Genomic DNA, 72,089 nt, shown 5'->3' with positions numbered 1-72,089 from the left:
ATACTGACTGACTGACAGACTGACTGGATACTGACTGACTGACTGACTGATGGATACTGACTGACTGACTGACTGACTGGATACTGACTGACTGATGGATACTGACTGGACTGACTGATGGATACTGACTGACTGACTGAAGGATACTGACTGACTGACTGACATATACTGACTGACTGACTGACTGACTGATACTGACTGATGGTTACTGACTGACTGACTGATGGACTACTGACTGACTGACTGACTGACTGACTGACTGATGGTTACTGACTGACTGATGGATACTGACTGACTGACTGAAGGATACTGAATGACTGACTGACTGATGGATACTGACTGACTGACTGATGGATACTGACTGACTGACTGACTGATGGATACTGACTGACTGACTGATGGATACTGACTGACTGACTTACTGAATGATGGATACTGACTGACTGACTGATGGATACTGACTGACGGATGGATACTGACTGACTGACTGATGGATACTGACTGACTGACTGATGGATACTGACTGACTGACTGACTGAATGATGGATACTGACTGACTGACTGACGACTGATACTGACTGACTGACTGACTGATGGATACTGACTGACTGACTGACTGACTGACGGATACTGACTGACTGACTGACTGACTGATGGATACTGACTGACGGATGGATTCTGACTGACTGACTGATGGATACTGACTGACTGACTGATGCTTACTGGCTGATGGATACTGACTGACTGATGGATACTGACTGACTGACTGACTGACTGATGGATACTGACTGACTGACTGATGGATACTGACTGACTGACTTGAATGATGAATGATGGATACTGACTGACTGACTGATGGATACTGACTGACGGATGGATACTGACTGACTGACTGATGGATACTGACTGACTGACTGATGGATACTGACTGACTGACTGACTGACTGAATGATGGATACTGACTGACTGACTGACTGGATACTGACTGACTGACTGACTGACTGATGGATACTGACTGACTGACTGACTGACTGACTGACGGATACTGACTGACTGACTGACTGACTGATGGATACTGACTGACGGATGGATTCTGACTGACTGACTGATGGATACTGACTGACTGACTGACTGATGGATATTGACTTACTGATGGTTATTGACTGACTGACTGATGGTTATTGACTGACTGACTGACTGATGGTCACTGACTGACTGACTGATGGTTACTTGCTGACTGACTGATGGTTACTGACTGACTGACTGATGGTTATTGACTGACTGTCTGATGGTTACTGACTGACTGACTGATGGTTACTGTCGTATGATTACTGACTGACTGACTGATGGTTACGGTCTTATGATTACTGACTGACTGATGGTTACTGACTGACTGACTGATGGTTACTGTCTTATGATTACTGACTGACTGACTGATGGTTACTGACTGACTGATGGTTACGGTCTTATGCTTACTGACTGACTGACTGATGGTTACTGTCTTATGATTACTGACTGACTGACTGATGGTTACTGTCTTATGATTACTGACTGACTGACTGATGGTTACTGACTGATGGTTACTGTCTCATGGTTACTGACTGACTGACTGATGGTTACTGTCTTATGATTACTGACTGACTGACTGACTGATGGTTACGGTCTTATGATTACTGACTGACTGACTGATGGTTACTTTCTTATGATTACTGACTGACTGACTGATGGTTACTCTCTTATGATTACTGACTGACTGACAGATGGTTACTGTCTTATGATTACTGACTGACTGACTGATGGTTACTGTCTCATGGTTACTGACTGACTGATGGTTACTGTCTTATCATTACTGACTGATGGTTACGGTCTTATGATCACTGACTGACTGATGGTTACTGTCTTATGATTACTGACTGACTGACTCATGGTTACTGACTGATGGTTACTGACTGATGGTTACTGTCTCATGGTTACTGACTGACTGACTGATGGTTACTGTCTTATGGTTACTGTCTCATGGTTACTGACTGACTGATGGTTACTGTCTTATCATTACTGACTGATGGTTACGGTCTTATGATCACTGACTGACTGATGGTTACTGTCTTATGATTACTGACTGACTGACTGATGGTTACTGTCTCATGGTTACTGACTGACTGATGGTTACTGTCTTATCATTACTGACTGATGGTTACGGTCTTATGATCACTGACTGACTGATGGTTACTGTCTTATGATTACTGACTGACTGACTCATGGTTACTGACTGATGGTTACTGACTGATGGTTACTGTCTCATGGTTACTGACTGACTGACTGATGGTTACTGTCTTATGGTTACTGTCTCATGGTTACTGACTGACTGATGGTTACTGTCTTATGATCACTGACTGACTGACAGATGGTTACTGTCTTTTGATTACTGACTGACTGACTGATGGTTACTGACTGACTGATGGTTACTGTCTTATGATCACTGACTGACTGACAGATGGTTACTGTCTTATGATTACTGACTGACTGACTGATGGTTACTGACTGACTGATGGTTACTGTCTCATGGTTACTGACTGACTGACTGATGGTTACTGTCTCATGGTTACTGACTGACTGACTGTGTGAGCTCAGTATGTATCAGGAAGTAGTCTATTCCTGTGTCTGGCTTTCTCAGTGTCAGAGGATCCTATTAGAGGGTCAGTTCTTAGGGCCAGGGGAGGGTCTGGATAGGTAGAGGAATGCTCTAGCCAGGGTCACAGTGTAACGACACCATCTCAGTGGATAGACATGCTGGGGGCCTGAGAGCGAGGGTCAAGAGGTGAGGGGGGCTGGCAGAGACAGTTTGTACACAACCAGTCTAGTTACATCTCCACAGTCTTTCCTGTCAACGGCACTTTTCAATGAGACGTGTGTGTGTTTGTGTGTGTCAGTCTGTGAAGTGTGTGTAAGCATGTGTCTGTGTGTGTGTATTACTAAGAGGGTATTTTGTGTGTACAGTATGAATGTGTGTATATTACAAGTGTATTCTGTGTGTACAGTATAAGTGTGTCCAGCAGCAGCAGCAGTTGTCCTCTGGGGCAGCTACAGGAAGTGGGTGTGTTCTAGGCCCACCTGCTCTGTCAGTCACAGGGAGTCAGCAGCTGCTGCAGTGGCTGAGTGGCTGGCGTCAGGGTGCTACGGCAACAGACAGACGGACATCCATCACCAGTGATAGCAGCCCAGCAAATCCTGCTGCCCTCAGCTGTGGCCTGGATTCCTGCTGCGACCCCCCCTCCACAACACCCCTATAGAAGCTTCTGACCCCTGCATGCCTACAGGTACCTCAGCCAGCCTGACCCCACCCCGTTGGGCTTGCTCTCTGTTGGCTGTCTGCTCTCTATCTACAATACACAGTGTGAGCGATTTAAACATAATTGAGATTCTAGAGTCACAGGATGTGTACACCTGTTAGTAATTTACATGACACATACTTTATAGTACGTGAGTCATTCTGATTGTGTCTGATGGTTTCTATTATGTTATGTGATGGTCAGATTGAAATGGCTGCTCATTCATCGAGTGATGAGTCACTGTTCAGAAAGTGGGATGGCCCTCCATCATACTTGCTGGTGAATTGAGGCCTAACCAATCAGATGACTGGTGGCTGAGTGCTCCAGTCCAGGTTGAGCAGGGGTGGGCTCCCAGGTCTCGGTAGCAATGGTGTTTATCTGCCCCTGTAGACAGAGGTGATTTATGGAGAGGTGAGGGGTGACGATCCTGCAGTGTGCACTTATGAACAGGGAGAGTGTGAGCTGCTACTCTGAAACCAGAGATTTAGGGCATAATTATTCTCACACCTCAACCCCCCTCTCTCACTAACTCCCCTCTCTCACTCTCCCCCCTCTCCTCCTCTCATTCACCCTGAGGACTCTGTCAGTCGACCAGGGACCATGAAAAAACATGAATTAAGACTTCCTACCCCACCTGTGTGTGGGCTGGCCTGCAAGGACAGAGAGAGCTGGAGAGAGGATGGATGGAGTTGGGTTAAAGGAATAGTTCACCCAAATTACAATATTTTATATTGGTTTCCTTAGCCTGTAAGCAGTCTATGGACAAGGTTTGACAGCTTTGGGATAGTTTGGTTTACTTTCGCTTGCACTGTTTCCAAATTATGTTTTAGCTTTTGTGGCACAAATCTTATGCAAGTAGCGATACCTATATTAGCATGTTTGTGGGGTCTGCCTGTCTCCTTACATAACTCCAGCTCCTCAGCCAGGCAGGCAGACAGGGCACCAGATCAGTACTAAGGTCTGTCTCTTGTGTGTCTGTGTGTTGTTGGTTTTTAGCTGATGCACCAGTCTGTCCCCAGTGCTGTGCCTGACTCCCCTGTCTCTCGTCCCCATTTTCTTGTCCCTGGTAGGGGGTAGTGTGGACCAGATGGGCCGGTCAGAGCTCAGACAGTGTGGGGAAGCAAGTGTGAAACATCAATGTTTGGAGGCCCTGGCTGAAGGACCACACCTTTATTGGCATGGTAAACATATTTTAACATTGCGAAAGCAAGTGAAATGAATAAACAAAAGTGAATTAAACAATAATAATTTGGATGTCAAATGTTATGTTCCTTTTGATGGCATAGAATGCCCTTCTTGCCTTGTCTCTCAGATCGTTCACAGCTATGTGGAAGTTACCTGTGGCGCTGATGTTTAGGCCGAGGAACATATCTTTTTTGTGTGTGCTCTATATGGAATTTGTATTTGTGGTCCTGCAGCTGGACCTTTTTTGGGACACCATTATTTTTAGTCTTACTGAGATTTGCTGTCAGGGACCAGGTCTGAGAGAATCTGTGCAGAAGATCTAGGTGCTGCTGTAGGCCCTCCTTGGTTGCACCAGATAATCAGTAAACAGTAGACATTTGACTTCAGATTCTAGTAGGGTGAGGCTGGGTGCTGCAGACTGTTCTAGTGCTCTCGCCAATCCGTTGATATACACAGTGGGGAGAAGAAGTATTTGATACACTGCCGATTTTGCAGGTTTTCCTACTTACAAAGCATGTAGAGGTCTGTAATTTTTTTAGTTGGAATCTAAAACAAAAATCCAGAAAATCACATTGTATGATTTTTAAGTAATTCATTTGCATTGAAGTGTACCTATGATAACAATTACAGACCTGCTTTGTAAGTATGAAAACCTGCAAAATTGGCAGTGTATCAAATACTTCTTCTCCCCACTGTATGTTGAAGAGGGATGGGCTTAAGTTGCATTCCTGTCTCACCACACGGCTCCGTGGAAAGAAATGTGTGTCTTTTTGCAAATTTTAACCACACACTTGTTGTTTGTGTACATAGATTTTATAATGTCGAATGTTTTTCCTCCAAAACCACTTTCCATCAATTTGTATAGGAGACCCTCATGCCAAATTGAGTCCAACGCTTTTTTGAAGTCAACAAAGCATGAGAAGACTTTGCCTTCATTTTGGTTTGTTTGTTTGTCAATTTTAATGTGTGCAGGGGTGAATATGTGGTCTGTCATTCGGTAATTTGGTAAAAAGCCAATTTGACATTTGCTCAGTATATTATTTTCACTGAGGAAATGTAAAATTCTGCTGTTAATGATAATGCAGTGGATTTTCCCAAGGGTGCTGTTGAAGCATTTCCCATGGTAGTTATTGGGGTCAAATTTGGGGTTGGGGTTATTAGTCCTTGGTTTCAAATATTGTGGAAGATGCCAGAGCTGAGGCTGTTAGAGTCTATGGATTCTTCATTACATTGAGCTGATTTCTGACGTGTTGTTCCTTCTGTTTCTGTAGTGTTCTAGTGTTTCTCCATAGTGAAGGCATAGACTCAGGTTTTCTGGGTCTCTATGTTTTTGGTTGGATAGTTTTCTCAATGTATTTCTTAGGTTTTTGCATTCTTCATCAAACCATTTGTCATTGTTGTTCATTGTCTTTGGTTTTCTGTTTGACGTTTTTAGATTTGATTGTGAAGCTGAGAAGTCAAATATACTGTGTAGGTTTTCAAATGCAAAGTTTACACCTTCACTATTACAGTAGTGTAATAAGGTAATTGAGGAAATATATAATTGTAGGTGGAGTTATTAACGTGACTTATGCATAGATAATAGCATAGAGTAGGAGCAGCTTAAAAGAGGGGGGAGGGCAATGCAAATAGTCTGGGTAGACATGTGATTAGATGTTCAGTAGTCTTATGGCTTGGGGGTAGAAGCTGTTTAGAAGCCACTTGGACCTCCCCTTCTAGGATGCAGAAATTGTCATCTTTAAAGTATGGGGATTCTATTGGGAGATATACGTAGCACACATAAGAACATTTCCTTATAAATTTCTAACCAGATGTAAAATGTTCCTGTTTTGACTAATTTAATAGAGTGGGTTAGGTCTGCTCTATTCAAAATTAGCATACCCCCTGAGTCTCTTCCCCGTTTCACACATCATAGTTTGGTGGATGGGACTACAAGCTCTGCGTAACTTAGATGACGACCAGTGGGTCTGTCTCCTCTATACCATGTTTCTTGTAGGATGACAATGTCTGTATTTCCAATTTCTTTGATGAAGTCCAGGTTCCTGCTCTTTAGGCCAAAGGCAGATGACCTCAGACCTTGTATATTCCAGGATGAGATTGTAAAAGCTTTGAGTTCCATAGTGTCTAGTATTGTTTTCGTGTTGTTTAGTCCTGGACCATTACAGTAGGTGTGAGCAGAGCATGTTGAGCATCTGATACGTCTTAGGTCAAAGGATGGGGCTTGGACTGGTATATTAGTGGGGGTTGGGCCTGTCTGCCTGCCTACCTGCCTGCCTGCCGATGATGATGATGATAAGAGCAGTGGATAATGGCAGGGGACATCAAAGTCTTGAGCACCACTTGGCTAGGCCCCTTTACACACACACACACACAGACACACACACACACACACACACAGTAAGGCTGGGCATTTGGGGAACTGGGGAGGGGGTTGGATCTACATTAAAATATATATATATATATATATATATATATATATATATATATATATATATATATATATATATATATATAATATATATATATATATATATATATATATATATATATATATTTCACCTTTATTTAACCAGGTAACTAGTTGAGAACAAGTTCTCATTTACAACTGCGACCTGGCCAAGATAAAGCAAAGCAGTGCAACACAAACCTCAACACAGAGTTACACATGGAATAAACAAGGGTACAGTCAATAACACAATGGAAAAAAAGAAAGTATATATACAGTGTGTGTAAATGATGTGTGGAGGTAAGGTAATAAATAGTCCATAGTAGCGAAGTAATTACAGTTTAGCAAATTAACACTGGAGTGATAGATGAGCAGATGATGATGTGCAAGTAGAAATACTGGTGTCCAAAAGAGCAGAAAAGTAAATAAAACATTATGGGGATGAGGTAGGTAGATTGGGTGGGCAATTACAGATGGGCTATATTCAGCTGCAGTGATCGGTTAGCTGCTCAGATAACTGATGTTTAAAGTTAGTGAGGGAAATATAAGTCTCCAGCAATTTTGGTAATTCGTTCCAGTCATTGGCAGCAGAGAACTGGAAGGAAAGGCGGCTAAAGTATGTGTTGGCTTTGGGGATGACCAGTGAGATATACCTGCTGGAGCACGTGCTACGGGTGGGTGTTGTTATCGTGACCAGTGAGCTGAGATAAGGTGCAGCTTTACCTAGCATAGACTTATAGATGACCTGGAGCCTGGCAACGAATATGTAGCGAGGGCCAGCCGACTAGAGCATACAGGTCGCAGTGGTGGGTGGTATATGGGGCTTTGGTGACAAAACAGATGGCGCTGTGAAATACTGCATCCAGGTTGCTGAGTAGAATATTGGAAGCTATTTTGTAAATGACATCGCCGAAGTCGAGGATGGGTAGGATAGTCAGCTTTACGAGGGTATGTTTCGAAATAGGAAGCTGATTCTAGATTTCATTTTTGATTGGAGATGTTTAATATGAGTCAAGAAGGAGAGTTTACAGTCTAGCCAGACACATAGGTATTTGTAGTTGTCCAAGTCAGAACAGTCCAGAGTAGTGATGCTAGTCGGGCGGGCAGGTGCGGGCAGCGAACGGTTGAAAAGCATGCATTTGGTTTTACTAGCATTTAAGAGCAGTTGGAGTTCACGGAAGGAGCGACATCGCTGATATATACAGAGAAAAGAGTCGGCCCGAGAATTGAACCCTGTGACACCCCCATAGAGACTGCCAGAGGTCCGGACAACAGGCCCTCAGATTTGACACACTGAACTCGGTCTGAGAAGTAGTTGGTGAAACAGGTGAGGCATTAATTTGAGAAACCAAGGCTGTTGAGTCTGCCAATAGGAATATGGTGATTGACAGAGTCAAAAGCCTTAGCCAGGTCAATGAAGACGGCTGCACAGTCCTGTCTTTTATCGATGGCGGTTATGATATCGTTTAGTACCATGAGCGTGGCTGAGGTGCACCCGTGACCAGCTCGGGAACCGGATTGCACAGCAGAGAAGGTACGGTGGGATTCGAAATGGTCAGTGATCTGTTTATTAACTTGGCTTTCGAAGACTTTAGAAAGGCAGGGCAGGATGGATATAGGTCTATAACAGTGTGGGTCTGGAGTGTCACCCCTTTGAAGAGAGGGATGACAGCGGCAGCTTTACAATCTTCAGGGATCTCGGGCGATACGAAAGAGATGTTGAACAAACTGGTAATACGGGTTGCAACAATGGTGGCGGATAATTTTAGAAAGAAAGTGTCCCGTTTGTCTAGCCCAGCTGATTTGTACGGGTCCAGGTTTTGCAGCTGTTTCAGAACATCTGCTATCTGGATTTGGGTAAAGGAGAAGCTGGGGAGGCTTAGGCAAGTAGCTGCGCGGGGTGCAGAGCTGTTTTCCGGCGTTGGGGTAGCCAGGAGGAAAGCATGGCCAGCCGTAGAGAAATGGTTATTCAAATTTTAGATTATCGTGGATTTATCGGTGGTGACAGTATTACCTAGCCTCAGTGCAGTGGGTAGCTGGGAGGAGGTGCTTTTATTCTCCATGGAATTTACGGTGTCCCAAACATTTTTGGAGTTAGAGCTACAGGATGAAAATGTATGTTTGAAAAAGCTATCCTTTGCTTTCCTGATTGACTCCGTGCATTGGTTCCTGACTTACCTGAAAAGTTGCATATCGCAGAGACAATTCGATGCTAGTGCAGTCCGCCACAGGATGTTTTTGTGCTGTTCGAGGGCAGTCAGGTCTGGAATGAACCAAGGGCTATATCTGTTTTATGTTCTACATTTTTTGAAAGGGGCATGCTTTTTTAAGATTGTGAGAAAATGTATTTTAAAGAACGACCAGGCATCTTTAACTGATGGGATGAGGTCAATATCCTTCCAGGACACCCGGGCCAGGTTGATTAGAAAGGCCTGCTCGCAGAAGTGTTTTAGGGAGCGTTTGACAGTGATGAGAGGTGGTCGTTTGACCACGGACCCATAGCAGATGCAGGCAATGAGGCACTGATCGCTGAGATCCTGATTGAAAACAGCGGAGGTGTATTTGGAGGGCAAGTTGGTCAGGATAATATCTATGAGGGTGCCCATGTTTACGGATTTAGGGTTGTACCTGGTGGGATCCTTGATAAATTGTGTGAGATTGAGGGCATCTAGCTTAGATTGAAGGACTGCCGGGGTGTTAAGCATATCCCAATTTAGGTCACCTAACAGAACAAACTCTGAAGATAGATGGGGGGCAATTCATTCACACATTGTGTCCAGGGCACAGCTAGGAGCTGAGCGGGGTCTATAACAGGCGACAACAGTGAGAGACTTTTTTCTGGAGAGATTAATTTTTTAAATTAGAAGCTCGAACTGTTTGGGCCTGGAAAGTATGACAGAACTCTGCAGGCTATCTCTGCAGTAGATTATACAGTATAGATGGGAGGGAGACAAAAGAGAGCGAGAATGGGATTTGAGGGGAGAGATGCCAGAATCCCACCCCAGGCCACTGGCACCCTGTCTGTCTGTCCTAAGTGTATCAGTTAGACTCAATTCATAGAGCTTGTACACTGGCTGGTCAGTGCTGACAAGTCTGAAGTAGAGTAGTTGTCACCAACCTTTTCTAAGTCAACATTATCATGTGAGCCTATGCAACATTAACCTATTAAAAACACTTCTGTAGCAATGATTTCGCTATAGGCTCATACATCATAACTGCATATTGGCTATGCTTGAAATTCCCTGACCATTTAATTATATTTCAACATGTTAGTTATATGATCACACTGGTAATAGATCATTTGTTGTATTACTTGTGATGCACAGCTGAGTGAGCAGTATGATTTCTGTTTTTTTACTGGACTGATGGCCTGTACCTGATGGTCAGTCTGAGGGGATGGAGGGAGCAGTGGTGAGGCTGCCTCTCACCCTCCTCACCGTCCCTCCTCTCTCCCTCCTCACCGTCCCTCCTCTCTCCCTCCTCACCGTCCCTCCTCCCTCCCTCCTCACCGTCCCTCCTCTCTCCCTCCTCACTGTCCCTCCTCTCTCCCTCCTCACCGTCCCTCCTCTCTGTCCCTCCTCTCTCCCTCCTCACCGTCCCTCCTCTCTCCCTCCTCACCGTCCCTCCTCTCTCCCTCCTCACCGTCCCTCCTCTCACCCGACTCACCGTATCTCCTCTCACCCGACTCACCGTCCCTCCTCTCACCCTCCTCACCGTCCCCCTCTCACCCGACTCACCGTCCCTCCTCTCACCCGACTCACCGTCCCTCCTCTCTCCCGACTCACCATCCCTCCTCTCACCCGACTCACCATCCCTCCTCTCACCCGACTCACCTTCTCTCCTCTCACCCGACTCACCGTCCCTCCTCTCACCCTCCTCACCGCCCCCTCTCACCCGACTCACCGTCCCTCCTCTCTCCCTCCTCACCATCCCTCCTCTCACCCGACTCACCAACCCTCCTCTCACCCGACTCACCGTCCCTCCTCTCTCCCGACTCACCATCCCTCCTCTCTCCCGACTCACCATCCCTCCTCTCACCCGACTCACCTTCTCTCCTCTCACCCGACTCACCGTCCCTCCTCTCACCCTCCTCACCATCCCCCCTCTCACCCGACTCACCGTCCCTCCTCTCACCCGACTCACCATCCCTCCTCTCTCCCTCCTCACCATCCCTCCTCTCTCACCCGACTCACCAACCCTCCTCTCACCCGACTCACCGTCCCTCCTCTCTCCCTCCTCACCATCCCTCCTCTCACCCGACTCACCAACCCTCCTCTCACCCGACTCACCGTCCCTCCTCTCTCCCTCCTCACCAACCCTCCTCTCTCCCGACTCACCGTCGCTCCTCTCTCCCGACTCACCATCCCTCCTCTCTCCCTCCCTCTGCTGAGAAAAGGGGACACAGTCTTCCAGATGATGGCAAAACACACTGCATTATTTCTGCCTCATGCACCAATTCATGTTGTTACTCCTGCGACCAGAGAAAGTGAAATAATCCTTGATATAGAAAAATGACACAAGCCGCTAATAAAAACAGCGCAAGCTTATCAAAACACTTTTCTATACTCATTCATTGCAGCTGCAGTGCTGCTTGTCACATGAGGAGAGGAAGAACATGCTTTTTATTATAAAAAAGTGTTGAACAAGAATAACAACTTAAACATGAGCTTACTCATAAAAACAGCAGCCCTTTGCTGTATTCATTGAGTCTCTCTCTAGGCTGATTTAAAAAGTTTTGAAATCTTACATTGTCAACTTTCTTGTGTGTTCAAGGCTTATTTTTACAGTCTATGAAGCAAGGAAACTGTGCAGACACAGTGATTTCAGCTACAGTATCTGATTGGCCAGTGGTAGGCCTATAAGTGCTCTTGATTTGCTCTCTGGGTCTGCCAGGTAGGCAGAGTTCTACCTTCAGATGCATGACATGGTTCAAGATGGGAACACTTTGCCTTCCCAGTGGCGCTAGGGCTGCTGAATCAAGTGCACCTACCGCCAACGGAATTTTTTTTTGAACGAATAGTTTTATCATAGTTTTTAGTTTTACAGAAATGTTTGGTGATCGACTAGGAATACCAGTTGGTGACCAACTGGAGTGATCTGAGGCCTCAAGTGTTGACTTAAATCCTGAACAGATCTTCCAATGTCTTGTTCTGGATCTAAAGAGTCAAGTAGTTCTGGACCTAAAGAGGTCGTGTTCTTGATCTAATGGGTCATGCTCTGGATCTAAAGAGGTTGTGTTCTTGATCTAATGGGTCATGCTCTGGATCTAAAGAGGTTGTGTCCTGGACCTAAAGAGGTCATGTTCTGGATCTAAAGGGTTGTGTTCTGGATCTAAAGGCTCATGTTCTGGATCTAAAGAGGTCGTGTTCTGGATGTAAAGGGTTGTATTCTGGATCTAAAGAGGTTGTGTTCTGGATCGAAAGAGGTCGTGTTCTGGATCTAAAGAGGTCGTGTTCTGGATCTAAAGAGGTCGTGTTCTGGATCTAAAGAGGTCGTGTTCTGGATCTAAAGAGGTCGTGTTCTGGATCTAAAGAGGTCGTGTTCTGGATCTAAAGAGGTTGTGTTCTGGATCTAAAGAGGTTGTGTTCTGGATCTAAAGAGGTTGTGTTCTGGATCTAAAGAGGTTGTGTTCTGGATCTAAAGAGGTTGTGTTCTGGATCTCAAGAGGTTGTGTTCTGGATCTCAAGAGATTGTGTTCTGGATCTAAAGAAGCAGTGTTCTGGATCTATAAGGTAGTGTTCTGGATCTAAAGAGGTTGTGTTCTGGATCTAAAGAGGTCGGGTTCTGGATCTAAAGGGTCGTGCTCTGGATCTAGAGGTTGTGTTCTGGATCTAAAGGGCATGCTGATAGTGGCACTGGTGCAGTGAGTTCAGATCCGAGTCATGGGTAGTGAGTAGGGAGCTTGGAGTCAGCGCCTGGAGGTCATAGGTACAGCAGCAGGTTGAGGTGCTCAGGTTGTGCTGTGATGTGTCTTGGTGAATACTCAGCTGTTTCTACAGATAGCATGTGTTTTGGGTATTAGAGGAGCATTATTGTCGATGAGTGTTTCCTGAACTGTGAGCCTGTGTTTATGTTAATTCTCCAGAAAAAGAGAGAAATCTCCCTAAAAAATGTTTATACAAGTAAAGACTTCAAGTAATGTGAAGTATATATAATAAAATATTTGTTATCCTGCTTAGGGATATGATATCTGGTCTTCATGTGAGCTCTCACATTTTTCAACGTTTTTTACAGAATGATAGATTTTGTAGTTAGTTAAGCTTGGATTTTCGGCAGGGACATATACAGGATGCTACCCTCCGCAGCAAAACCTTCACTCCAGATCAAAACTCCAAACCTACAACCTAATTATAGACAAAATTACCTGGGAGGATTACCACTACCAAGGATTCCTTTTTCCAAGCTATACAGAGGGTGCTCTGGTAAACAAACAGCAGAGACCTGAGGACACCATCCAACCTGGAACTGAAACAGACCAGATTCAACTTCAATTATCACAGTGTGAAGTGAGAAACCACTTCAGGATTCCTATTTGACTCAGCCATGCCTCCTTGCCTGTCCAACACTTCCTCTTCTCCCACCCCTTCTAATACGACTAGCCTCGATTCTCCTCCCTCTTTTCCCCTGTCCCACTCCAAAGTTTCTCTCTACAGGCAGTCACTGAGTCCAAGGTGCTAAAGGAGCTCCTTAAACTTGACCCCAAAAAAACATCTGAGTCAGATGGTTTAGACCCTTCTTTAATGTTGCCGCCCCTGTCTCTGACCTTTTTAACCTGTCTCTCCTCTCTATGGAGGTTCCCATTGTTTGGAAGGCAGCTACAGTTCATCCTTTATTTAAAGGGGGAGATCAAGCTGATCCTTATCGGCCTATTTCTATTTTGCCATGTTTATCAAAAGTGTTAGAAAAACTTCAGTGATCAACTGACTGGTTCTTGATGCATATATTATTTTCTCTGATATGCAATCTGGTTTCCGCTCAGGTTATGGATGTGTCACTGCAACCTTAAGGTCCTCTGATGTCACCATTGCCCTTCATTCTAAGCAATATTGTGCTGCTATTTTTATTGACTTGGCCAAAGCTTTTAATACAGTAGACCATTCTATTCTTGTGGGCTGGCTAAGTGCTAGTGGTGTCTCTGAGTGCTCTTTGGCCTAGTTTCCTAGCTACCTCTCTCAAAGAGTGCAGTGTATAAAGTCAGAACATCTGTTGTCTCAGCCACTGCCTGTCAACAAGGGAGTACCCCAAGGCTCAATCCTAGGCCCCACGCTCTTCTCAATTTACATCAACAACATAGTTCAGACAGTAGGAAGCTCTCTCATCCATTTATATACAGATGGTACAGTCTTATACTCAGCTGACCGCTCCCAGGATTTTGTTTTAAACGCTCTACAACAAAGCTTTCTTAGTGTTCAACAAGCTTTCTCTGCCTGAACCTTGTTCTGAACACTTCCAAAACAAAGGTCATGTGGTTTGGTAAGAAGAATGCCCCTCTGAGAGTTTACAACTTGAGGTAGTCACCTCATACAAGTACTTGGGAGAATTGCTAGACAGTACACTGTCCTTCTCTCAGCACATATCAATGCTGCAGACTTGGTTTCCTCTATCCTCATTGCTCCTCTTTCATCCCAGCTGCCAAACTAACCCTGATTCAATTGACCATCCTACCCATGCAAGATTATGGAGATGTATTTATAGATCGGCTGGTAAGGGTGCTCTTGAGCGGCTAGATGTACTTTACCATTCGGCCATCAGATTTGCCACCAATGCTCCTTATAGGACACATCACTGTACATCGCAAGACCCACTGGTTGATGCTTATTTATAAAACTATATTTATAAAACTCCCCCCATCTGAAATATCTACTGCAGCCCTCATCCTCCACATACAACACCCGTTCTGCAAGTCACATTCTGTTAAATGTCCCCAAAGCACACACATCCCTGGGTCGCTCGTCTTTTCATTTCACTGCAGCTAATGACTTGAACGAGCTGCAACAAACACTCAAATTGGACAGTTTTATCTCAATCTCTTCATACAAAGAATCAATCATGGAAATACTGACTGACAGTTGTGGCTGCTTTGCGTGTTGTATTGTTGTCTCTACCTTCTTGCCCTTTGTGCTGTTGTCTGTGCCCAATAATGTTTCTACCCTGTTTTGTGCTGCTACCATGTTGTGGTGCTGCCATGTGTTGCTAACGTGTTGTCATGTTGTGTTGCTACCATGCGGTGTTGTCATGTGTTGCTGCCATGATATATTGCTACCTTAGGTCTCTATTTATGTAGTGTTGTCTCTCTGGTCGTGATGTGTGTTTTGCGGTGTATTTTTATTTCATTTATTTACATGTTTGATCCCCGTTTCCGCAGGAGGCCTTTTGCCTTTTGGTAGGTCGTCGTTGTAAATGAGAATTTGTTCTTAACTGACTTGCCTAGTTAAATAAATGTTTAATAAAATAATACAATTAATTTAATTGTTTACCCTCCCTCCTTCCCTCCTTCCACTCCTTCTCTCTACCTCCACCTCCCTTCTCCCCAGACTTTGAGCAACAATTTAATTTGGCTTGACTTTGATCACTTTGGCTGATCGATTTCATGTAATAATACATCAAAACATTTTTTTGAAGTGTTAATGTGTTTTTAATTCAAACTGAGTCACACAAAGAAATGGTCCAACATAGTGAAGAGTAAATAAAGATAACCTGAGAAATAACTGAATACTGTATAATGAATACTACACACTTCAATTGTGAAATTGTGTCTACCTGAGAGAGGGGGTGGTTCTGACTGTCTGAGTGGAAAATGGCACTCGGTCTCAACCTTTAAGTCTTTACTGAAGACTCATCTCTTCAGTTGGTCATATGATTGAGTGTAGTCTGGCCCAGGAGTGGGAAGGTGAACGGAAAGGCTCTGGAGCAACGAACCGCCCTTGCTGTCTCTGCCTGGCCGGTTCCACTCTTTCCACTGGGATTCTCTGCCTCTAACCCTATTACAGGGGCTGAGTCACTGGCTTACTGTGGCTCTCTCATGCCGTCCCTGGAAGGGGTGCATCACCTGAGTGGGTTGATTCACTGATGTGGTCATCCTGTCTGGGTTGGCGCCCCCCCCCTGGGTTGTGCCATGGCGGAGATCTTTGTGGGCTATACTCAGCCTTGTCTCAGGATGGTAAGTTGGTGGTTGAAGATATCCCTCTAGTGGTGTGGGGGCTGTGCTTTGGCAAAGTGGGTGGGGTTATATCCTTCCTGTTTGGCCCTGTCCGGGGGTGTCCTCGGATGGGGCCACAGTGTCTCCTGACCCCTCCTGTCTCAGCCTCCAGTATTTATGCTGCAGTAGTTTATGTGTCGGGGGGCTAGGGTCAGTTTGTTATATCTGGAGTTCTCCTTCTCCTGTCCTACTTCTCCTGTCCTATTCGGTGTCCTGTGTGAATCTAAGTGTGCGTTCTCTAATTCTCTCCTTCTCTCTTTCTTTCTCTTTCTCGGAGGACCTGAGCCCTAGGACCATGCCCCAGGACTACCTGACATGATGACTCCTTGCTCTCCCCAGTCCACCTGGCCGTGCTGCTGCTCCAGTTTCAACTGTTCTGCCTTATTATTATTCGACCATGCTGGTCATTTATGAACATTTGAACATCTTGGCCATGTTCTGTTATAATCTCCACCCGGCACAGCCAGAAGAGGACTGGCCACCCCACATAGCCTGGTTCCTCTCTAGGTTTCTTCCTAGGTTTTGGCCTTTCTAGGGAGTTTTTCCTAGCCACCGTGTTTCTACACCAGCAGTGCTTGCTGTTTGGGGTTTTAGGCTGGGTTTCTGTACAGCACTTTGAGATATCAGCTGATGTACGAAGGGCTATATAAATAAATTTGATTTGATTTGATTCAATCCTTTCTGCGTACTCCTGTGACCTAAGAGACTGACTATTGACCCTTCTGTGTAGCCATTCCTGGAGCATCTCTATGACAGAAGCCTGACTGTTGACCATGTAGTATTCAACATACAGTATTCAGTTATTTCTCAGTTTATCTTTATTTACTCTTCACTATGTTGGACCATTTCGTTGTGTGACTCAGTTTGAATTAAAAACACATTAAAAAAATTTTTTAAATGTATTATTACATGAAAACAATCAGCCAAAATGATCAAAGTCAAGCCAAAGTAAATTGTTGTTCAAACCCACTATTGTGACAAATTGAAGTCATTCGCACTTGCTGGATGCCATTATTGTGTCATGTTACCCAGACGGTCCTGCCAGTGAGTTGATTGACAGTCTCTTAGGGCAGGGGCGGGGGTAGATGGAGGGTCTCTGCCAGACTGCAATAAGCCAGAGGGCCACAGAGAGATGAGCCCAGACACAATTACCCCAGGACAGAGCCACTGTGCCACACTAATCAGACACTTCAAAATTAATCCCATAGTCCCCTCTGCATTATCCAATCTGTTTGTGTTTATGTGGCACACATAGAGAAATACTGTAAATAAAGCCTGAGGTCTCCTGAGAAAACCTTGGAGAATACCAGATTACTGTTCCTCCCCCTGCACATTTACATAGTGCATCTAACACTGGCGTTCTGTTATGGAGATGCTTCATCAAGACTAACCGACAGTGGCAGTGCTTTCTGGTGATCAAAGACCATACATGCAGATCGGCTACATTACCTTGTCTCTTTAGCTTCTACTTCAGTGTTATTGTTTAGCCCGTTAGTGGCTTTGTCATTTTTCATGTTGTCTCCCAATCAGGGTTATATATCGTTTAACTTTTGAGTGGTGTTTTTCATGTTCTCCCTCTGTGTGTGTGTGTGTGTGTGTTTGCCTGGTTGATTTGTGGCATGTGTGTGAGAGGAATAGGATCTGATAGTGTGTTAAATCCCTTTCCCTCTCACAAGGGTTCCTAGGCACACATGGTCTCCATGTTCTCTCCCCACAGAGTCCTGTCCAACTGGCCAGAGAGAGCCACGTCATTACAACCCTCACTTCAGGACTACAGCTCCCTCTCCCCTCCGAACGTGACCATGCAGATACAAGTGGTTAGTGTTACTATAGAAGCCAGGCTGCAGCCAGCCTCAACCATGGAGGATTCAAATGACTAACAGTGAGGAGGGGAGGGATCCTGTCTCCTCTCTGTCTCTTTGCTGTGTTTCTGACTGAGTTCTATGACCATTCATCCATCTCTCCCGTCTCTGTCCCATAGAGGTCGGCTCACTGCCACTGTGCTCTCTGTATCTTCATGACACTTGTGTGATTGAAGAGGTAGATGAGCTCTGAGAAGCCTGCAGTGGCCAATGGAAAGATCATCCATGGTGTGCCGAAGAAAAAGGGTTCTCCAAGTTGGCCATGAATTTGTTCATCATGTTGTGTCCTTGTGTGAGAGAGCGTGTGTGAGTGAGTGGCCATGTTCTGGTTTGATGTCACTTTATGATGTGATGACATACGATGATACCCTGCACCTCCTTCCATCACTGTTGGACTCCAGTCATCTCCCCAATCTCTCCCTGTGATGACGTAGTGCTTCATTAGCTAAATTCTGAAGTTAATTAGACAACATTAACATTAAACAAATCAGCCAGCTGTGTTAAGACTTGGGCGGTTACTCATTGGATGTATGGACTTAGTGCCATGGAACATGTCTCCACAATAAGTTATTTTCACAGAGTTTAGAGAATTTTGTTGTTGCCTTTTGGTAATAATGTGGGGAAGGCAATCATAGACTGGTGAAGCACAGCATTGTTCGTCTGCTCCAAATCTGGTGTCCCTATTTCATTCCTTAGTGCATATCCTAGTTTATTCTAATTCATTCCCTAGTTCATACCCGTAGTTCATACAGCTAAACCCCTGTATACTTACTGCTAACCCCCTGTATACTTACTGCTAACCCCCTGTATACCTACCACCTGTATACATACAGCTAACCCCTTGCATACCTACCACCTGTATACATACAGCTAACCCCCTGCATACCTACCACCTGTATACATACAACTAACCCCTGCATACCTACCACCTGTATACATACAACTAACCCCCTGCATACCTACCACCTGTATACATACAGCTAACCCCCTGCATACCTACCACATGTATACATACAGCTAACCCCCTGCATACCTACCACCTGTATACATACAGCTAACCCCCTGCATACCTACCACCTGTATACATACAGCTAACCCCCTGTATACCTACCACCTGAATACCTACTGCTAACCCCTGTATACCTACCACCTGTATACATACAGCTAACCCCTGTATACCTACCACCTGTATACATACATCTAACCCCCTGTATACCTACCACCTGAATACCTACTGCTAACCCCTGTATACCTACCACCTGTATACATACAGCTAACCCCTGTATACCTACCACCTGTATACATACAGCTAACCCCCTGTATACCTACCACCTGTATACATACATCTAACCCCCTGTATACCTACCACCTGAATACCTACTGCTAACCCCTGTATACCTACCACCTGTATACATACAGCTAACCCCTGTATACCTACCACCTGAATACCTACAGCTAACCCCCTGTATACCTACCACCTGAATACCTACTGCTAACCCCTGTATACCTACCACCTGTATACATACAGCTAACCCCCTGTATACCTACCACCTGAATATCTACTGCTAACCCCTGTATACCTACCACCTGTATACCTACTGCTAACCCCCTGTAAACCTACCACCTGTATACATAGCAGCTAACCCCCTGTATACTTACCACCTGTATACGTACAGCTAACCCTCTGTATACATACAGCTAACCCCCTGTATACCTACCACCTGTATACCTACTGCTAACCCCCTGTATACCTACCACCTGTATACATACAGCTGACCCCCTGTATTCCTATCAACTGTATACCTACTGCTAACCCCCTGTATACCTACCACCTGTATACATGCAGCTAACCCCCTGTATACCTACATCTAACCCCCTGTTTACCAACAGCTAACCCCCTTCATACCTACATCTAACCCCTGTGTACCAACAGCTAACCCCTGTATACCTACATCTAACCCCTGCATACCTACATCTAACCCCCTGTATACCTACATCTAACCACCTGTATACCTACATCTAACCACCTGTTTACCAACCACTAGCCCCCTGTATACCTACATCTAACCCCCTGTATACCTACAGCTAACCCACTGTACACATAATGCTAACCCCATATACCAACAGCTATACCTACATCTAACCCCATGTATACCTACCACCTGAATACCTACTGCTAACCCCCTGTATACATACCACCTGAATACATACAGCTAACCCCCTGTATAACTACCACCTGTATACATACAGCTAACCCCCTGTATACCTACCACCTGAATACCTACTGCTAACCCCCTGTATACCTACCACCTGTATACATAGCAGCTAATCCCCTGTATACCTACTGCTAACCCCCTGTACACCTACCACCTGTATACATACCAGCTAACCCCCTGTATACTTACTACCTGTATACATACAGCTAACCCCCTGTATACCTACGACCTGTATACATACAGCTAACCCTGTGTATACCTACCACCTGTATACATATAGCTAACCCCCTGTATACCTACCACCTGTATACCTACTACGAACCCCCTGTAAACCTACCACCTGTATACATACAGCTAACCCCCTGTATACCTACTGCTAACCCCATGAATTCCTATCACCTGTGTACCTACAGCTAACCCCCTGTATACCTACTGCTAACCCCCTGTATACCTATCACCTGTATACCTACAGCTAACCACCTGTACACCGAATGCTAACCCACATGTACATACAGCTTCTTCATATCTGCTAACCCCATATATATCTACATCTAACCCACTGTATACCTACATCTAACCCCCTGTATACCTACATCTAACCCCTCTATACCTACATCTAACCCCCTGTTTACCACATCTAAACCCCTGTATACCTACATCCAACCCCATGCATACCTACATCTAACCCCTGTTTACCAACAGCTAACCCCTTCATACCTACATCTAACCCCTGTGTACCAACAGCTAACCCCCTGTGTACCTCCATCTAACCCACTCTATACCTACATCTAACCCCCTGTATACCTACATCTAACCCAATGGACACATAATGCTAACCCCATATACCAACAGCTATACCTACATCTAACCCCCTGTATACTGACAGCTAACCCCCTGTATACCTACATCTAACCCCTGTTTACCAACATCTAACCCCTGTATACCTACATCTAACCCACTGTTTACCAACAGCTAACCCCTGCATACCTACATCTAACCCCTGTATACCAACATCTAACCCCCACATACCTACATCTAACCCCCTGTATACCAACAGCTAACCCCCTGTGTACCAACAGCTAACCCCTGTGTACCAACAGCCCCCTGTGTAACCCCTGTATACCTACATCTAACCCCCTGTATACCTACATCTAACCCCTGTATACCTACATCTAACCCCTGTATACCTACATCTAACCCCCTTCATACCTACATCTAACCCAATGGACACATAATGCTAACCCCATATACCAACAGCTATACCTACATCTAACCCCTGTATACCTACATCTAACCCCCTGTTTACCAACATCTAACCCCCTGTTTACCAACATCTAACCCCTGTTTACCTACATCTAACCCCTGATTACCAACATCTAACCCCCTCTATACCAACATCTAACACCCTGTATACCTAGATCTAACCCCCTGTATACCTACTGCAAACCCCCTGTATAGCAACAGCAGATAGTGTTCAGATACTGTTCACATAAATGGCTTCCTAGGGAGTTTTTCTTAGCCACTGTGCTTATACATCTGCATTGCTTGATGTTTGGGGTTTTAGGCTGAGTTTCTGTATAGCACTTTGTGACATCAGCTGACGTAAAAAGGGCTTCATAAATACATTTGATTGAGATACTGTTCTCTCTAATACACTCAATGGCGATGCCTGGAGACAGGTGACAGGCTGGCTGTTTGCATTTAGTCTGCACCTCATCAGCAGAGCTTATAAAAGCCTGCATCCCCAAACAAGGGGAATATTAACTTCTTATGGCTGGGGGCAGTATTGAGTAGCTTGGATGAATAAGGTGCTCAGAGTAAACTGCCTGCTACTCAGGCCCAGTTGCTAATAGATGCATAGGAAACACTGACATTTCTAAAACTGTTTGAATGATGTCTGTGAGTATAACAGAACTCATAGGGCAGGCAAAAACCTGAGAAAAAATCCAACCAGGAAGTGGGAAATCTGAGGTGTGTAGTTTTTCAAGTCGTTGCCTATCGAATATATGTCATATTGCACTTCCTAAGGCTTCCACTAGATGTCAACAGTCTTTAGAACCTTGTTTCAGGCTTCTACTGTGAATGGGGAGAGAATAAGAGCTGTTTGACTGAGAGGTCTGGCAGAATGCCATGAGTTAAGTCATGCGCGTGGCCGTGAGAGTTAGCTGCATTCCATTGCATTTCTACAGACAAAGGAATTCTCTGGTTGAAACATTATTGAAGATTTCTGATTAAAAAAACATCCTAAAGATTGATTCTATACTTTGTTTGATGTTTTTTCTATAATATGACTTTTCGTCTGAACTTTCGCCTGGACTTGCCCGCGCCTCGTGAGTTTGGATTGTGTACTAAACGCGCAAACAAAAAGGAGGTATTTGGACATAAATTAGGGACTTTATCGAACAAATCAAACATTTGTTGTGGAACTGGGATTCCTGGGAGTGCATTCTGATGAAGATCATCAAAGGTATGTGAATATTTATAATGCTATTTCTGACTTCTGTTGACTCCACAACATGGCGGATATCTGTATGGCTTGTTTTTGTGTCTGAGCGCCGTACTCAGATTTTTGCATGGTGTGCTTTTTCGGTAAAGCTTTTTTTAAATCTCACACAGCGGTTGCATTAAGGAGAAGTTTATCTAAAGTTCCATGCATAACACTTGTATTTTCATCAACATGTGTCTTTCTGTGACTAGATGCAGACCTAACATAATCGTTTGGTGTGCGTTAGTCGTAAAGCCTTTTTGAAATTGGACACTGTGGTGGGATTAACAAGTTTATCTTTAAAATGGTGTAAAAAAGATGTATGTTTGAGGAATTTCAAACATGAGATTTCTGTTGTTTTGAATTTTGCGCCCTACACTTTCACTGGCTGTTGTCATATTGATCCCGTTAGCGGGATCTAAGCCATAAGACACACAAGTGTCTGATTAGCGACTCTTCCTTTGGGCAGTCATTCCTCCTCTCCGGGTGTCTGATTAGCGACTCTTCCTTTGGGCAGTCATTCCTCCTCTCCAGGTGTCTGATTAGCGACTCTTCCTTTGGGCAGTCATTCCTCCTCTCCGGGTGTCTGATTAGCAACTCTTCCTTTGGGCAGTCATTCCTCCTCTCCAGGTGTCTGATTAGCGACTCTTCCTTTGGGCAGTCATTCCTCCTCTCCGGGTGTCTGATTAGCAACTCATTCCTTTGGGCAGTTCCTTTGGGCAGTCATTCCTCCTCTCCAGGTGTCTGATTAGCAACTCTTCCTTTGGGCAGTCATTCCTCCTCTCCGGTGTCTGATTAGTGACTCTTCCTTTGGGCAGTCATTCCTCCTCTCCGGGTGTCTGATTAGCGGCCCTTCCTTTGGGCAGTCATTCCTCCTCTCCGGGTGTCTGATTAGCGACTCTTCCTTTGGGCAGTCATTCCTCCTCTCCGGGTGTCTGATTAGCGGCCCTTCCTTTGGGCAGTCATTCCTCCTCTCCGGGTGTCTGATTAGCGACTCTTCCTTTGGGCAGTCATTCCTCCTCTCCGGGCGCTCAGAGCAGAAATTCATTACCCTGTCATACTGGCGGCCATAACCGTAGCTATGTTACGCAGACCGCACATCCCCTCCAGCATCGCTGCTCATCTCCAATAAGTGGATAATGCATTTAGACTGATTATGTGGGGTGGTGGGAGGGGAGCAGCCCCTCCAGCAGTGAACCCTCACTGGGTAAATATTTTCACAGCAGCCCAGGCCCCACAAAGACAGAAGGGAATGGGGGGGATAGAGACAGAAGGAAGGGAGAAGGGGAACATTGTTGCCTTTAATTAAGGTGTACGGCTCTTAGAATGCTTTGTGTACATGGGTTTAATTGTGTTTTAGAATTGCAGATTTCCAACTTGCATTCCCCTACCACCCACACAATACACACACACACACACACAACTAGTATTGCATAGCAAGATCCGTTTTGGGACATGCCAGGCCCCTTCCTGTCCCCCCAAGTTGTGGCAGCCGTTGGTGGCTGACGGTGATTGACAGCTGAGACAAAAGAACAGTGTTTGGTTAGGATGGGCCCGCAAGGGCCTCAGTATCCAAGAGCCCCTCACAAGAGGCCAGCCAGCTGTCACACACTTATTCATATTCATATCTCCTGTTCATCCCACAGGGATCACAGTTAGAGCTGGGACCAACGCTGGCTAGGAGAAGGAAGGGGTTTAGGGGTAAATCAGCCTAATACAATGTGAAACATTCCTCTGAGGCGCGGTATGGCTAGCCGGTGTTGCAGGATCCCAGAACCCAGGTCACTGTTTGATGTTGAAGTACACCCATAGCAGAGGTTCCTCCTTTAACAGTTGTCATACTGCGGCACACCCTCCGTGCTGCTGCAGCATTCTGTGGCACGTCATTTCATTCTCTGCCATTTCTTCTGTTACTGCAAGTTATTGCTAGTTTGACCACCAAAGAGCATCTTTGAGAAAAATTATCAGTTTGTAAATTCAGACCGTTTCGCTCTCAGAGCGCACACTGGACGTTTGGGCCAAGTATTAGGTTTGATTTTAGCGTTCTGGCCTTGCAACGGCAGTCAAGCTTGCTGTCGTTTTGAGTTAATCGCGAAGAAACAGCCCTTATTTTAGTGCATTTTTCACCCTGCCAGCTCCTATTAGTTCTATTGAGCACCGTGGCACCAACTCGCCTTCCGAACGTTCTATTCCCAGCTTATTGTTCAATGCCACAATATAGGCAAGTCTGTCTATTTCGCAAAATATCTTACAATGTGTATATTTTGGAGGGGATGGATGTGATGATGATGGAGGTGATGGTGGAGGTGATGGTTGTGGAGGTGGGGATGGTGTTGTTGGAGGTGGGGATGGTGTTGTTGGAGGAGGAGATGGTGGCAGAGGTGATGGTGGTGATAATTGAGGCAGTGGAGGAGGTGGAGGTGATGGTGGTGGAGGCAGAGCTGGTGGTGGAGATGGAGGAGGTGGAGGTGATGGAGGCTATGGAGGCGGTGGAGGAGGTGGTGGGGGAGGTGATTGTGGTGGAGGTGTTGGTGGCGGTGGCAGCGGTGGTGGAGGTATTGGTGATGGTGTCGGCAGCAGTGGTGGTGGATGTGTTGGTGATGGTGGCAGTGGATGTGTTGGTGATGGTGGCGGTTGATGTGTTGGTGATGGTGGCGGCGGCAGCAGCAGCGGTGGTGGTCACTACCCGTGTGGTTGTACTCTGTGGGAGGGAAGAGGGCAGTCTGTTAAGCTGGAGTTCCCCTGGGCCCCATGCCTCCCAGACAGGTAATGATAATCTATTTTTCCTGATGTCCAAACTGTTGAGGAACAGGAACAGCTTTGCCTGTCATCACTTCCCCACAATCACTGGCCCGATTAGCCTAGCCCTCTATTAGGCCTGACACCAGCACAACTATTAGCACAGCTGCTAACACCTTCACAGACCTCCAGGCACAGTCAGCCAGAGCAACTGTTTGTTTAGACACAATTCTAGCTAGACCTTAATGCTGTGGCTAATGTAACAATGCTATTAGCCCAGCTAGGCTTTAGCCACAGCAGCCAGATTGACCATTAGTGGTTAGACTTAACACAGATGCTATCTGGCCCAGCCATAGATACATCATTGTGCACAGCTGGGATCGTTTCAGGACTGGAGGTTGCTCCAGAAATAGAGAGCATCAATGAAAGCCATGGTCACTGATTCAGTAGCCTGCTCATTCATGTACTCTAGCAATCCTCCAGCCGTTCACCATTGCCTTAGTTTTTTCTGTTGTCATCAGGAGTGGAGGCACTGTTACCAATGACTTGGCTTAGAGGGCAGGGCCAGAGGGACACTACTGACTGGATATACAGTAACTTATTATCTGAAAAATGTTATTGGAGGGAATACTCAGGGAAGGGACCATGTTATTTATAACTGTTTGTCTTGTTTTGGCACAGAGACCGTATCATAATGGAGTCGTACATGGTTTTGTGAGGACATTGACTTTAAGCAACCTTGTAGAGTTGATTCATTCTGATTACTCTCACTTCATAATGTAGCTACTATTAATTTGGACACATGTTCAAAGCCAACACCACATCACCTCTGATCACTATAACATTCTTACTCTCTGCCCCCTGGACATGAGAACTGTAAACGTGTATTTCACTGAGCTTCAAAGTCAGAGAGCAAACACAAGACTTATGTTTCATACCTTAAAGCCCGTGACGGGTTCAAATGACCACAGAGCACCAGTATGACTCAGTGGAGCTCTTTCCAGTGACGACGAGGCCTGTTTTAAGAGCTGGCTGCGGCAGGCTCCAGACTACATTAACAATGGCAGGGAAGCCCTCTCCTGAGGGCCGACTGGGACCTGTGTGTCACGGTCGTCCTCTTCATCTGAAGAGGAGAGGCGAGATGGATCGGAGGACCAAAATGCAGAGTGATATGTGTTCATCATTAATTTTAATAAAGAAAACACTGAACACTGAAACCCTATACAAAAACAATAAATGAAAGAACAACCGCAAAGCTAATGCAAAATGCACTGAAACAAGCAATCAACATAGACAATCACCCACAAACAAACAGTGCAACCCAGGCTACCTAAGTATGATTCTCAATCAGAGACAACTAATGACACCTGCCTCTGATTGAGAACCATACTAGGCCGAAACATAGAAATCCCAAATCATAGAAAATCAAACATAGACTGCCCACCCAACTCACGCCCTGACCATACTAAATAAATACAAAACAAAGGAAATAAAGGTCAGAACGTGACACTGTGTTCTGGTGTTCTACTAACATTGGCATGCTGGGTCTTCCATTGGAGCAGGAAGGGAAAGAGACAAGGAGCGCTTCATGTTCAGTGTGATTTTAGCCATGTGTGTCGTGTGTCATAATAGGTGATATTGTAGCACATGGGCTCTGCTCACTGATAAAAATACATACTATGATTCTGACAGCTACTACTGCTCCAGCGTTAGTGCCAAATTTCATAAGTGAGTGTTGGTAAGATGTACTGGTTATTCTCAAAATAACTCATAGGACTTGCTCTAGAACCTATAGTGTGCTACCAATTACAAGTATTTTTTTTTGTTATAAGCCAACTGTGAAAATAGCAATTGTACTCATGAGGAAGTAGTTGATTTTTATTTGAGATGTCTAATGCCCTGTGGATTCCTTCAGCATGCACTGGTTTAGCTGCTTGCCAATGGGTTATTTCCAGTTGTTTTTTTGTGTGTGCTTTTGATTCCTGTAAAATTGTAGAGAAATATTGCACTATTGCACTATTTAATGAATTGTTCAGCAACCAAAAGTAGAAACTCGACAGGCTATGTTCAAACAATTTGTGAAATGTATACTAAACAGTCCCTGGACAAAAAAAATAAATGACGATTTCAATACGTTTCTGTAAAACTTATGTCTGTTTCTGTAAACCATATATAAACAAATATATGGGCTACCAAATCAGAGAAAGGATCCCTTCATAGAATGAACATAAATAAATGTACACTAGGGGACACTAAGGGGCTAGACTAGTGAAAATGTATAATAGAGATTACTTCACCTGTTGATGGGCCAAGTACTGTAGAGAGATGTACAGACATGTAGAGTAGAGAGATGTACAGACATGTAGAGAGATGTACAGACATGTAGAGTAGAGAGATGTACAGACATGTAGAGAGATGTACAGACATGTAGAGAGATGTACAGACATGTAGAGTAGAGAGATGTACAGACATGTAGAGTAGAGAGATGTACAGACATGTAGAGAGATGTACAGACATGTAGAGTAGAGAGATGTACAGACATGTAGAGAGATGTACAGACATGTAGAGAGATGTACAGACATGTAGAGAGATGTACAGACATGTAGAGTAGAGAGATGTACAGACATGTAGAGAGATGTACAGACATGTAGAGTAGAGAGATGTACAGACATGTAGAGAGATGTACAGACATGTAGAGTAGAGAGATGTACAGACATGTAGAGAGATGTACAGACATGTAGAGTAGAGAGATGTACAGACATGTAGAGTAGAGAGATGTACAGACATGTAGAGAGATGTACAGACATGTAGAGTAGAGAGATGTACAGACATGTAGAGAGATGTACAGACATGTAGAGAGATGTACAGACATGTAGAGAGATGTACAGACATGTAGAGAGATGTACAGACATGTAGAGTAGAGAGATGTACAGACATGTAGAGTAGAGAGATGTACAGACATGTAGAGAGATGTACAGACATGTAGAGTAGAGAGATGTACAGACATGTAGAGTAGAGAGATGTACAGACATGTAGAGAGATGTACAGACATGTAGAGTAGAGAGATGTACAGACATGTAGAGAGATGTACAGACATGTAGAGTAGAGAGATGTACAGACATGTAGAGTAGAGAGATGTACAGACATGTAGAGAGATGTACAGACATGTAGAGAGATGTACAGACATGTAGAGTAGAGAGATGTACAGACATGTAGAGAGATGTACAGACATGTAGAGTAGAGAGATGTACATACATGTAGAGTAGAGAGATGTACAGACATGTAGAGAGATGTACAGACATGTAGAGTAGAGAGATGTACAGACATGTAGAGTAGAGAGATGTACAGACATGTAGAGTAGAGAGATGTACAGACATGTAGAGTAGAGATGTACAGACATGTAGAGTAGAGAGATGTACAGACATGTAGAGTAGAGAGATGTACAGACATGTAGAGTAGAGAGATGTACAGACATGTAGAGTAGAGAGATGTACAGACATGTAGAGTAGAGAGATGTACAGACATGTAGAGTAGAGAGATGTACAGACATGTAGAGTAGAGAGATGTACAGACATGTAGAGTAGAGAGATGTACAGACATGTAGAGTAGAGAGATGTACAGACATGTAGAGTAGAGAGATGTACAGACATGTAGAGAGATGTACAGACATGTAGAGTAGAGAGATGTACAGACATGTAGAGAGATGTACAGACATGTAGAGTAGAGATATGTACAGACATGTAGAGTAGAGATAGGTACAGACATGTAGAGAGATGTACAGACATGTAGAGTAGAGATAGGTACAGACATGTAGAGTAGAGATGTACAGACATGTAGAGTAGAGAGATGTACAGACATGTAGAGTAGAGAGATGTACAGACATGTAGAGTAGAGATATGTACAGACATGTAGAGAGATGTACAGACATGTAGAGTAGAGATATGTACAGACATGTAGAGATGTACAGACATGTAGAGTAGAGAGGTGTACAGACATGTAGAGAGATGTACAGACATGTAGAGTAGAGATGTCAGATATGTTGAGTAGAGATATGTAAAGACATGTAGAGAGATGTAGAGTAGAGATATGTACAGACATGTAGAGAGATGTACAGACATTTAGAGAGATGTACAGACATGTAGAGTAGAGATAGGTACAGACATGTAGAGAGATGTAGATTAGAGATATCTACAGACATGTAGAGTAGAGATAGGTACAGACATGTAGAGAGATGTAGAGTAGAGATATCTACAGACATGTAGAGTAGAGATATGTACAGACATGTAGAGAGATGTAGAGAAGAGATATGTACAGACATGTAGAGAGATGTACAGACATGTAGAGTAGAGAGATGTACAGACATGTAGAGTAGAGAGATGTACAGACATGTAGAGAGATGTACAGACATGTAGAGTAGAGAGATGTACAGACATGTAGAGAGATGTACAGACATGTAGAGTAGAGAGATGTACAGACATGTAGAGTAGAGAGATGTACAGACATGTAGAGTAGAGAGATGTACAGACATGTAGAGAGATGTACAGACATGTAGAGTAGAGAGATGTACAGACATGTAGAGTAGAGAGATGTACAGACATGTAGAGTAGAGAGATGTACAGACATGTAGAGAGATGTACAGACATGTAGAGTAGAGAGATGTACAGACATGTAGAGTAGAGAGATGTACAGACATGTAGAGTAGAGAGATGTACAGACATGTAGAGAGATGTACAGACATGTAGAGTAGAGAGATGTCGAGATATGTTGAGTAGAGATATGTAAAGACATGTAGAGAGATGTAGAGTAGAGATATGTACAGACATGTAGAGAGATGTACAGACATTTAGAGAGATGTACAGACATGTAGAGTAGAGAGATGTACAGACATGTAGAGAGATGTACAGACATGTAGAGAGATGTAGATTAGAGATATCTACAGACATGTAGAGTAGAGATATCTACAGACATGTAGAGTAGAGATATGTACAGACATGTAGAGAGATTTAGAGAAGAGAGATGTACAGACATGTAGAGTAGAGATATGTAAAGACATGTAGAGAGATTTAGAGAAGAGATATGTAGAGATGTAGAGAGATGTAGAGAAGAGATGTACATACATGTAGAGTAGAGATAGGTACAGACATGTAGAGAGATGTAGATTAGAGATATCTACAGACATGTAGAGTAGAGATATCTACAGACATGTAGAGTAGAGATATGTACAGACATGTAGAGAGTAGAGAAGAGATATGTACAGACATGTAGAGATGTAGAGAAGAGATATGTACAGACATGTAGAGAAGAGATATGTACAGACATGTAGAGAGATGTAGAGAAGAGATATGTACAGACATGTAGAGATATGTACAGACATGTAGAGAGATGTAGAGAAGAGATATGTACAGACATGTAGAGAGATGTAGAGAAGAGATATGTACAGACATGTAGAGAGATGTAGAGAAGAGATATGTACAGACATGTAGAGAGATGTAGAGAAGAGATATGTACAGACATGTAGAGGTATGTACAGACATGTAGAGATGTAGAGAAGAGATATGTACAGACATGTAGAGAAGAGATATGTACAGACATGTAGAGAGATGTACAGACATGTAGAGAGATGTACAGACATGTAGAGTAGAGAGATGTACAGACATGTAGAGTAGAAAGATGTACAGACATGTAGAGTAGAGAGATGTACAGACATGTAGAGAGATGTACAGACATGTAGAGTAGAGAGATGTCGAGATATTTTGAGTAGAGATATGTAAAGACATGTAGAGAGATGTAGAGTAGAGATATGTACAGACATGTAGAGAGATGTACAGACATTTAGAGAGATGTACAGACATGTAGAGTAGAGATAGGTACAGACATGTAGAGAGATGTAGATTAGAGATATCTACAGACATGTAGAGTAGAGATAGGTACAGACATGTAGAGAGATGTAGAGTAGAGATATCTACAGACATGTAGAGAGATGTAGAGAAGAGATATGTACAGACATGTAGAGTAGAGATATGTAAAGACATGTAGAGATTTAGAGAAGAGATATGTAGAGAGATGTAGAGAGATGTAGAGAAGAGATATGTACATACATGTAGAGTAGAGATAGGTACAGACATGTAGAGAGATGTAGATTAGAGATATCTACAGACATGTAGAGTAGAGATATCTACAGACATGTAGAGAGAGATATGTACAGACATGTAGAGAGATGTAGAGAAGAGATATGTACAGACATGTAGAGATGTAGAGAAGAGATATGTACAGACATGTAGAGAAGAGATATGTACAGACATGTAGAGATGTAGAGAAGAGATATGTACAGACATGTAGAGATATGTACAGACATGTAGAGAGATGTAGAGAAGAGATATGTACAGACATGTAGAGAAGAGATATGTACAGACATGTAGAGAGATGTAGAGAAGAGATATGTACAGACATGTAGAGAGATGTAGAGAAGAGATATGTACAGACATGTAGAGGTATGTACAGACATGTAGAGATGTAGAGAAGAGATATGTACAGACATGTAGAGATGTAGAGAAGAGATATGTACAGACATGTAGAGAGATGTAGAGAAGAGATATGTACAGACATGTAGAGGTATGTACAGACATGTAGAGATGTAGAGAAGAGATATGTACAGACATGTAGAGAAGAGATATGTACAGACATGTAGAGATATGTACAGACATGTAGAGAGATGTACAGACATGTAGAGAAGAGATATGTACAGACATGTAGAGATATGTACAGACATGTAGAGATATGTACAGACATGTAGAGAGATGTAGAGAAGAGATATGTACAGACATGTAGAGAGATGTAGAGAAGAGATATGTACAGACATGTAGAGAGATGTAGAGAAGAGATATGTACAGACATGTAGAGGTATGTACAGACATGTAGAGATATGTACAGACATGTAGAGAGATGTATGTACAGACATGTACAGACATGAGAGATGTAGAGAAGAGATATGTACAGACATGTAGAGGATATGTACAGACATGTAGAGATGTAGAGAAGAGATATGTACAGACATGTAGAGATATGTACAGACATGTAGAGATGTAGAGAAGAGATATGTACAGACATGTAGAGAGATGTAGAGAAGAGATATGTACAGACATGTAGAGGTATGTACAGACATGTAGAGATGTAGAGAAGAGATATGTACAGACATGTAGAGAAGAGATATGTACAGACATGTAGAGAGATGTAGAGAAGAGATATGTACAGACATGTAGAGATATATGTACAGACATGTAGAGAGATGTAGAGAAGAGATATGTACAGACATGTAGAGGTATGTACAGACATGTAGAGATGTAGAGAAGAGATATGTACAGACATGTAGAGAAGAGATATGTACAGACATGTAGAGAGATGTACAGACATGTAGAGAGATGTACAGACATGTAGAGAAGAGATATGTAGTAAAGAGATGTGTAGAGTGGACAGATGTGGAGGAGAGTTTTAGAAAGATGTAGAATTGAGAGAGCTGTAGAGTGCCTTGCAAAAGTATTCACCCCCCTTGGCTTTTTTTCTGATTGCATTACAACCTGTAATTTAAACAGATTGTTATTTGGATTTCATGTAATGGACATACACAAAATTGTCAAAATTGGTGAAGTGAAATGAAAAAAATTATTGTGTTTTAAAAAAAACACAAAAAAACAAGGGAAAAGTGGTGTCTGCATATGTATTCACCCCCTTTGCTATGAAGCCCCTAAATAAGATCTGGGGCAACCAATTAACTTCAGAGTCACATAATCAGGGAAATAGTTGTGGAGAAGTACAGATCAGGGTTGGGTTATAAAGAAATATCCGAAACGTTGAACACTCCACAGAGCACTTTTAAATCCATTATTAAAACATGGAAAGAATATGGCACCACAACAAACCTGCCAAGAGAGGGCTGTCCACCAAAACTCAATCCAATTGAGAATCTGTGGTATGACACCAGCGGAACCCATCCAACTTGAAGGAGCTGGAGCAGTTTCGACTTGAAGAATGGGCTAAAATCCCAGTGGCTACGTGTGCCAAACGTATAGAGACATACTCCAAGAGACTTGCAGCTGTAAATTCTGCAAAAGGTGGCTCTACAAAGTATTGATTTGAGGGGTGAACTGTTATGCACGGTCAAGTTTTCTGTTTTTTGAATCATATTTCTTGTTTTTTTCACAATAAAAAATATTTTGCATCTTTAAAGTGGTAGGCATGTTGTGTAAATCAAATGATACAAACCCTACAAAATCCATTTTAATTCCAGGTTGTAAGGCAACAAAATATGAAAAAATGCCAAGGGGGTGAATACTTTTGTAAGCCACTGTATGGTAGAGAGATGTAGAGAAGAGAGGGATGTAGTATAGAGAGATGGATAGATGTGGAGAGATGTAGAGCGGAGTGAGATGTAGAGAGAGATGTAGAGTAGAGATATGTGGAGTGGAGAGATATAGATTGGGAAAATGTAGTTGAGAGATGTAGTGGAGAGATGTAGAGTAGAAATAGGCAGTAGAGAGATGTGTAGAGATGTAGAAATATATAGTGGAAAGAGATGTAGAGTATAGAGACGTAGAGAGGTAGTGTACAGATGTAGAGAGATGTAGAGTGAAGAGATGTATTGGAGCTATGTAGAGAGGTAGTAGAGAGATTTAGGGTAGGGAGATGTAAAGTGGAGAGTGATGTAGAGTAGATAGATAGAAAGGTGTAGAATAGAGATATTTAGAGTTATGTAGAGTAGAGAGATGGAGAGATACAGTATGTAGAGTACAGAAGGATGTGGAGATATCTAGAAAGATGTATTGGGAGATGGAGAAGAACAGAGAGATATAGTAGAGTATGATATTTGTTTTATTTAACCTTTATTTAACCAGGTAAGCTAGTTGAGAACATGTTCTCATTTACAACTGCGACCTGGCCAAGATAAAGCAAAGCAGTGCGACACAAGCAACAACACAGAGTTACACATGGAAAAAACAAACAGTCAATAACACAATAGAAAAAAAAGAGCGTCTATATACAGTGTGTGCAAATGCCGTGAGGGGGTAAGGCAATAAATTGGCCATAGGTGCGAAGTAATTACAATTCAGCAAACTAACACTGGAGTGATACATGAGCAGATGGTGATGTGCAAGTTGAAAATCTGGTGTGCAAAAGAGCAGAAAAGTAAATAAAAACAGGGGGATGAGGTAGTTGGGTGGGCTATTTACAGATGGGCTATGTACAGCTGCAGCGATCGGTTAGCTGCTCAGATAGCTGATGTTTAAAGTAAGTGAGGGAAATATAAGTCTCCAGCTTCAGCGATTTTTGCAATTCGTTCCAGTCATTGGCAGCAGAGAACAGGAAGGAAAGGCGGCCAAAGGAGGTGTTGGCTTTGGGGATGACCAGTGAGATATACCTGCTGGAGCACGTGCTATGGATGGGTGTTGTTATCCCAGTGAGCTGAGATAAGGTGGAGCTTTACCTAGCAGAGACTTATAGATAACCTGGAGCCAGTGTGTCTGGCGACGAATATGTAGTGGGGGCCAGCCGACTAGAGCATACAGGTCGCAGTGGTGAGTGGTATAAGGGGCTTTGGTGACAAAACGGATGGCACTGTGATAAACTGCATCCAGTTTGCTGAGTAGAGTATTGGAAGCTATTTTGTAAACGACATCGCCGAAGTCTAGGATCGGTAGGATGGTCAATTTTATGAGGGTATGTTTGGTGGCGTGAGTAAAGGAGGCTTTGTTGTGAAATAGAAAGCCGATTCTAGATTTAATTTTGGATTGAAGATATTTAATATGAGTCTGGAAGGAGAGTTTACAGTCTAGCCAGATACCTAGGTATTTGTAGTTGTGCAAATATTCTAAGTCAGAACCGTCCAGAGTTCTGATGCATGTCGCGCAGGCGGATGCGGGCAGCGAACGGTTGAAAAGTATGCATTTGGTTTTACTAGCGTTTAAGAGCAGTTGAAGGACACGGAAGGAGTGTTGTATGGCATTGAAGCTTGTTTGGAGGTTGGTTAACTTCTTGGATATAGGGGGCGCTCTTTTAATTTATGGATTAAAAAACGTGCCCGTTTTAAGCGCAATATTTTGTCACGAAAAGATGCTCGACTATGCATATAATTGGCAGCTTTGGAAAGAAAACACTCTAAGGTTTCCAAAACTGCAAAGATATTATCTGTGAGTGCCACAGAACTCATGCTACAGGCGAAACCAAGATGATACTTAAACCAGGAAATGGGCAGAATTTTCGAAGCTCTGTTTTCTATTGTCTCCTTATATGGCTGTGAATGTGCCGGGAATGAGCCTGCCCTTCCTATCGTTTCTCCAAGGTGTCTGCAGCATTGTGACGTATTTGTAGGCATGTCATTGCAATATTGGCCATAAGAGACTACAGTTACCACGGGTCCGCCCAGTGTCCTTTGTGTAAATTGGTGCGTAATCTACAAGCTGCACGCAGTCATCGACTGATTGAGAGGAGAGAGGAGGCTTTCAACGAACGATATATCATGAAGAGATATGTGAAAAACACCTTGAGGATTGGTCCTAAACAACGTTTGCCATGTTTCAGTCGATATTATGGAGTTAATTTGGAAAAAAGTTTGACGTTTTGAAGACTGAATTTTCGTTTTTTTTTGGTAGCCAAACGTGACGCACCAAACGGAGCAATTTCTCCTAAACAAATCATCTTTCAGGAAAAACGGAGCATTTGCTATCTAACTGAGAGTCTCCTCATTGAAAACATCTGAAGTTCTTCAAAGGTAATGATTTTATTTGAATGATTTTCTGGTTTTTGTGAAGAGGTTGCCTGCTAATGCTAATGCTAATGCTAAATGCTATGCTAGGTGCGCTAGCTGTCACACAAATGCTTATTTTGCAATGGTTGAGAAGCATATTTTTAAAATCTGAGATGACAGTGTTGTTAACAAAAGGCTAAGCTTGAGAGCTAGCATATTAATTTCATTTCATTTGCGATTTTCATGAATAGTTAACGTTGCGTTATGGTAATGAGCTTGAGGCTGTATTCACGATCCTGGATCCGGGATGGCTCGACGCAACAGGTTAAAACAGTGTCCAAAGAAGGGCCAGATGTATATAGAATGGTGTCGTCTGCGTAGAGGTGGATCAGGGAACCACCCGCAGTAAGAGGGACATCGTTGATAAATACAGAGAAAAGAGTCAGCCCGAGAATTGAACCCTGTGGTAGACCGATAGAGACTGCCAGAGGTCTGGACAACAGGCCCTCTGATTTGACACACTGAACTCTATCTGAGAAATAGTTGGTGAACCAGGCGAGGCAGTCATTTGAGAACCCAAGGCTGTTGAGTCTGCCGTTAAGAATGCGGTGATTGACAGAGTCGAAATCCTTGGCCAGGTCGATGAAGACGGCTGCACAGTACTGTCTTTTATCGATGGCGGTCGTGATATCGTTTAGTACCTTGAGCATGGATGAGCTGCACCCTTGACCATCTCAAAAACTGGATTGCACAGCGGAGAAGGTATGGTGGGATTCGAAATGGTCATGGATATAGGTCTATAACAGTTTGGGTCTAGTGTCACTCCATTTGAAGAGGGGGATGATCGTGGCAGCTTTCCAATCTTTAGGAAAATACTTGTAATAGCGGTTCTAAAAAATGGCAGCGGATAATTTTAGGTGCCGATTTCTGGGTGTGGTAGAATAGATTCAGGGCATAATGTACCGACAGGGGTATGTTGGGGTGCGGGTACAGTGGAGGTAAGCCCAGGAACCGAGTGATGATAAGAGAGGTTGCATCTCTGGATGGGATAGTTATGCTGGGTGAGGTCACCAAATGTGTGGGAGATGGGACAAAGGAGGTATCTGAGGCATGTTGAGTGGGACTAGGGTCTCCACAGTAAACTAAAACAATGATAACTATCCTAAACAAAAGTATACAAGGCATATTTACATGAGAGAGCGACATAAAGCAATCATAGGTGTTGATTGGGAGAGCTAGCAATGACAACAACGGGTAAGACAACAGCTAATCACCTAAGACAACAAGAGGTGAAATGGCGATGAATGGGCAGAGAGGGTCAGTTAACTACACACAGGTCCTGAGTTCGAGGCTGGGACCAACAGAAAAACAAAAAAATAAACAAAATGGAGTACCGTGATAAATGAACAGTCCAGCAGGCATCAGCTATGTAGCCAAGTGATCATAGGGTCCAATGAACAGCAATAGATGGAACAGGGAAGCCGCGGAGCAGACGCTTCTGCTTACCCCGGCCAGTAGTGGTTACTGCGCTAGCATTTGGGAGACACAGTGTTTAAAGTTAGCAGGCTGGGGTAAGCAGAAGCATCTGCTCCGACGTCCGGCAAAGGCCGGTTGAGGGCACAGCGGATAGTTACTTCGGCAGGCCAGTCGTGGTGGTACGGCGGGGCGCCGTGTCGACATAGGATCCGGGCCAGATGACGAAAGAGGTATTGTAGTTTTAGTATTTTTTTTTTCTAGCCAGGAGATGCGCCTGGCTGGCGGCTAACTGGTGCTAGCTTTGGGGCAGGGGCGTTAGCCATTATAGCCACTCGGTGATGATCCGATGCAAAGGTCCAGAGCATACGGCAAGGATCCGGTTGAGTAGTGGATTCTAGCCATGTTGGGGGTAGAGTCCCGGAGGCATCGGCTGAGTAGCCGAGTGATCACAGAGTAGGCCGGGAGGTGGGCGTGGCTCAGGGCTAGCTTCAGGGCTGGGTCACTCAGTGGCAGCTAGCTAGCTGTGATGATCAGGAATATTGGTCCATGGTTTACGGCAGGAATCCGGCGTTGTAGTGGAGAAAACAGTCTGATACTGGCAGGCTGGCAAGTATTATCCAGGCAAAAAAAAGGCTGGTGTCTGTGCAGAAGGTAAAGGCTGCTAGCAGTGGCTAACAATGACTAAATAGTTAGTAGCTAATTAGCTGGTTAGCTTCTGATGGCTAACTTCGAACGGAGGTTCTGGCTAAAAGGTCTAAACAGTAGCGGATCCGTGTCACACTGGGTGAGGCAAGTTACCGGAAGGTATATTCATTTAAAATTGAAAAGAGATTGAAAATAAATTGAAATATATACAAAAAAAGACAAAAAATACAATAAGTATACGAGAGGACGACCAACCACGTCTGCACTGCTACGCCATCTTGGAAATGTCGTACAGTATAAATATGTAGTAGAGTAGAGAGATGTAGAGTGGAGAGATGGTGAATAGAGAGTTGGAGAGTGATGTAGAGTCGAGTTGTAGAGCAGAGAGATGGATAGATGTAGAGTGGAGAGATGTAGAACGATGTTGTAGAGTAGAGATATGTAGTAGAGTAGAGTGATGTAGTAGATTAGAGAGAAATGGAGAGTAGAGAGATGGAGAAATGCAGAGTGGAGAGATTTGAAGTAGAGAGATGTTGGTGATGTAGAGTGATGTAGGGTAGATACAGTGCCTTGCGAAAGTATTCGGCCCCCTTGAACTTTGCGACCTTTTGCCACATTTCAGGCTTCAAACATAAAGATATAAAACTGTATTTTTTTGTGAAGAATCAACAAGAAGTGGGACAATCATGAAGTGGAACGACATTTATTGGATATTTCAAACTTTTTTAACAAATCAAAAACTGAAAAATTGGGCTTGCAAAATTATTCAGCCCCCTTAAGTTAATACTTTGTAGCGCCACCTTTTGCTGCGATTACAGCTGTAAGTCGCTTGGGGTATGTCTCTATCAGTTTTGCACATCGAGAGACTGAAACTTCTTTGCAAAACAGCTCGAGCTCAGTGAGGTTGGATGGAGAGCATTTGTGAACAGCAGTTTTCAGTTCTTTCCACAGATTCTCGATTGGATTCAGGTCTGGACTTTGACTTGGCCATTCTAACACCTGGATATGTTTATTTTTGAACCATTCCATTGTAGATTTTGCTTTATGTTTTGGATCATTGTCTTGTTGGAAGACAAATCTCTGTCCCAGTCTCAGGTCTTTTGCAGACTCCATCAGGTTTTCTTCCAGAATGGTCCTGTATTTGGCTCCATCCATCTTCCCATCAATTTTAACCATCTTCCCTGTCCCTGCTGAAGAAAAGCAGGCCCAAACCATGATGCTGCCACCACCATGTTTGACAGTGGGGATGGTAGGTTCAGGGTGATGAGCTGTGTTGCTTTTACGCCAAACATAACATTTTGCATTGTTGCCAAAAAGTTCAATTTTGGTTTCATCTGACCAGAGCACCTTCTTCCACATGTTTGGTGTGTCTCCCAGGTGGCTTGTGGCAAACTTTAAACAACACTTTTTATGGATATCTTTAAGAAATGGCTTTCTTCTTGCCACTCTTCCATAAAGGCCAGATTTGTGCAATATACGACTGATTGTTGTCCTATGGACAGAGTCTCCCACCTCAGCTGTAGATCTCTGCAGTTCATCCAGAGTGATCATGGGCCTCTTGGTGTCACGCCCTGGTCAAAGTATTTTGTGTTTATCTTTATGTATTTGGTCAGGCCAGGGTGTGGCATGGGGTTTTTGTAATTGTGGTGTGTTTGTCTTGGGGTTTTGGTGGTGGTATTGGGATTGTAGCTTAGTGGGTTGTCTAGCAAGGTCTATGGCTGTCTGGAGTGGTTCTCAATCAGAGGCAGGTGCTTATCGTTGTCTCTGATTGGGAACCATATTTAGGCAGCCATATTCTTTGAGTTTGTCGTGGGTGATTGTCCTTAGTGTCCTATGTGTACTCTCTGTTAGTTTGCACCAGATAGGCTGTTTCGGTTTCGTTTATTGTTTTGTGTAGTGTTCGTGTTTTCTTTGTTGTATTAAACATGGATCGCAATCGACACGCTGCAGTTTGGTCCGACTCTCCTTCATCACCACTAGAAAACAGTTACAGAATCACCCACCACCAACGGACCAAGCGGCGTGTCAACAGGCAGGAGCAGCCGAAAAAGGAGATGCTCAACAAGGATTTCTGGTCATGGGAGGAGATCTTCGACGGGAGAGAACCCTGGGCTAAACCAGGGGAGTGTAGCCGCCAAAAGGAGCAACAGGAGAAGAGGCAACAGAGGCAGCAGCAGCAGGAGCAGCAGCAGCTACAGTGGGAGAGGTTGCACCACCTGGAGATATGGACATGGGAGGAGGAATTGGACGGTAAAGGACCCTGGAATGAGCCTGGAGATTATTGTCGCCCCAAAGCCGAGCTGGAGGCAGCAAAAGCAGAGAGGCGGCATTATGAGGAGCTAGCACGGCAGAGCGGATGGAAGCCCGAGAGTCAGCCCCAAAAATTTATTGGGGGCTCACAGGGAGTATGGCTATGCCAGGTAGGAGACCTGCGCAAACTCCCTGTGCTTACCGGGGGCTGGAGAGACCGGGCAGGCACCGTGTTATGCTGTGGAGCGCACGGTGTCTCCAGTGCGGGTGCACAGCCCGGTTCGGTATATTCCAGCTCCTCGTATCGGCCGGGCTAGAGTGGGCATCGAGCCAGGTAAGGTTGGGCAGGCTCGGTGCTCAAGAGCTCCAGTGCGCCTGCACGGTCCGGTCTATCCAGTACCACCTCCACACCCCAGCCCTCCGGTAGCAGCTCCCCGCACCAGGCTTCCTGTGCGTGTCCTCGATCCAGTACCACCAGTTCCAGCACCACGCACCAGGCCTTCAGTGTGCCTCACCTGTTCAGCGCAGCCAGCGCTTTTCTCCTCTCCTGCGCTGCTGGAGTCTCCCGCCTGTTTAGCGCAGCCAGAGCCTTTCTCCTCTACAGCGCTGCCGGAGCCTCCCGCCTGTTCAGCGCAGCCAGAGCCTTCCTCCTCTACAGCGCTGCCGGAGCCTCCCGCCTGTTTAGCGCAGCCAGAGCCTTTCTCCTCTCCTGCGCTGCCGGAGTCTCCCGCCTGTTCAGCGCAGCCAGAGCTGCCAGTCTGCAAGGAGCAGCCAGAGCTGTCAGTCTGCATGGAGCAGTCAGAGCTGTCAGTCTACATGAAGCAGCCCGAGCTGCCAGTCTGCATGGAGCTGTCAGTCTGCATGGAGCAGCCAGAGCTGCCAGTCTGCATGAAGCAGCCAGAGCTGTCAGTCTGCATGGAGCAGTCAGAGCTGTCAGTCCGCATGGAGCAGCCATCGCTGTCAGTCTACATGAAGCAGCCCGAGCTGCCAGTCTGCATGAAGCAGCCAGTCTACATGGAGCAGCCAGAGCTGCCAGTCTGCATGAAGCAGCCAGAGCTGTCAGTCTGCATGGAGCAGTCAGAGCTGTCAGTCTGCATGGAGCAGCCAGAGCTGTCAGTCTACATGAAGCAGCCCGAGCTGCCAGTCTGCATGAAGCAGTCAGTCTACATGGAGCAGCCAGAGCTGTCAGTCCGCATGGAGCAGCCAGAGCTGTCAGTCTACATGAAGCAGCCCGAGCTGCCAGTCTGCATGAAGCAGCCAGTCTACATGAAGCAGCCCGAGCTGCCAGTCTGCATGAAGCAGCCAGAGCTGTCAGTCTGCATAGAGCAGCCAGTCTGCATGGAGCTGCCAGTCTGCAAGGAGCTGCCAGTCTGCACGGAGCTGTCAGTCTGCACGGAGCTGTCAGTCTGTAAGGAGCTGCCAGTCTGCAAGGAGCTGCCAGTCAGCACGGAGCCGCCAGAGCGGTCAGTCTGTAAGAAGCCGCCAGAGCTGTCAGCCTATATGGAGCAGCTAGTGCCGCCAGTCTGCCCAGCGCCGCCAGTGCCCCCAGTCTGCCCAGCGTCGCCAGTCTGCCCAGCGCCGTCAGTCTGCCCAGCATCGCCAGTCTGCCCAGCATCGCCAGTCTGCCCAGCACCGCCAGTCTGCCCAGCACCGCCAGTCTGCCCAGCGTCGTCAGTCTGCCCAGCGTCGTCAGTCTGCCCAGCACCGCCAGTCTGCCCAGCATCACCAGTCTGCCCAGCGCCGCCAGTCTGCCCAGCGCCGCCAGTCTGCCCAGCGCCGCCAGTCTGCCCAGCGCCGCCAGTCTGCCCAGCGCCGCCAGATCTGCCAGTCAGCCAGACTCTTCCAGATCTGCCAGTCAGCCAGACTCTTCCAGATCTGCCAGTCAGCCAGACTCTTCCAGATCTGCCAGTCAACCAGACTCTTCCAGATCTGCCAGTCAACCAGACTCTTCCAGATCTGCCAGTCAACCTGACTCTTCCAGATCTGCCAGTCAACCTGACTCTTCCAGATCTGCCAGTCAACCAGACTCTTCCAGATCTGCCAGTCAACCAGACTCTTCCAGATCTGCCAGTCAGCCAGGATCTGCCAGTCAGCCAGGATCTGCCAGTCAGCCAGGATCTGCTGAAACCACCAGCCAGCCAGGAGCTGGTAGATCTATCTACCTGCCTGAGCTTCCTCTCACTCCTGAGCTTCCTCTCACTCCTGAGCTTCCTCTCACTCCTGAGCTTCCTCTTACTCCTGAGCTTCCTCTCACTCCTGAGCTTCCTCTCACTCCTGAGCTTCCTCTCACTCCTGAGCTTTCTCTCACTCCTGAGCTTTCTCTCACTCCCGAGCTTCCCCTCAGTCCCGAGCTGCCTCGGTCCCGAGCTGTCCTTCAGTCCCGATCTGCTCCTCAGTCCAGTGGGGTTCTGGGTGAGGACTACTAGGCCATGGTCGGCGGCGAGGGTGGACTATCCAGGGACGAAGGGAGAGGGGACTAAGACATTAAAGGAGTGGGGTCCACGTCCCGCGCCGGAGCCGCCACCATGGACAGACGCCCACCCGGACCCTCCCTATTGTTTTGAGGTGCGTTCGGGAGTCCGCACCTTAGGGGGGTTCTGTCACGCCCTGGTCAAAGTATTTTGTGTTTATCTTTATGTATTTGGTCAGGCCAGGGTGTGGCATGGGGTTTTTGTAATTGTGGTGTGTTTGTCTTGGGGTTTTGGTGGTGGTATTGGGATTGTAGCTTAGTGGGTTGTCTAGCAAGGTCTATGGCTGTCTGGAGTGGTTCTCAATCAGAGGCAGGTGCTTATCGTTGTCTCTGATTGGGAACCATATTTAGGCAGCCATATTCTTTGAGTTTGTCGTGGGTGATTGTCCTTAGTGTCCTATGTGTACTCTCTGTTAGTTTGCACCAGATAGGCTGTTTCGGTTTCGTTTATTGTTTTGTGTAGTGTTCGTGTTTTCTTTGTTGTATTAAACATGGATCGCAATCGACACGCTGCAGTTTGGTCCGACTCTCCTTCATCACCACTAGAAAACCGTTACACTTGGCTGCATATCTGATCAGTCTTCTCCTTGTATGAGCTGAAAGTTTAGAGGGACGGCCAGGTCTTGGTAGATTTGCAGTGGTCTGATACTCCTTCCATTTCAATATTATCGCTTGCACAGTGCTCCTTGGGATGTTTAAAGCTTGGGAAATCTTTTTGTATCCAAATCCGGCTTTAAACTTCTTCACAACAGTATCTCGGACCTGCCTGGTGTGTTCCTTGTTCTTCATGATGCTCTCTGCGCTTTTAACGGACCTCTGAGACTATCACAGTGCAGGTGCATTTATACGGAGACTTGATTACACACAGGTGGATTGTATTTATCATCATTAGTCATTTAGGTCAACATTGGATCATTCAGAGATCCTCACTGAACTTCTGGAGAGAGTTTGCTGCACTGAAAGTAAAGGGGCTGAATAATTTTGCACGCCCAATTTTTCAGTTTTTGATTTGTTAAAAAAGTTTGAAATATCCAATAAATGTCGTTCCACTTCATGATTGTGTCCCACTTGTTGATTCTTCACAAAAAAATACAGTTTTATATCTTTATGTTTGAAGCCTGAAATGTGGCAAAAGGTCGCAAAGTTCAAGGGGGGCGAATACTTTCGCAAGGCACTGTATATGTAGGGAGATGTAGAGTAGAGATATGTAAAGTAGAGAGATGTGGAGAGAGGTAGTAGAGTAGAGAGAGATGTAGCGATGTATAGAAAGATGTAGTGGGAGATGTAGTAGAGTAGAGTGATGTAGAATAAATATGAGGTAGAGAGATGTAGAGCAGGTAGGTAGAGCAGAGAGATGGATAGTTGGAGATAGATGTAGAGTGGAGAATGTAGAACGAGGATGTAGAGAGATGGTAGAGAGATGAAGAGAAATATAGTAGAGATATGTAGAGTAGAGAGATGTGGTAGAGTAGAGAGAGATGTAGAGATGTAGACAGATTTAGTGGGAGATGTAGTAGAGTAGAGTGATGTAGATTTGGGTAAGATGTAGAGTGGAGAATAGAGAGATGTAGAGATATAGAGCAGAGATGTAAAGCAGAGAGATGGATAGACGGAGATGTAGAGTGGAGAGATGTAGAGCAGAGAGATGGATAGATGGAGATAGATGTAGAGTGGAGAGATGTAGAACAATGTTGTAGAGTAGGGAGATGTAGAGAGATTAAGCGATATGTAGAAAGATGTAGAGAGAGATGTAGAGTAGAGACAGATCTAGAGTAGAGTAAGATGGAGAATAGAGATATGTAGAGGTGGAGAGCAGAGAGATTGAGAGCAGAGATATGAATGTAGAGTGGGGAGATGTAGAGATATGTAGAAAGATGTAGTGGGATATGTAGTAGAGTAGAGACATGTAGAAGAGATATGTAGTAGAGTAGAAAGATGTAGTAGAGAGATGTAGAGATGTGTAGAAACATGTAGAGACATGTAGAAGAGATATGTAGTAGAGTAGAAAGATGTAGTAGAGAGATGTAGAGATGTGTAGAAACATGTAGTGGGATATGTAGTAGAGTAGAGACATGTAGAAGAGATATGTAGTAGAGTAGAAAGGTGTAGTAGAGAGATGTAGAGATGTGTAGAAACATGTAGTGGGATATGTAGTAGAGTAGAGACATGTATTAGAGTAGACAGATGTAGAAGAGATTTAGTAGAGTAGAGATGGAGAGTGGTTTAGGCTAGGGAGATGTAAACTAGAGAGCTGTAGAGCAGAATGAGAGCAGAACGGCCAGCGGTGTAATTACGCAGCAGTACAGCAGCACTCTAATCAAAGATCCTCCCACATCCACCCAATCCTCACCACCCTCTCTCAGCACCACCACTGTCAATCTGATGTTATTCCACGTCTCAACCACACAGGCACCAGCACACCCCCTTTACCTCCTTCAGCCCCATCTTACCAAACAACTACTGTCCTCCAAGGGACCTCAACGGGGAAAAGGCCCAAGGACAGAGATGAAACGTAATACCTTAAAATAAATAGGTGAGCGAATTAATTAAAACAAGGGAGATCTGGCAGAGTGCGGCTGTGTATGGGTAGGGCAATGTGATACAGGGGAGAGGAAGGGGAGGAGAGGGAGGTGGAGAATGGTGTTATCCGTTTGTGTCTCACTCTCCTATGGTCTGCTACTGCAATCAGATCTGGGAGCAGGCCGGAATACAACACAGCCTTTTTGTCAGCTTTGGGTTCAGGAATCTGGAATTTCCTGTGTTTTCCCCCAGTTGGTGGGTTTGTTGGTTGGTTGGTCTTATGCTGTATAGATCCAGCAGGTTGTGCTTCAGATCCCAACTGAACGCTCATCCTGGCTGGAGAGGAAATCAAACTGCAACACAAAAATGTGCCCCGGTTTGAGGTTTTATTGTGGTGGAACATAAAAAATAAAGCCTGATGAAGATATATATAGTGATTCAAAGTGGGTCGGAACATCTTCATGAATGAAAACGCCTGTAAAAATTATTTGGATGCAATGGAGACACAGCTTTGGATCAGGAATCTGAGAGAGGTAAGAGGTCTGAGTATGTTTCTGTTTCACCTGTCTGTGGGAATATGAACTGTCTACTATTTCAGCAAGCCTACTATATGGAAACAATCTTACTGCCCTGTATAACATCAAATGAACTGTCACTGTGTCAGCAAGCAGCAACATTACTGCCCTGTATAACATAAATGCATGAATGTGCCTATGTACTGAAGTAGATTCTGTTACATGCCCTTTTATCCGTGTGCAGTTTGACCTTTACCAACCGACATTTATGGTCGTCCAAAGAAGGCCTAACTCTGCGAACAACAAATGTGACCTGTTTCAGGAAACTAGGCGTATGTTGTGGGTCACTACTTCACAGGAGAGCCGTTTGAGTGTAAAACATATTTGTTTTATCAAAATGCGTTTTTGGGGGAAGAAATTCCTTCTCGAACAAGTGAACTTTCATGTGCCTTAAAATCCAACTTGTATGCCATCTGTAAATACAAATGCATTCTGATCTTCCTGTTACGCCACCGTCTCAGGTATCAGTTAAACCAATGATGAAATAATAGCCAGATGAATTTACTGATAAATCAAATCAAATAAAATGTTATTTGTCACATACACATGGTTAGCAGATGTTAATGTGAGTGTAGCGAAATGCTTGTGCTTCTAGTTCCGACAATGCAGTAATAACGAGCAAGTAATCTAACTAACAATTCCAAAACTACTGTCTTATACACAGTGTAAGGGGATAAAGAATATGTACATAAGGATATATGAATGAGTGATGGTACAGAGCAGCATAGGCAAGATACAGTAGATGGTATCGAGTACAGTATATACATATGAGATGAGTATGTAAACAAAGTGGCATAGTTAAAGTGGCTAGTGATACATGTATTACATAAGGATGCAGTCGATGATATAGAGTACAGTATATACGTATGCATATGAGATGAATAATGTAGGGTAAGTAACATTATATAAGGTAGCATTGTTTAAAGTGGCTAGTGATATATTTACATCATTTCCCATCAATTCCCATTATTAAAGTGGCTGGAGTTGAGTCAGTGTCAGTGTCAGTGTGTTGGCAGCAGCCACTCAATGTTAGTGGTGGCTGTTTAACAGTCTGATGGCCTTGAGATAGAAGCTGTTTTTCAGTCTCTCGGTCCCAGCTTTGATGCACCTGTACTGACCTCGCCTTCTGGATGATAGCGGGGTGAACAGGCAGTGGCTCGGGTGGTTGATGTCCGTGATGATCTTTATGGCCTTCCTGTAACATCGGGTGGTGTAGGTGTCCTGGAGGGCAGGTAGTTTGCCCACGGTGATGCATTGTGCAGACCTCACTACCCTCTGGAGAGCCTTACGGTTGAGGGCGGAGCAGTTGCCGTACCAGGCGGTGATACAGCCCGCCAGGATGCTCTCGATTGTGCATCTGTAGAAGTTTGTGAGTGCTTTTGGTGACAAGCCGAATTTCTTCAGCCTCCTGAGGTTGAAGAGGCGCTGCTGCGCCTTCTTCACGATGCTGTCTGTGTGAGTGGACCAATTCAGTTTGTCTGTGATGTGTATGCCGAGGAACTTAAAACTTGCTACCCTCTCCACTACTGTTCCATCGATGTGGATAGGGGGGTGTTCCCTCTGCTGTTTCCTGAAGTCCACAATCATCTCCTTTGTTTTGTTGATGCTGAGTGAGAGGTTGTTTTGCTGACACCACATTTCCTAAACACAATGAGTATTGGAGTCATACGCCCCAAACTTTTCCTAAACACTTTATGCTTCACTAGCACCAAGTCTATGTGTGTCTTACTATACTTGTGAGGATTCTTTAGTGACCAAAAAATGTATTCCCATTCAAAATCCTACTTTCCAAAACCCTGACCCTTTTCTTGTAAATCTTCATTCTTCTGACCCCTGACCATTCGTTCAGCTACACACACACACACACACACACACACACACATATCATTATGATATGTTATTATCTGGTATCATTATGATATGTTATTATCTGGTATCATTATGAAATCTTATTATCTGGTATCATTATGAAATCTTATTATCTGGTATCATTATGAAATCTTATTATCTGGTATCATTATGAAATGTTATTATCTGGTATCATTATGGAATGTTATTATCTGGTATCATTATGGAATCTTATTATCTAGTATCATTATGAAATCGTATTATCTGGTATCATTATGATATGTTATTATCTGGTATCATTATGGAATATTATTATCTGGTATCATTATGGAATCTTATTATCTGGTATCATTATGATATGTTATTATCTGGTATCATTATGATATGTTATTATCTGGTATCATTATGATATGTTATTATCTGGTATCATTATGATATGTTATTATCTGGTACCCATATAAAATCTTATTATCTGGTATCATTATGATATGTTATTATCTGGTACCATTATGATATGGTATTATCTGGTACCATTATGATATGGTATTATCTGGTATCATTATGATATGTTACTATCTGGTATCATTATGAAATCTTATTATCTGGTATCATTATGATATGTTATTATCTGGTATCATTATGGAATCTTATTATCTAGTATCATTATGATATGTTATTATCTGGTATCATTATGATATGTTATTATCTGGTATCGTTATGAAATCTTATTATCTGGTATCATTATGATATGTTATTATCTGGTATCATTATGATATGTTATTATATGGTATCATTAGGATATGTTACTATCTGGTATCATTATGATATGTTATTATCTAGTATCATTATGAAATCTTATTATCTGGTATCATTATGATATGTTATTATCTGGTATCATTATGGAATCTTATTATCTGGTATCATTATGGAATCTTATTATCTGGTATCATTATGATATGTTATTATCTGGTATCATTATGATATGTTATTATCTGGTATCATTATGAAATCCTATTATCTGGTATCATTATGATATGTTATTATCTGGTATCATTATGATATGTTATTATCTGGTACCCATATAAAATCTTATTATCTGGTATCATTATGATATGTTATTATCTGGTATCATCATGATATGTTATTATCTGGTATCATCATGATATGTTATTATCTGGTATCATTATGATATGTTATTATCTGGTATCATTATGATATGTTATTATCTGGTATCATTATGATATGTTATTATCTGGTACCCATATAAAATCTTATTATCTGGTATCATTATGATATGTTATTATCTGGTATCATTATGATATGTTATTATCTGGTATCATTACAAAATGTATTATCTGGTATCATTATATGTTATTATCTGGTATCATTATGATATGTTATTATCTGTTATCATTACGATATGTTATTATCTGGTATCATTACGATATGTTATTATCTGGTATCATTATGATATGTTATTATCTGGTATCATTATGAAATCGTATTATCTGGTATCATTATGATATGTTATTATCTGGTATCATTATGATATGTTATTATCTGGAATCATTACGATGTAATGATATGTGTTGTGTTGTTTACAACAATTCCCTTTCACTTATTGTAATTCCTTACATCCAAATCAAATTGAATCGCATGGAAATATTTTCTTGGTTGCATGGTTTTCTAGCCCCAGAACTAGAGTTAAAAGGAAGTGGAACTTAACTTTAAGACGCCATTCGGACCGGGGACCTATTGACTGACGGATGTCCACCTCGTTGCTGCTGCTGCTCTCTGCCTGCTGTGGGACAAAGACCTACATCACAACACTCTCTCTATAGCACTACTAAAGGAAAGGGCTTGTTTCCAATGTGTTAGTGTGACTCCAATTGTTGACCATTACATGCTGTAATTGTATGTTTTGTGTCCCCCATGACAACAGACAAGGGAGACACGCCAGACGCAGTTGCAAGAGGCTACACCTAATGCTACCACGCAGCAAGGCCAAACATGTTGGATGGTTGGGGTTGGGGGAAATGGGTTAGAGGTTGGGTGAATGGCGTGTGAGGTTGGGTGAATGGGGTGGGAGGTTGGGTGAATGGGGTGGGAAGTTGGGGAATGGGGTGGGAGGTTGGGTGAATGGGGTGGGAGTTTGGGGGAATGGGGTGGGAGTATGGGAGGAATGGGGTGGGAGGTTGGGGAATGGGGTGCGATGTTGGGAAATGGGGTGGGAGCTGGGGGAAAGGGGTGCGAGGTTGAGGAATGGGGAAATGGGGTGTGAGGTTTAGGAATGGGGAGCGAGGTTGGGGAATGGGGTGCGAGATTGGGGGAATGGGGTGGGGTTTGAGGATGGAGGATCACTTATTTTTGCTTCTTTTCCTTTACCTATTTACCTTTATCTATTATTTTTATCTCTATAATATATTTTCTGTTTAAGTGGCAGCCCACTGGTGAATACAGTCTAAATATGAAATTATATTAATCTGTATGTTGTACCCATGATCCCCCCATAAAAAAAGACAAAGTAAATAAAAATGTGGTGGAAAGATAAAAGTTACATCTGATGAATAACTCTGACAGACCAAATTATTTCAGAAGACCACTTGGGTAAAACACACAAGTAGTTCAGTTGTGCTTGATTCATCTTAGTTTGCAATTAGTGACTAATCCAACATCTCTATTGTAATAGAAAAGCTAAATCATGTGCAACTTCAGTATTTGACGTCTGTTCTTAAATCTCTCTGGGATATGTAGCGTCCCACCTCGCCAACAGCCAGTGAAACTGCAGGGCGCCAAATTCAAAACAACAGAAATCCCATAATTAAAATTCCTCAAACATACAAGTATTTTACACCATTTTAAAGATAAACTTGTTGTAAATCCAGCCACAGTGTCCGATTTCAAAAAGGCTTTACGACGAAAGCACACCAAACGATTATGTTAGGTCACCACCTAGTCACAGATAAACACAGCCATTTTTCCAGCCAAAGAGAGGAGTCACAAAAAGCGCTCAGACACAAAAACAAGCCATACAGATATCCGCCATGTTGTGGAGTCAACAGAAGTCAGTTACCTTTGATGATCTTCATCAGAATGCATTCCCAGGAATCCCAGTTTCATAATAAATGTTTGTTTTGTTCGATAAAGTCCATCATTTATGTCCAAATACCTCCTTTTTGTTTGGCTCAGTAATCCAAATTCATGAGGCGTGATCACTAGGTCCAGACGAAAAGTCAAAAAGTACCGTTACAGGCCATAGAAGCATGTCAAATGATGTATAGAATCAACCTTTAGGATGTTTTTAACATAAATCTTCAATAATGTTCCAACCGGAGAATTCCTTTGTCTTCAGAAATGCAATGGAACGCAGGTCGCTCTCACATGAGCGCGTGTGATCAGCTCATGGCACTCTGGCAGGCCTCTGGTTGAATCAGCTCTCATTCGCCACCACTTCACAGTAGAAGCCTCAAACAAGGTTCTAAAGACTGTTGACATCCAGTGGAAGCCTTAGGAAGTGCAATATGACTCCATGGACACTGTATATTCGATAGGCAATGATTTGAAAAACTACAAGCCTCAGATTTCCCACTTCCTGGTTGGATTTTTTTCTCAGGTTTTTTCCTGCCATATGAGTTCTGTTATACTCACAGACATCATTCAAACAGTTTTAAAGACTTCAGAGTGTTTTCTATCTATTATATGCATATTCTAGCTTTTAGGCCTGAGTAGCAGGCAGTTTACTCTGGGCACCTTTTTATCCAAGCAATACTGCCCCCAGGCCCAAAGAAGTTAACCCAGGTCTCTTATTCTCTGTGGTCAGTCACCATTCCAACTATTTACGTTACCTATTTTATTGGTAACCGTTATAAATATAAATCATTGCATGTGTTAAAGGTCCAGTCTGTCAGAGTTCCTTCTATTCAATGGTCTTAATCTTCATGATATAGCCTAATACTATAGATTTTCTTGAATACATTTGAAATACCTTATGAGTTTAGTACAACTGTCTGACTATCATAACAACTACGTATATCTCAGGTAATATTACAGCCAGGACAACCACCTTGCCTTTGCTTGCACATATTTGTAATTAGATGTTTTTTGAGTCATTGTAGAAAAATAGTACTGTGTGTGTGTTCCTCCCTCCATTCCACTCTCTTTCGATGAGGTCAGAGATTTAATCACTGTAGATGGTCCATATGTTGTTTCTTTAGTTACAGCATCCACATGCATCCAAACAGGAGCATGCTACCTTGGAGTCCATTAAACTGGGGCTCCCGAGTGGCCCAGCGGTCTAAGGCACTGCATCTCAGGGCTGGAGTAGTCACTACAGACTCTGGTTCAATTCTATCACAACCACCTGTGATTGATTGGGCAGGGGTAGGCTGTTATTTTAAATAAGAAGTTGCTCTTAACTGACTTGCCTAGTTAAATAAAATAAAAATAAATACATCTCAACTGAATAGCAGCTCTGGCTATGTACATACAAGCTTTGATTAGTAGCTGTGGCAATAGAGGCACCTGTATTATATTCTGTAGAGTAATTACAGAATGTTTCCTCCACTCTTTATCTGCTTCACCTACTTTATCTGCTTCACCTACTTTAACTCCTTTTCTCTCTTCTTCTCCATTTCCCTCCTCACTCTCTTAAATAACATCATCCTCCTTCTCCAGCTCTATCTTCTCCTCCACCTCCTTCTTAAACATCTCTTCATTTTCTTTAATCTTCTCCAGGACTCCGTCCACATCTTCTCTCTTTCTGTCAAACTGACTTATCTTGTTAATCTTTGCTTCCACAATCAACTCCATGACTCCCTCCATCTTGGTCTTCCACTTGTCCTCTGTCCCCACCTTCATAAGCTTCATCCTCTCTACCTCTGTCCCCACCTTCATAAGCCTCATCCTCTCTACCTTTGTCCCCACCTTCATAAGCTTCATCCTCTCTACCTCTGTCCCCACCTTCATAAGCCTCATCCTCTCTACCTTTGTCCCCACCTTCATAAGCTTCATCCTCTCTACCTCTGTCCCCACCTTCATAAGCTTCATCCTCTACCTCTGTCCCCACCTTCATAAATCTCATCCTCTCCACCTCTGTCCCCACCTTCATAAGCTTCATCCTCTCTACCTCTGTCCCCACCTTCATAAATCTCATCCTCTCTACCTCTGTCCCCACCTTCATAAGCTTCATCCTCTCTACCTCCATATCCGTCTTCACACGCTCCACCGCCTCTTTCTTCTTCTTTTCAAACTCCTCCCTCTCTGTCTCTTTCACTCTTTAATCTTCACCTCCAATCCCTTCAAGCTTCTTTTATTTTCTTCATCTCCATCTTTGCCTTTTCTTCCACATGATTTTCTTTCTCTCCATCTTTCTTTTTAATCATTTCTCCTATTGTTATATTCGTCAGTCTCTCATCCACATCCAGTTTAAACCTTTCCACTATCTTATTCTTCTTCTCCAACATCTCTTTCTTCCTGTCCATCTTTCTCCAATATTTCCAGCTTCTTACTCTTATTCTCTAGTTTCCCTTTCTGTCTATGCATGTACTTCTTCTCCTTCATCACATCTCTCTGCTTGGCCATCACCGTCTCCTTCCTCTCTACCTCCTCCCTCCCTGCTTGGCGACCCCTGTCTCCATCCTCTCTTCCTCCTCTCTCCTGTTATTCAGAGCCTCATTTGTGTACTACACTCTCTTCAACAGCTCCCCCCTCCTTCTGAATCTTCTACAGCAGTTTATAGAGAACCTTCACAGTGTCTTCCTTCATCTCCATACTCTCTATCGCTCTCTCTCCATTTCCCTCCTCCAGCCCTCTTGCTCCATCCGAGGAGCAGACTGGGAAAGCAAATGTGAACTAGAGTATGAAATTAATGTTCAACTGTGAGGGTTAGTGGTAACTTTGAAAGTATATGGGGGGGTGGTAGTGATGTGATGAGCTTATGTGGGGAATCCCAGGTCTGGGAGAAGAATATCTAGCAAAATGTGATCTGCTTAATCAGAGGGCTGCTGGCAGGAATATCTCCGGTGACAGCATTCATTGTGCCTTGGAGCACTGAACCCCTAGACTGCTCCAGGAGAACTGCTCTGGGGCTGACTCTCTCTCAGTATATGTTTTGCTGGGTTAGGTACTGGGAAACCAATACTCATGGGTGTGAATAATGCTCCTGGGTGTCTTTCAGGCCTATAGGTCACTGAGAGGTTTGCACTCTGCTCTGTTCCAAGTGTACAGCAGAAGTTACTGAGAAATGTAATTAATTTGCGCAACAATCTGAATTGTTGGGTATGTTGTCATGACAACCACATTTTGATGCCCCAGAATGATGGTGCCAGAGTTCCAGTACTGTCCTATCGGTGCCTAGGTTTATTGTGCTGACCTAGTGCCGATGTGACTGACTGGACTGGACTGAATAGAATCATTTTACTAAGAAGTTCCCTCACAGGAAAATAAAATTATACTTATTCCAGTGCAATCTGGTTTAGTCGAGGCTAGTCTAGTCCAGTCTAGCCAGTTAAAATGAATCCCCATTCATCTTAACATGATTTACAGTAAAACAGAGAAAGTCAGATTTAAAGAGAAATGTCAACATTCAACATATGGGAAGTTGTATAACACAAATTACAGCTACATTGTTTATAAAAATTGCCCATCAAATACCCTCCAATTTGGCTACTTAATTATAGATTATTTATCAGGGCAAACTCATAGCATACTGTAGGATGTTGTCCGTTGTCTTCTTTCTGGTTTTGCAGGTCGTGAAGTTTTTTTTAATTAAAAATGTATAAATAAATGAAAGGTCTCGCAGTAGGCCCCCCTAGAGCGGTGCACAATTGGCCAAGCTTCGTCTAATTTGTTTCAAACTGACTTGCCAGTTAAATAAAGGTAAAATAAATTGTTTCTCCAACTGCCTCCATTTTCTGGGTCCTTAGAAAAATTAAATAATGGCATTCTTCCCGGAAGTTTCCGGTGGTAGTGCAAAACAGCCAGCCATGTGAACGATTGGAGGACTTCCAACATGGTGCCTGGTGGGGTTGCTAGGTGATTTGTGACACAACTGCAAGGCCTCTATACAGTAGGATATCTGTGGTCTGAGCCTACTTAGCTGTTACAGTATACTACCCCATGTGGACTGCATGTCATCCAAGTATACACCCTCATCAAATATGCTAATAAAAATGTTTTCTCTTCAGTTTGTGTCTACATGAAGTGAATTCTCAGTTGATCAAAGACATGCTTGTCTGCTATTACACATCTGTTCAGTAGGTGTATGTCTCTTCGGAATGACAATTAAGAGAGAATTGTTGTACAGTGCAAAACAAACCTAAATAAAAACCATCACTTCATAACCCTCCCTCCCTCCCTCTCTCATGCAGCTTGATCACACTCTCCCTCATGCAGCATGATCATACCCTCCCATTCTCTCGCCCTCACTTTCTCTCTTTCCCTCCTCTCTCTAATGCAGATTGATCACACTCTCCCTTGCTCCCTCGCTTGCTCGCTCCCTGTCTCCCTCCAAATCCTTGTATCTCATCCTGATTCTGTCAACACTGAGCTTCCCAGAAACAGCCAGTTGACAACCTGCCACTCCACACCTCCCCACAACTGACCTGCCCTGGAGAGACAGAGGGCCTTACTATTAAAGAGCATTTCTCACATTCCTGCCCTGTTATCTTTAACCTGTTGGTTACCTTCTCTCTCTGTCTGTCTGTCTGTGGGCCGGACACGAATGAGCATGCACTCTTCACAGCTTTTCTGAGTGAAGTTGTCAGGGCCGTGCAGAACAGGATTACATGTCTTGGCTCCGACCCAGCGCACGCCACTCTCACCTGCACAAGTAGTCATTAGGGCTGACCCCCCCAAAATTTCCCCACGCGTCCAACTGTTCTTCTGCGTCAACACTCCTAATCCAGCAGCCTAAAAGCACTTCACCACTCTAAGCCGACCTGCTTTCACAACCTCAAGTGCTTTTCATGCCAAATGAAAGTTCTAAGGACAGATGCTGCTGTAATATGAGAGACCTCTTGTTTCTTCTTGTTGGTTAGTGTCAGGGGATTAAAAGAAACTGGATGAGAACAGCATGTACAGTCAGGTTTTTAACAGCAGCTTACCTGCATGTAGGTATACACACATAGACACACATGCAAGCAGACACACACACACACACCAATCTATTAGTCTACAGCAGGTAGACATCATTTCCCTAAATCCATCAGCCACCTGACAAACTGACTGACTGCTGCTGGAGGAGGTAACCTGTGAAGGGCACACACTGACTGACTGCTGCTGGAGGAGGTAACCTGTGTAGGGCACACACTGACTGACTGCTGCTGGAGGAGGTAACCTGTGAAGGGCACACACTGACTGACTGCTGCTGGAGGAGGTAACCTGTGTAGGGCACACACTGACTGACTGCTGCTGGAGGAGGTAACCTGTGTAGGGCACACACTGACTGACTGCTGCTGGGGGAGGTAACCTGTGAAGGGCACACACTGACTGACTGCTGCTGGAGGAGGTAACCTGTGAAGGATACATACTGGATGAATACACACACACACTTATCAACAATGCAGTTCAAGAAATAGAGTTAAGAAAATATTTGCTAAATAAACTAAAGTAAAAAAATATTATAATAAAAAGTAACAATACAATTACATTCAAATAACAAGGTTATATACAGGGGGTACCGGTACCTAGTCAATGTGCGGGGGTACAGGTTAGTCAAGGTAATTTGTACATGTAGGTTGGGATAAAGGTTACAACTAACCGGTATTATTTATTCATATCACATTCAGTAAAGGCTACGACTAACCTGTATTATTTATTCATATCACATTCAGTAAAGGCTACGACTAACCTGTATTATTTATTCATATCACATTCAGTAAAGGCTACGACTAACCTGTATTATTTATTCATATCACATTCAGTAAAGGCTACGACTAACCGGTATTATTTATTCATATCACATTCAGTAAAGGCTACGACTAACCTGTATTATTTATTCATATCACATTCAGTAAAGGCTACGACTAACCGGTATTATTTATTCATATCACATTCAGTAAAGGCTACGACTAACCTGTATTATTTATTCATATCACATTCAGTAAAGGTCACGACTAACCTGTATTATTTATTCATATCACATTCAGTAAAGGCTACGACTAACCGGTATTATTTATTCATATCAAATCAAATAAAATGTTATTGGTCACATACACATATGTTGAAGAAGTTATTTAAGGTGAAATGCTTGTGTTCCTAGCTCTAACAGTGCAGTAATTTCTAACAATTCACAACCATTCACACAAATCTAAAAGTAAAATAACAGAATTAAGAAAAATATAAATATTAGGACGAGCAATGTGTAGTGGCATTGACTAAAATACAGTAGAATAGAATACAGTAAATACATATGAGATGAGTAAAGCAGTATGTAAACATTATTAAAATGACTAGTGTTCCATTATTAAAGTGACCAGTGATCCCAAGTATACAGTGCAGCAGCCTCTAAGGTGCAGGGTTGAGTGACCGGGTGGTAGACGGCTAGTGATGGCTTTTTTAACAGTCTGATGGCCTTGAGATAGAAGCTGTTTTTCAGTCTCTCTGTCCCAGCTTTGATGAACCTGTACTGACCTCGCCTTATAGATGATAGCAGGGTGAACAGGCCGTGACTCAGGAGGTTGATGTCCTTGATGATCTTTTTGGTCTCCCTGTGACATTTGGTGCTGAAGATGTCCGGGAGAGCAGGTAGTTTTTCCCGGTGATGAATTTGGGCAGACCCTCTGGACCGCCCTGCGGTTGCAGGCGTTGCAGTTGCCGTACCAGACGGTGATACAGCCAAACAGGATGCTCACAATTGTGCATCTGTAAAAGTTTGTGAGGGTCTTAGGGGCCAAGCCAAATTTCTTCAGCCTCCTGAGAGCTCCCAAGTGGCGCAGCGGTCTAAGGCACTGCATCTCAGTGCAAGAGGTGTCACTACGGTACCTGGTTTGAATATAGGCTGATCACATCTGGCCGTGATTGGGAGTCCCATAGGGCAGCATACAATTGGCCCAGTGTTGTCTGGGTTTGGCTGGTGTGCAACGGTTTTCTTTAGGTGAAGGAGAGGCGGACCAAAACGCAGCGTGGTGGTTATTCATGTTTTTTAATAAAGACACTAGACATGAATAAACTAACAAAAACAATAAACGTGGAAAACCAAAAACAGCCCTATCTGGTGAAAAACACAGAGACAGGAACAATCACCCACAAACACACAGTGAAACCCAGGCTACCTAAATATGGTTCCCAATCAGAGATAATGACTAACACCTGCCTCTGGTTGAGAACCATATCAGGCCAGACATAGAAATAGACAAACAAGACATCCAACATAGAATGCCCACTCAGATCACACCCTGACCAACCAAAACATAGAAACATACAAAGCAAACTATGGTCAGGGTGTGACATGGTGTAGGACGTCATTGTAAATAAGAAATTGTTCTTAACTGACTTGCCTACTAAAATAAATAAAAAATGTAAAAAGGTTGAAGAGGTGCTGTTGTGCATTCTTCACCACACTGTCTGTGTCGGTGGACCATTTCAGATTGTCAGTGATGTGTACACAGAGGAACTCGAAGCTTTCCACCTACTCCACTAAAGTCTCATCAATTTAGATAGGGTCGTGCTCCCTCTGTTCTTCCCCGAAATCCACAATCAGCTCCTCCGTTTTGATTACGTTGAGGGAGAGGTTACATTTCCTGGCACCACTCCGCCAGGGCCCACACCTCCTCCCTGTAGGCTGTCTCGTCATGGTTGTTAATCAGGCCTACTCTGGTTGTGTCGTCTGCAAAGTTGATGATTGAGTTGGAGGTGTGTGTGGCCACGCAGTCATGGGTAAACAGGGAATACAGGAGGGGGCTGAGCACGCACCCTTGTGGGGCCCCAGTGTTGAGGATCAGTGAAGTGGACGTGTTGTTTCCTACCTACACCCCTGGGGGTGGCGGGTCAGGAAGTCCAGGACCCCATTGCACAGGGCGGGGTTCAGACCCAGGGCCCCGAGCTTGAGGATGAGCTTGGAGAGTACTATTTGTGTTTGTATTTATTATGGATCCCCATTAGGATCCCCACTCTTCCTGGGGTCCTGCCAAATTAAAGGCACTTTATACAATCTTAAAACATTACAATATATTCACAGATTTTATAATACACTGTGTGCCCTCAGGCCCCTACTCCATCACTACCACATACGTATCTAACGTACTAAATCCATGTTTATGTATAGTGTGTATTTTATCATGTGTGTGTGTGTGTGTGTGTGTGTGCCAATGTGTTTGTTGCTTCACAGTCCTCGCTGTTCCATAAGTTTTTTTTAAATCTGTTTTTTAAATGTAATTTTACTGCTTGTGTCAGTTACTTGATGTGGAATAGAGTTCCATGTAGTCATGGCTCTATGTAGTACTGTGTGCCTCCCATAGTCAAATCTGGACATAAGGACTGTGAAGAGACCTCTTGTGGTATGTCTTGTGGGGTATGTATGGGTGTCTGAGCTGTGTGCCAGTAGTTTAGACAGACAGCTCCGTGCATTCAGCATGTCAATACCGCTCATAAATAAAAGTAGTGATCAAGTCATCTCTCTTCCACTTTCATCCAGGAGAGATTGACATGCATATTATTCATATTAGCTCTCTGGGTACATCACGGGGCCAGCTGTGCTTCCCTGTTCTGAGGCACCTGACCCCACGACTGAACAGTAGTCCAGGTGCGACAAAACTAGGGCCTGTAGGACCTGCCTAGTGTTGTTAAGAAAGCAGAGCATCGCTTTATTATGGACAGACTTCTCCCATCTAGCTACTACTGCATCAATATGTTTTGACCATGACAGTTTACAATCTAGGGTTACTCCAAGCAGTTTAGTCATCTCAACTTGCTCAATTTCCACATTATTTATTACAGGATTTAGTTGAGGTTTAGGGTTTAGTGAGTGTTTTGTTCCAAATACAATGCTTTTAGTTATAGAAATATGTAGTGTTAACTTATTTCCTGCCACCCACTCTGAAACTAACTGCAGCTCTTTGATGAGTGTTGCAAACATTTCAGTTGTTGAAGTAGCTGACATGTACAGTGTTGAGTCATCCGCATACATAGAAACTCGGGCTTTACTCAAATTCATGCATGTTGTTAGTAAAAAACTACAAATGGTGTTGAAGGCTGAGCTATAGTCAATGAATAGCATTCTTACATGGGTATTCTACATGTCTAGGTGGGATAGGGCAGCGTGCAGAGCAATAGCGATTGCATCATCTGTGTATCTATTGGGGCGGTAAGCAAATTGAAGTGGGTCCAGGGTGTCAGGTAAGGTAGAGGTGATATGATCCTTAATTACCCACTGAAAGCACTTCATGATGACAGAAGTTAGTAGTCATAGTCATTTAGTTCCGTAACCTTTGCTTTCTTGGGTACAGGAACAATGGTGGACATCTTGAAGCATGTGGGGACATCATACAAAACCTGAAACCAACTGGGGAGGGTAGGGGGGGGGGTGACTAGTGGCAGTGGCGGCTCCGGTGCGGGCCCAGGCCACGGGTCCGGCCATGGAGCCGGGTAGAATGCCGTGCCCGGATTGGGCATCAGCGCAGAGGAAGACTCCTGCCATGGAGCGGGACTGGACGCCAGACCTGGACTGGGCATCGGCGCAGAGGAAGACTCTGGCCTTGGAGCTGGGTTGGCCGCCGTGCCTGGACTGGGAACCATACCAGGCCAACATAGAAATACAAACAACCTAGATAGGAACACCCCCCCTAGTCACACCCCGACATAACCAAAAGAGAGAATAACAAGGCTCTCTATGTTCAGGACGTGACAGTATCACATTCAGTGAAGGCTTCGACTGACCGGCATTATTTATTCATATCACATTTAGTAAAGGCTACGACTATCTAGTATTATTTATTCATATCACATTTGGTAAAGGCTGTAACTAACCAACATTATTTATTCATATCATGATCAGTAAAGTCTATGACTAATCGACAGGTTTTGTCTGTTGCATTACAATGTGCTTCTTTTAGCTCCCGCTGTACCTTTCAATATTCCTGTTGTCTCTGCGGTTTCCTGTCATTCTCAGTATTTATTATTTTCCTCTGTGTGTAACCCAGAAGTATCACAGGTGTCCTGTCATTCTTAGGATGAGTGTGTAACCCAGCAGTAACCCAGATGTCCTGTCATTCTTAGGATGAGTGTGTAACCCAGCAGTAACCCAGATGTCCTGTCATTCTCAGGATGAGTGTGTAACCCAGCAGTAACCCAGATGTCCTGTCATTCTCAGGATGAGTGTGTAACCCAGCAGTAACCCAGATGTCCTGTCATTCTCAGGAGTAGTGTGTAACCCAGCAGTAACCCAGATGTCCTGTCATTCTCAGGATGAGTGTGTAACCCAGCAGTAACCCAGATGTCCTGTCATTCTCAGGAGTGGTGTGTAACCCAGCAGTAACCCAGATGTCCTGTCATTCTCAGGATGAATGTAACCCAGCAGTAACCCAGATGTCCTGTCATTCTCAGGATGAATGTGTAACCCAGCAGTAACCCAGATGTCCTGTCATTCTCAGGATGAATGTGTAACCCAGCAGTAACCCAGATGTCCTGTCATTCTCAGGATGAATGTGTGTAACCCAGCAGTAACCCAGATGTCCTGTCATTCTCAGGAGTGGTGTGTAACCCAGCAGTAACCCAGATGTCCTGTCATTCTCAGGATGCGTGTGTAACCCAGCAGTAACCCAGATGTCCTGTCATTCTCAGGATGGTGTGTAACCCAGCAGTAACCCAGATGTCCTTTCATTCTCAGGATGCGTGTGTAACCCAGCAGTAACCCAGATGTCCTTTCATTCTCAGGAGTGGTGTGTAACCCAGCAGTAACCCAGATGTCCTTTCATTCTCAGGAGTGGTGTGTAACCCAGCAGTAACCCAGGTGTCCTGTTCTATCTTAGGTTTGTAGCCGCAGTCATAAGAAGGCTGCTATCCGAGACATAGACACACTTGTCGGAGTGTCAACGAGAGTTCATCCTAGCTGAAGAGAAAGTCTGCCAGACTAGTCATGCCTGAACATACTTCAACAGGAAGCCTCTCCAATATTGTCTGACAGCCAGGATGCTTTTATATGTGCTACAGCAGTGCCTGATAGAGTAGAGAAAGAGAGTGCGAAAAAGAGATTGAAAGAGAGAGAGGTCTGCCAACAAACACACCCAACAGGACCTATTGGCTGAACAAATACTGTTTTTCCTTGACGTTACATACTTTGTCTCGGAAAGATATCCAATAGCTCTATCAAACAAGGACAACCATATCTACTCTCACAAAAACATAGTGTGATCAGTATAACAGAGGCTAAGTGTAATGCCACAAAGCAGGACTACATTTATTTTCAGATGTCGCCCCCCCATCAACACACTGGAAGCTATCGTATGGTGTTTCTTTCGGCAAGTGTAGCCCAGTACTACCGTCTTCGTGGCCAATTTTGTGTAAAACACATCTCATTGACTTAGAAATCCCTAGGATTACAAATTCCCCTTTAAGCACCTTGATAAGAGGACAATTCATTTTTGGGGAAAGAGCCAGGAATCTAAACTAAAGCTTGGACGCAACCCAATTGCACTCTGTTGACAATCCAGCTTTTAAAGGCGATGTTCCAGTGTTTACGGAGATCTAATTCATGATAAACACTTAATATATCAGCTCAAATGGAAATGACCTTTAAATGTCAAGCACGCTAGGAAGCGGAATCAGATTGAATTCCAGCCTACAGCCACATGGAGTGAGTGGGTCAATGTGCATGTGGTTTATAGATGTCATCTTATTCTGCTGGCTAGCTATGCTGCAACCACATCCTAACAACACAGCTAACATTAGACATTTCTTTTAGAAAGGAACCCATGGCACATTATGCCAGTTAAATGGAGCTCACATTGGAAGAGTCAAGACCTATCGTAACAGCACCATGTGATGGATCATAAGGCTTTTCCACTGCCACCTCCTCTCTGTCCCTCATTGCAGTCCTGTTCCCCTGGTGGGGTTTCAATATGTCCCTTCAGACCCTGGAAGTCTTCCTAATGCTGAAAGCCAAACCAGTCTGGGGTTCTGGGTCTGGGCTATGGTGCCCAGACTGGCCAGTCAAGAGCCCTATCCCTCAGGTGCCAGTCAGGCCTGGGCCTGGAAGGTGCTAAATTAGAGGGGCTTACTGCGAGCCTGGGGAGCAACTTGAAGTGAGGGGGTCGCTAATGCCTCCCTCTCTTGGAGAAGAGGAATGTCAGGCCAGGGCTGGGTAGTGGACGGTTTGGTGGCCCGTGCCAGGCCAGGGCTGGGTAGTGGAGGGTTTGGTGGCCCGTACCAGGCCAGGGCTGGGTAGTGGAGGGGAGGTGGCCGTGCCAGGCCAGGGCTGGGTAGTGGAGGGAGGTGGCCCGTGCCAGGCCAGGGCTGGGTAGTGGAGGGGAGATGGCCCATGCCAGGCCAGGGCTGGGTAGTGGAGGGGAGATGGCCCATGCCAGGCCAGGGCTGGGTAGTGGAGGGGAGGTGGCCCGTGGCCAGGCCAGGGCTGGGTAGTGGAGGGGAGGAGGCCGTGCCAGGCCAGGGCTGGGTAGTGGAGGGGAGGTGGCCTGTGCCAGGCCAGGGCTGGGTAGTGGAGGGGAGGTGGCCCGTGCCAGGCCAGGGCTGGGTAGTGGAGGGGAGGTGGCCCGTGCCAGGCCAGGGCTGGGTAGTGGAGGGGAGGAGGCCAGGCCAGGGCTGGGTACTGGAGGGGAGGTGGCCCTGGTTAGGCAGGCTGGAACCAGGCTGTGGCCTCAGCATGTAGTCCATTAGAAGATTAACTCAGCACTTAATTTATTAAACACTGAACACATCTATCATCTGATAACACACACACACGCGGTGGTGGAAAAAGTACTTCATTCTTGAGTAAATTTAAAGTTATGGGCATTAATAGAAAATCACTCAAGCAAAAGTGAAAGTCACTCAGTAAACTATTACTTGAGTAAAAGTCTAAAAGCATCAGGTTTTAAGTGTACTTCAGTACAGTCGTGGGGAAAAGTATTAAATTGTTATAGTTGAGTAAAAGTTAAAAGTTAAAGTAAATGCTATACATCAAATTCATTATATTAAACAAACAAGAAAACACCATTTTTTTTCAGACAGCCAGGGGTACACTCCAACACTCAGATATAATTTACATGATTTGTGTTTAGTGAGTCTGCCAGATCAGAAGCAGTAGGGATGACAAGGCGTTAAATTGATAGGTGTGTGCATTGGACCATATTGCTGTCCTACCTGAATATTCTAAATGTAACTAGCACTTTTGGGTGTCAGGAAAGATGTATGGAGTAAAAAGTATATATTTTCTTTAGGGATGTAGTGAAGTGAAAGTAAAAGTATCAAATGTTTAAATAGTAAAGTACAGCTACCCCAAAAAACGACTTAAGTAGTACTTACTTAGTTAACACCACTGCACGCACACACACACACACACACACACACAGCCCTAAAAAGAACACATTTCCTAAACACTTTATTCTTCATGAACACCAGGGCTCTCTGTGAGCTTTCATCTATCGACCTCTCATCACGCCACCAATACCTATTCTCAATGGATCACAACCAACAAGTTACGCCATAAAATGCGTGCAGTAAACTGAGTTATTATATTGTAGATGTGTCATTCATAGGACTAACATTCATCATGGCTTCTGTATAGTGGGGAAAAACTGTATTAGTTATCCTGAAATGGACCCCACACCCCAACAGGCTAATCCAACTTCACCCTGGCTGGTCTGCATGATCAGGGATGTCTGCTCTTTCTCTCACAACAATGGAGGGGTGAGGAGAGGGAAGAGTGGAGAACGAAGAGATCTGCTTGTGAAAATAAACATGTTAAATAATCCCTCTGCGTGTTCGTATCGAGTTACAGTGGTGTAACGACGAGGAGAGGCGAGAAGGGAACTGCCTGTGGTAACGTGACCAGTATAATAGTACCAGGGGAGGTACTGCTCTAAAACACATACACCCAGCGAGGGCTTCAAGCAGCTGGGGAGAGAGATTGTTCACTCACATCTCCTTAGGACTTGGCTTTGCAATCGTGCTTCATGCCTAGTGGATGTACAGTGGGGTCTGGAATTATTGGATCCCTTGATAAAGAAGAGCAAAAGAAGTATACATAATACATAAATAATACAAATAGTGAAAGAAAAAAAATATATATATTTTATACTACAGTTTTTTCCAACTGCTTACACACAAAATCTTTTCATGTCACACGATTTTTGAAACCTCTCACTTAAAGTGCAAACCTGCACACCAAATATCCAAAACCATAAGCTATTTCTCAGCCTTTGACTCAGTTGTCAATTGCATAAAACACTTTTTTCAAAACACTACACACAATTCTCTACCTAAAACACAAAAATCTAACAGCAAGGGACTTGCTTTCCTTTTCCAAACACAACCAATCAAAATGCTACACTTATTCACCACACACACTCCTCACATGTGCAAACATGTGCAAACACTAATAGCTTAACTGATCACTAACCAATCACTGCTTTACTGTAGTATAGGCCTATAAATAGGTCATAGGTCAGATTACCTGTTTTGAACAATGGATGCCAACAATGGACAAAGAGCAAGAGGAGTAGGAGGGAGAGGAAGAGGAAGAAGAGGACGAGGGCAAAGAAGAGAAGGAAGGAGAGCCATCTCTGATGAGATTAGGGCAACACTTGTTGGTCATGTGATCAACCACGGTTTGACCATGAGAGAGGCTGGACTGAGAGTCCAGCCCAACTTGAGTCGATTTACAGTGGTGTCCATAATTCGAACCTTCAGAAATGAGAACAGGTATGCAACTATATAATGACTATTTTAGCATTACAGTAATGTACTGTAAAATACGTATGACTTCATAGTATTGCATAAACATTTGTAACTCTAAGCCATCCATTTACTGCACTGCATTGAATGAATGAGGTTGGTTATCATGCTGTACTACATTTTTTTGTACATTGTTTACAGTTCCTATGCTGAACACATACTGTGTTTGAATTCTGTACAGAGTGGAAAGGCAAAGACATCATGGAGGACGAGGACGCTTGTTTACAGATGTACAAGAGACAGCAATTATAAATATGGGGTTGGCCAACAATGCAATTAGGATTCGAGAGATAAGAGAGCATATCTTGAAGAATGACACCATATTTAACAACATCAATGCTGCAAGCCTGTCGACCATACAAGGCATCCTCCAACGGCACCGAGTGACGATGAAACAACTTTACAAGGTGCCATTTGAGAGAAACTCTGACAGAGTCAAGAATATGCGACATGACTTTGTAGAGGTATGTTTGCAACACTACTTCCAGTACTTCAGACCATATTTACTCATCTGTATATCCTTTTGTCTGTTACAGAGAGTATTGGAGCTGGATGCCCATGTAATTCACCATGAATTTATTTATGAGGATGAGGTTGGCTTCAACCTCACCAAAACCAGGCGCCGCGGAAGAAATGTAATAAGGAAAGAGGGCATTTACCAATGTCCCTGGACAGCGTGGGGGTAATATAACTATGTGTGCCGCCATCACTCAAAACGGGGTCCTCCATCACAATGCCACACTGGGTCCGTACAACACCGGCCATATGCTCACTTTTCTGGATGCAATTTACACAATGCTTGTCCCTGATCCAAATCAGGAGCCTGCTAGATTTGTGGTTTTATGGGACAAAGTTAGTTTTCACCGGGCTGTTCTGGTCCAAAACTGGTTTGCCACCCATCCACAATTTGTAGTTTTGTACCTACCCCCATATTCACCTTTTCTAAATCCCATAGAGGAATTCTTCTCAGCCCGGCGCTGGAAAGGGTATGATCGCCAACCCTATGCCCGCATGCTGCTTCACCAGGCAATGGAGGACGCATGTGGGGACATAGAGGTTTCCTCTGTCCAAGGTTGGATACGCCATGCTGGGAGATACTTCCCTCCATGTTTGGCAAGAGAAAGCGTACCTTCTGATGTGGACGAAGTATTGTGGCCAAACCCAGGCCGGAGAAGAGATGAAGGGTAGCTTAGCACTGGTAACTGCCCCCCCCTACCAATTCCTGGACTGTCCCCCCGGACCCCACACACACAATTGTGTTCTTTACTGTATTCTAAAGAATATACTTTTGGTTTACATATGTTTAGGGTTTTGTTGTATGCTACTGTATACAACAGTAATGTTTGGCCGAATAAATATTTTCTGTTGCATTGGTGTTGCATTGCATTGCATTGGTGTTTACAGTGTACTTGTTACCCCTCTCAGTAGATTACTTTCACTGTAGAACATTGTATTGAAATGTAGATATAAGCCTATGAAAGACCAAAGAGCTTTAGATTTAGAACAACAGTGTTTACATGGTATATCCAAAAATGTACTATTATGAAAGCAGTGTTTGCCATTTGATGCAAATGCTTCATTCTGACATGTGTTCATGGCATTTTGAATGCAGTGTTACATTTTGAAGGAGATGTGAGGCATTTAGCATTTTGTGTGTGCAGTTTTAGGAATTGTGTGTAGAGTTTTGAAAAAAAGGAGACAGTTTTGAAAACGTGTGTAAGCAGTTGGAAAAAACTGTAATACAATTGCTCAGAGAAGGAGATTTTGCTTAACAAAAACAAAAAAATCTCTAACGAATTATTGGATCTCTTGTTTCAACACTCCAGGACCTCCCCTTGTACGGATAATTCCAATTCACCTTTTTTCTCTGAGAAATTATATTAGTATAAAATAATATACTTAAAAAGAAATGTAGCCTACAATATAGCTCAGTATTTGTAGCATCTCTTTTATAGTCTTTTTTGACAATCTTTATCAAGGAATCCAATAATTCCAGACCACACAGTCTTGATATACAGAGGGCAAGGATTCTGTTTAATTTAAAGTGTCAAGTATCAGTGCACATTTATTAGTATCTTATCACTGAAGGGACAAACGTGTTGTGGTCATGGCCAGTTGTTTTTGGGATGTGGAGACAAACACACAATTGTATAAATGCATCGCCCCCTTTGCCCGCACACACAGATCTGTGTGACCAGATCTGTCTCTGAGCTCCAGTAGCAGGTCCCAATGGGTCAGCCACAGACATGAGCGGGAAACATGACACTGACAATGCTCTTTTGGGAAACCCCCACCCAGCCGTACAAACACACACACATAATCATATAATAGAAATCATACTACCAGCGCAATGGAAAGAATATCCCACCCAAGTTGTTAAAATCATAGCAGTAGTCTGGACAATCCTCTCTCTTCAGTCTTTAGTAACATGAATGGTTACAATGAAAAGTCAATGTCGGGCTTTACTATCTATGCATTTTTCAAATTTTTCAGAATGCAACTTTACTGTCAATTTTTGACTGTGTGTTTCTGAAGGTTCTTGCTTGTGGTATTAATGTGTTGGTGAAGTTGATGTGAAATGAGGTGAGGAGCAGGACGGAAGGATGTACAGTATCAGACATGTATCAGATATCAGCTTATGTGAGGACACTATCTCTCTCCTCTCTCTCTCCCTTTTTCCCTCCTTACCTCACAGGGCCTGGGGCAGCAGCCCTGCAGTACCTGTGAGTGACAGCTCATCTCTCGGGGTAACCACCCCGCCTTCAGGTGAGCTGTAGGCATCTCAGATTCACCCACCTTCCCTTTACCCTCCCCCTCTCCTCCTCCCTCCAGGCTTGCTCATCCACCTGCTGTACTGCCCCTCTCCCCCCACTCTGTGGAACAATGGCAGGCAGGGCTGCAGCTACCCCCTGGGGTAGTGAGATGTACACCCTCTGTCCCCTGAACTGTGCCTGGGAAAGGAGGGAAAGGAAACACTCCTGTAACACTAACCGCCCACCTGAGGGCAACACTGCCACTCACAGCCACCTTAAAGGCCAAGTTCAATTGGCCAATATACGTAGAATATGCACCCCTTGTAGATGGCAATACAAAAAAACTAATAATAATAAACAGAAAATAACAAGCTGGCTGCTAAAGAAGACAATGTGTGAAGCCTGTGCACTAGTAAGCCACTCCCCTGAAGTGCATGAAGCAGCCTGGGATTTTGTCTGTGAGATTGGTTCTGGTGAAGACTGGAGCTGACTGGGACAACATCTGGTGAAGACTGGAGCTGACTGGGACAACATCTGGTGAAGACTGGAGCTAACTGGGACAACATCTGGTGAAGACTGGAGCTGACTGGGACAACATCTGGTGAAGACTGGAGCTAACTGGGACAACATCTGGTGAAGACTGGAGCTGACTGGGACAACATCTGGTGAAGACTGGAGCTAACTAGGACAACATCTGGTGAAGACTGGAGCTAACTGGGACAACATCTGGTGAAGACTGGAGCTAACTGGGACAACATCTGGTGAAGACTGGAGCTAACTGGGACAACATCTGGTGAAGACTGGAGCTAACTAGGACAACATCTGGTGAAGACTGGAGCTAACTAGGACAACATCTGGTGAAGACTGGAGCTAACTAGGACAACATCTGGTGAAGACTGGAGCTAACTGGGACAACATCTGGTGAAGACTGGAGCTAACTAGGACAACATCTGGTGAAGACTGGAGCTAACTAGGACAACATCTGGTGAAGACTGGAGCTAACTGGGACAACATCTGGTGAAGACTGGAGCTAACTGGGACAACATCTGGTGAAGACTGGAGCTAACTGGGACAACATCTGGTGAAGACTGGAGATAACTAGGACAACATCTGGTGAAGACTGGAGATAACTAGGACAACATCTGGTGAAGACTGGAGCTAACTGGGACAACATCTGGTGAAGACTGGAGCTAACTGGGACAACATCTGGTGAAGACTGGAGCTAACTGGGACAACATCTGGTGAAGACTGGAGCTAACTGGGACAACATCTGGTGAAGACTGGAGCTAACTGGGACAACATCTGGTGAAGACTGGAGCTAACTGGGACAACATCTGGTGAAGACTGGAGCTAACTGGGACAACATCTGGTGAAGACTGGAGCTAACTGGGACAACATCTGGTGAAGACTGGAGCTAACTGGGACAACATCTGGTGAAGACTGGAGCTGACTGGGACAACATCTGGTGAAGACTGGAGCTAACTGGGACAACATCTGGTGAAGACTGGAGATAACTGGGACAACATCTGGTGAAGACTGGAGATAACTAGGACAACATCTGGTGAAGACTGGAGCTAACTGGGACAACATCTGGTGAAGACTGGAGCTAACTGGACAACATCTGGTGAAGACTGGAGCTAACTGGGACAACATCTGGTGAAGACTGGAGCTAACTAGGACAACATCTGGTGAAGACTGGAGCTAACTGGGACAACATCTGGTGAAGACTGGAGCTAACTGGGACAACATCTGGTGAAGACAGGAGCTAACTGGGACAACATCTGGTGAAGACTGGAGCTAACTGGGACAACATCTGGTGAAGACTGGAGCTGACTGGGACAACATCTGGTGAAGACTGGAGCTAACTGGGACAACATCTGGTGAAGACTGGAGCTAACTAGGACAACATCTGGTGAAGACTGGAGCTAACTGGGACAACATGTGGTGAAGACTGGAGCTGACTGTGACAACATCTGGTGAAGACTGGAGCTGACTGGGACAACATCTGGTGAAGACTGGAGCTGACTGGGACAACATCTGGTGAAGACTGGAGCTGACTGGGACAACATCTGGTGAAGACTGGAGCTGACTGGGACAACATCTGGTGAAGACTGGAGCTGACTGGGACAACATCTGGTGAAGACTGCAGCTAACTGGGACAACATCTGGTGAAGACTGGAGCTAACTGGGACAACATCTGGTGAAGACTGGAGCTAACTGGGACAACATCTGGTGAAGACTGGAGCTAACTGGGACAACATCTGGTGAAGACTGGAGCTAACTGGGAACAGCTTAGACTTTTTGGTCTAAACTCCACTCGCCGTGTTTGGAGGAAGAAGAAGGATGAGTACAACCCCAAGAACACCATCCCAACCGTGAAGCATGGAGGTGGAAACATCATTCTTTGGGGATGCTTTTTTGCAAAGGGGACAAGACCACTGCACCGTATTGAGGGGAGGATGGATGGGGCCATGTATTGCGAGATCTTGGCCAACAACCTCCTTCCCTCAGGAAGAGCATTGAAGATTGGTCGTGGCTGGGTCTTCCAGCATGACAACGACCCGAAACACACAGCCAGGGCAACTAAGGAGTGGCACCGTCAGAAGCATCTCAAGGTCCTGGAGTGGCCTAGCCAGTCTCCAGACCTGAACCCAATAGAAAATCTTTGGAGGGAGCTGAAAGTCCGTATTGCCCAGCGACAGCCCCGAAACATGAAGGATCTGGAGAAGGTCTGTATAGAGGAGTGGGCCAAAATCCCTGCTGCAGTGTGTGCAAACCTGATCAAGAACTACAGGAAACATATGATCTCTGTAATTGCAAACAAAGATTTCTGTACCAAATATTAAGGTCTGCTTTTCTGATGTATCAAATACTTATGTCATGCAATAAAATGCAAATTAATGACTTAAAAATCATACCTTGTGATTTTCTGTATTTTTGTTTTAGATTCCGTCTCTCACAGTTGAAGTGTACCTATGATAAAAAATTACAGACCTCTACATGCTTTGTAAGTAGGAAAACCTACAAAATCAGCAGTGTATCAAATACTTGTTCTCCCCACTGTATGTACATATTCTTATTCATTCCTTTACCCTTGAGGGTAAAAGGTAGTTGTTGTGAAATTGTTAGATCACTTGTTAGATATTACTGCATGGTCGGAACTAGAAGAACAAGCATTTCGCTACAGTCGCATTAACATCTGCTAACCATGTGAATGTGAACAATAAAATTGGATTTGATTTGATTTTTAACTCCACAGGTGTGTGACAGATACCACTTTTTAGCTGTGTTATTTACCTAATCAGCAGAGGCAGCTGGGTGGTCATGATGAACATCAGATGTAATCTAGTCACAGCAGATAGAGATATTATATCATGTATTTACTGAATCTCATGGGATTCACTTTGTTCTGTGTGTCACTCTCATTCCAGACTGCACTCTCACTCCAGACTATGACGTTTGACTGG

Source organism: Oncorhynchus tshawytscha, linkage group LG01 (assembly GCF_018296145.1).
Source record: "Oncorhynchus tshawytscha isolate Ot180627B linkage group LG01, Otsh_v2.0, whole genome shotgun sequence".
Lineage (NCBI taxonomy): Eukaryota > Metazoa > Chordata > Actinopteri > Salmoniformes > Salmonidae > Oncorhynchus > Oncorhynchus tshawytscha.
This window is presented reverse-complemented; position numbering follows the sequence as displayed.